A 72089-nucleotide genomic window follows, 5' to 3' on the forward strand; every position below is an offset into this window, starting at 1 on the left:
ATGAAAACAACCTCCCCCCCCAAATAGTGTGGATTTTAAAATAGATTACTTTCTCTACATAATATTTTATATATCCAGACCCCAATTGTTCAGCCTATCTGCTACTCAGGTTCAATTTAAACAAACAAGATCTCAATTACAGTTTAATTGTTGTTTTAGAATCTTTTAATATTATCAGCAGTCTTGTCTTCTCAGTGCAGATAAGCTTTCAAAGCTTTTTAAATATGCATTTTGAACAAAGAGTAAATAATTTGTGTGCGCTTGTATGTGTGTGTGTGCGTGCACCTTTGGACAGTCTTCACTCCTGGCAACTGCTTGGACAAGTCCCTGCAGTTTTCTTGGCAAGATTTCAGAAGTGGTTTGCCATTGCCTCCTTCCCAGGGCTGAGAGAGAATGACTGGTCCAAGGTCACCCAGCTGGCTTTGTGCCTAAGGAAGGAACTAGAACTCATGGTCTCCTGGTTTCCAGCCTGGTGCCTTAACCACTACACCAAACTGGCTCTAACAAGTACAGAACATACAGTCTAATAAATTTATGCCTTCAAGTAATATTCTTATCCATTTAAATTTAAAGCAGTAAAAACATGGGAATATTTGTTCTACTGCTTTGTTAATATGTGGGCAAATATCTAAAATAACTGCATATAATGGACAGGACATGCATAAATCTCAACGTTTGTTATTGCATAGCTTTGCCAAAATTTTGAGTGGATTATAGTCAGTTACAGTGCCATATAAATTTCATAAATGAATGAATAAATACAGATTTGTTTTTCTTATTTAAATTCAGACCATTTACTTAACCACCCTAATGTAATTGCTTATACTTAAAGAATATTCCCTGATTTTGTCATTTTATTTTAATCTGTAATTACACAAGGCTGTTTTGTGGTTAATGTTGTTGTTTTGTTTTAATGGTAGTTGAAGTTCCTACATGATAGGCTTTAATGTGCCTGTCTTGGGATCTGGATGCCAAGTCATAATTGGCCCTATGCAATATGGCTGACATGTTTTTAATGGCAAAGAGTGAACTGTTAAAAAAAACACATAGTTATTCAAGGCTTGAGATCACCAAGTTCCTTTCTGCCCCCAATGCAAACAAACAGGTCTTTATTCATATTTGAGAAACTCTAGAAAAGGACTGTAAATAGGTCCTCATGTCTAGAAAAAAATTATAGATTAGTTATGCTTTCCTCCTGCAAAATCTGACACTACTTATTGAAGCTAGAATATTTCCATTTAAACTTACGAAGTCAGTGGGCATAACCCAATTTAAATATCAGAAGGCCATGAAGTTTGTAAGTGCTGTCTCAATCTGCTAGTATACTCTAGAATGGTGTTTCTCAACCTCAGCAACTTTAAGTTGCGTGGACTTCAAATCCCAGAATTTCCTAGCCAGCCATGTTGGCTGGGGAATTCTGGGAGTTGAAGTCTACGCATCTTAAAGTTGCTGAGGTTGAGAAACACTGCTCTAGAATTCATCTCATACATTTGGAATCAGGTTTATAACAGCTTTTTTGTGTAGTGAAAGGCATAAAGAAGCTCTGTTCATTTCACTGGTTATGGAAGGTTTGTATGTTATGCAAACAGTTAACCCCAGTCAGCTCTGGGATTAGAGAGGATTATTTTAACCCATAACAGCTCTGGGTTTGTCTGGGGTTAAAGCAATTTCCTATTCCCCCACGAGGCACATCAAGTGGGGGCTGAGAAACAGGCTGAAAGAGATTTAGGTGCAAAAGCCTTTCCAATCTGTTTATAGCAGTTCCAAATTTTACTGGACTTTTTCTTTAAAAAAAAATACTTTTCTTTCTGCAAAGTTCATAAAAAGGGCCAGCCTTCTTATGAATATGGATGTTCCCCATTTGATCAGGATGCTGCTGGTTGTCTGCTGATGTCGTACAGAGTGAGTGTTACAATCAGGGTAGTAGCAGGCTGAGTCAGCTGTGACATGCAAGCATGGCCAAAAGAATCAATATTGCTTTGTATAAATAAGCACAAGGTCAGGGGAAAAAATAGATCATGCAGGACTGTAGAGGCTTTTCCTAAAGGTCCAAGGAAAGGATGCAAAATATAAGGCTTCTGAGCTGCTTGCAGAAAGCAAGGGGTTGGACAGAGCCCTCAGAGTGTCTGGGGCCAACATTTTCAGACTCTTCTTTGCATTTTCAGGAAAGCAAAATGATAGATAATAAAAGGGTGTAACCCTTAGCATGCTCTGCAAAGCTGAGCATGGCCCTTGAACCAACAGGCATTAACTCAATGGATCCCAAAGCCACTGAAGTTCAAAAAGTGCAATTAGCCAACCTTGGATGGTGGAATCAAAAGCTGATTTTAAATAAAGGTGTCTTATAGAGAGGAGTATGCATGCATGTATTTCTCTGCTAGGAACCATAAGATAGCATATTGGTCATAGTCAACTTGCCCTCCCCAAAGCCTGCTTGTTCATTGGCTAGAAATGTCTCCTGTTCTAGCCAATCCAGAAGCTTATAAAAGTGTGCATATAGATATGCCAAGATATTTGAAGGATAAAACCTGGTCTAAATCATCATCATCTGGCATTGATGTTTGTGGCATTTGAGTCCCTTCAAGTAAGCCAAGTTTTTGAGTTTAGAATAGTTTATGGAGAGCCTTTCCTTCCTATAATAGTCCACTTGAAGTCCACTGGAGCTTGAAGACTTCTTCTAAGGCCTTTCAGAGAATGGCCATATCATCAGCATAGGTTGGTACATAGATAGTTTCAACTTCCCAGGCTTGGGTGAGAGAAACTGACTTTCCCAAATCACCCAGCTGGCTATTGTGCCTGGGGAGGACTAGAACCTGGGTCTCCTCGTTCCTAGCCTAGCACTTCAATCATTTTACCACACTAAGAGGGAGGTGTGTGTGTGTGTTTGTGTGTGTTTGTGTGTGTGTATGTTTCACTTGTTCACTCAGTATTTTGATGCATTTTAGTATTTTATCTATGAAGTAGTTTTATGATTTAGTGAATAAGTTTTAAATAAGATTTTTTTAGTATTTACTACTTGAACTTAATGTTTTATAGCTTGAACCATTTTATTTGTTTTTATTAACCATCTACAAAAGTCTATGTATCTAAATTTGAGCCTTCTAATCTTTTACAAAACTTGTATAAAGTATTTGTCAGTGACTGTAATAATGATACAACTGCTACTAGTTGGGTGGGGGAGGGACTTTAAGGGTCCAGTTACGACCTTTAATTTTCCCAAAATGCAATGTAGGACCAAAAACGTTTGGACTCACCAACTCCAAATATCTTTAGGACTGCAAATGAGTCTATGGAGGGTATCAAAAAAGTCAATACAGTGGATGTAATTGAAGTCCCATTCAGTGCAATGTGTGCAATCCATGTAAAAAAGATGCAGGGTTCAGTTATGTGGCTGTGGAAATGTAAATGGTTGTAAATGTAACAGGGGTGGCCTGTTCAAGATGTAAATTCATAGATTCAACATCACTACCACCTCCAAGAATCATTAAGAAATTGGTATGTTAGTTGGCAGCAAAGAATGGAAAGAATGGAGACATTGTGCACCTCATATTTCCTTCCCACCCAATATGGTGACTGTGGAAAAGTAGCATAAATGGATACTTCCAAATGGAGGTGTTTCCCTGCATTACATCAGTGCTCATCATCACATCAGCTGCTGGAATGGTCCAAATGCCATACCATCCAAAAACAGCCAACATTTCTCTACGGAAATTGTGGGTGGTTCAAGGCCTCCATATCTCAAAATAACAATGTTTTAAAAACTGCAGAGGGTGCTGATTATGGCATGCTCCTAATACCATCTAGGACACAGGTGGACAGAGAATAGATCTGGATCTACCAATAAAGATCTCTCTGATTTGCATAATTGGCAAGAAATTAAATGGAAAACTCCTTAGGGTATCCACGGGAAGAACGTTTTTGTGAAAAGAACAGTTTTGAATACCCCAAACAAGTTTCTGGGTTCAGAATTTTTAAATTCTAAATATCTATATTTTTCAAGAAGCCCTGACTTGGGAAATGTTGGTGTTCCAGTTAAAGAAAAGTAAGTGAATCCTGCAAACTTGAAGTTTAATCATACTTCTCTATCTACTTTCTAATTCACATCCACATTTCTTCTTGATCAAGAGACCATAGAAAGTTGGGTATATTTAGCAAATGGAAGGAGATTTGTTGCTAATTGAACACAGGAGCATCCTGATCATTCTGGATATATTTCTTGCTTTCTCCATTTCAAATGCTATTTCCTAAATAGCACAAGGAGAGGAGGCTGCTGTTTGAGAAGCTCAAATGCCATATCCTTTATGTGCATGGAATGTGTTTCATGGTTCTTTGACTATTTATTGGAAACTTCGGATTTGTCCTTATCTACCAAGGTTGTGAGAAGGAAAAGTTAAACATATTTAACTTTTGCATCTCAATGATACAATATTTTACAGAGCAAATACACATTTTTCCAAAATTGGTTTCATAGCAAAATCATTACCGGTTTCAAATATTCGGAGCTTCACTCTAGCATGCCCGTTCTCCGTAGCCATTCTTTGTTTGTTTCCAGATGCTGCTAGCCAGGTCAGAAATGAACTCCTTGGTCATTCATTGTCAGCAACAGCATTCTCTTGCAAGATCCATCTAGACTTGTCCCAGGCTGCCCCACCGCACATGATAGAACTGATTGCCCTACATCACAGGGATACTTGGTGGGAAGGGAAGTGAGGCTGAGGAAATCCACCGATTCACTTTCTTAATTTGACATGCAATAAGGAAAGGCAATACCATTTGCTGACCTTGTTACTGTGGTAGAATAGGTGTAAAAACTGGGGAGAGTGTAATTTATGTTGGCATATATTTCTGTTGGCCCAAGGACTGGTGGCTTGTCTTTTAGCCTGGTCCTGAATTTTGGGCTTGTTGTTTTATTTATTTATTCAGTAGTACTTACTACTTACCCCGATCCCAAATGACTCTGGGTGGCATACAGTATCAAACAAACCTAAAAAGCATAATAATAAATAACTAAATAGCGTACCACACACACACAAACCATCACGGAATGGAAATATAAAATGTCAAATAAAACTCAAAATAGCCATCCACAGTCAGGCAGCTGGGCCTGAAAGTGGGTTGAAAAAAACAGCTTTAACCTGTTCATGGAGCTGCAACAAGATGGGGACTGTATGCTTCTAGGGGCAGAGTATTTTATAAGGTTGAGGCTATTGCACAGGAGGCTTGCCATCTCACCCATGGCCCATGAACCTCTGGAGGGGAGGGACCTTTCAACAGGACCTTTCTCAGTGACTGGACCAAATGGGAAGATTCACTTCATTGCCTGGTATATCCTGGTTCTGAGCCACGTAGTGTGTTAAAGGTAACTTTGAATTGGGCCCAGGGGCCTACTGGCAACCAATGCAACTGATCATTCAAATTAGCAATTTGCAACAATCCCTCCCAATGTAGCCCTCCAGATGTGACAACTCCCAAAATTCCCAGAAAGCATGGCCAGCCATGTTGTCTGGGAAGGATGAGAATGGACATCCAAAACATGAAGAGCAGCAGGTTTGGCAAGATTGATGTATTTGAGCAAGGTCCTTGGAAAATGGAGATGCAACAGGATCTTTGGAAAACTGAGCAGATCCTTGGACAATTGATATGGAAACCAAGGATTTAAGGACAGAAAGCAGAGATGGCCAGTGATGGTGGGAAGCAAAGTTCCTCTTTATGTACTTGTATGATATAAATTTAGTCTGACTTAAATGCAAATGTCAGGAAAACAGTGTCCAAAACAGCTGCTCTAGCTTGTGATCCCCAACCACACATAGAGAGGGGCGAGACTGAATTTCCACCTTATATATTTCAGGATTCTAGAAATAACTGCCTACTGCATTCTTCCAGTATGACCAGACACACTTGGGAAGGTAAATGGAAGGATTTACTGAAAATCCATTAAAAAGAGGTGTTACTGTTGCAATTAAAATGACTTCCTCTTCATTATCCCAAGTGGAAGGTGGGGAAATACTATTACTGCAGATGATATTTACCAGCCAGCATTTTATTTTATTATAATTGTAATAATCAAAATAAGAACCTTGCCTCTAGGAAACCGTCCTTTTGATGATGTTCCAGAGAGAGACACATCCAGTCCTAATAAGAAAGATTGGAATGAATGGGAGATGCAAAGGAATGTTCTCCTTCATTTTAGTGGGGCTTGCAAATGGAAGAGCATGTCAGAGAACTGGGTCCTCATTTGTCTTTTTTCAACAGGCAGGCCCAACCTCACAAAATGTAGCACCAGCTGTAGACAGATATGGGTGCTTGGAGGAGAGCAAAGGAATTAGGTGATGCTGTGTGTGTGTGTTGGTGGTGGTGGGGGAATCCTAGTTAATTGGAAAACACTGCTGTGCCATCATGGTATCTGCATCTTACATGGAGCATGTGCATACCACCACCACCACCACCACCACTGTTTTCCACAGATGGCTGTTGCCTCCTTTGCCTGAAACTATTGCAGGTCTGTACCTAATCGCAGCCAGTGGGTGGAACAGACCAAGCACCTCTCATGCTAGTAGCTTAATGTCCTGAGTTCCAGATTGGGTGAGTGTATGTACAACATTATGTATCAATAGTAAAGGAACAAGCAGTCAAGAAATACTCTGCAGACTAGCACTTGGTAGAGCAGCCATAAAGGCCTTGGAAAAGATATCCAAATGCCATGATGTGTCTACAGTATACCTACAAAAATAAGAATCGTGCAAGCCATGGTAGTCCCTGTGACACTCTACAGAAGTGAAAGTTGGACTTTAAAGAAGCAGGATAGGAACAATATTGATGCTTTTGAACTTCGGTGGTGGAGAAGGCTCCTGAGACTATTGTGGACAGCCAGGAAAACAAAACAATGGATCATCAAACTAATCAACCCAGAGTTCTCATTCGAGGCACAAATCACCAGGCTCAAATTATCCTACTTCAGACATGTTATGCAAAGACCCAGCTCTCTGGGAAAGGCTCTAATGCCGGGAAGGGTAGAAGGAAAAAGAAGATGATGACAACAATCAGCAGCAAGGTGAATGGACTCAGTTACAGAGGCGATGAGCATACTGTTGGGGGACATGAAAAGCATGGGGATAGATTGTCTTGGAGAAAATCTATGTGGTTGCTAGGAGTCAAAAACAACTTGATGGTACAAATCAAATCAATCAATGTATTATGAACACTCTTGTACTGTACAACATGTCTAAGAATGGGGTCAATATTCTCTATACTTAGTGAATATTAGTTTAAGATCTTTACATCATTCAAAAGCCAAACAAGTGGCAAGTCAGTCTAGGCTAATGGTTCAGGTGGGTTTTGACTGACCAGTTTTCTTGTCAGGCAGATAAAGCTTGTCCTGGGATAGCCATCCGTAGTCCTTCATTGATCACAATGCCTCAACCTGTAGAGAATGTGATGTTGCTATGGGTTCTGGCTGAATCCTATCTACAAAGCTGTTTAGTTCAGGCAATCAGAATTGCTGTAGGGTTTTCCTATAGAACTCAATGCATGGTAAGGGGTAGACCTCACAGCTGGGGAACCTGTGCAGATATTGATGAATTCCAGTTCCTGACAACCACAGCATGGTGAATGGGTAAGGGAAGGATGCAGACAATTATAGTTCCTCAAGATCTCAAGTTGATGCCTGGCATTAACTCAGTGCAGCTTGCACTGCAGTTAGGCAGATCCACATTGCCTGAAAATAAACCAATAAAATCCACGCCCAGTTGCAATACTGATTCAAGTTTAGGCTGTAATAACCGTTGAAATCTCACCTTCAGAATTGCTTACGTCTCTTGCGGTGTGGGGAATCCTGCTCCCCTTTCCAGAAAACAAGCAAAACATTTGAATGAAATCCGGAATGTGGCCTCAGCAATTGAGGACTATTCTTTCTTCCTGTCCCCGCCCCATTTAGTATTCTCATTCACACCGTAGTCCAGGTGCTAAGTCTGCGGAAGAAAAAGATTCGTTCGTTCATTCATTTCGAAACCCGGAAGTCAGAACTGCTGCGTGACATCAGACTCTTTTCCGAGGCCAAAGGCGGCGCGCTTCGATCTCAAACTTTGCCCGCCGGGCGCGCCCAGTGGGTTGCCTTCGCTTGCCGCTCTTCCTACGTTTGAGTCCAGAGAGGTTGCTCAAACATCACCAAGCTGAGGGCTTAACAGAAAAGCTGGGAAGAAAGCGCCTCTGCTTGCCTTGCCACTCCGCTTCTCGGGTACCTGTAGCGAAGAGGGAGAATCTGTATCTCTTGCTACCCATACAAACGTGCGGGAATTAATTCCACTAAGTTTAGCTCCAAGGTGATACCTATCACGCCTGATGCACTGCATCTTCTCGGAAACAGATTGGACAAATGATCTTGGTGGCTGAAGGCAGGGGAAGGGAGAGTATTTTAAAATAAATTTTTGAATTATATTGTTACTTATGAACACCCACCTTGAGGTCCTTGGATGAAAGACAAGATACAAAGGTACGAAAGAAAGTTCATACAGGGATATCAATACTATTTGACACAATACAGTTAACACAGTAGGGAAAAATAGCTCCTACCAGGTGAAGAAGGGACCCTCTCGAAAATGATCCACAAGCATCCCCTTAAAGGAACTCACCCCATCACATAAAAAACAGAAGGCTCTAAACCTAACCGCAAAAATGCCCCTTGAGATCCAGGCGCTACTGGACCTGAAGTTGGAGGCCTTTCTCCTCCTCCTCCTCCTCCTCCTCCTCCTCCTCCTCCTCCTCCTCCTCCTCCTCCTCCTCCTCCTCCTCCTCCTCCTCCTCCTCCTCCGCAGCTCGGCCACAGTCCCGGGTCCTTCAGCATTTTGAGAAGGGCGCCCGGTGTTTGAAAGTCAGCTCCTTCAGCCTCCTTGGCCCAGCCGGTCCAGGAAGACAACACAGATTTCAGCCCCCAATGCCAGCACCTTTTTCAGAGCAGTGCCAACGCGAGCCGCGATTGGTTTCTCCCACGATTGACGGGGGGGGGGGGGAGGTGGAGGTTGGAAGGAATGCCCCCCCCCCCGCTGCTGGAAAGATGGGACGGGCTAGTTCTCTCTCTGCCTACCGAAAAGGAGGGGAGACCTCGCAGAACGACCGGGTAAATGTCTGACAGCTCCCCGCCCCCGCAACGTGGACTTCCAGAAACGAAAGAGCTGCAAATGAACGAACTCACCTTGCAAAAAACGGAGCATCCGCAACACGAGTTACATTGTGGAGAAAGGAACCGAGCCGGTCTGTTTATTTAGCTTGAGCGGGTTCTGGATATGCTTACCTTTGCTGGGGGCTGATGAAATATTTTCAAGGGTTGGTTATTTAAAAGATCTGTCAAATTCCTCTCTGCGCTCCGATTAAAATAGAGAGTGCCGGTTGTTCGTGCGGATTTCGTTTAATTGCCGGGAGCGAACTGGCGATTCTGGATATTAAATTTGTGGTTAAAAGGCAAAGACTATATGGGCAGTTCTCTAGACAGGTGGGGTTTTTTTCCGACTTCCCAATCTAGTCTTTTCGATGTCCTAATCTAGTTTACAACCCTGGGATTTTCCAGCGATCAACCCCAAGTATTAAGCAGGCTCTGGCTTCTGAGGACAAGATCGGCCAGGTGCTGCGACCAGTTTCAAATTCGTCTATATCTTGGTCTGGCAGTGCAGAGGACCATTTAGTTCAGCCGCACGATTGAGTTACATTCTAACTGTAAATCGTTTAAAAAGTCAAGCGAAATCGTATCAACAACCTGTACCTTCGGGTCATCGTTTTTTAAGAGAAAGTTGTTACTTGAAAGCAAAATCAGCCTGAAATCAGGAGTTGGCAAATAAAAGAGAAAAGCCATTTGGAAAACTCTGATTCCTAATCCTGGGCAAGAATCCATCAGTGAGTTAAAAGTCCTTTTAATATATATATTCCTTTCAAGCCTGTGAAATAGCATCCATCTGAGGAAAGTGATCAGTTATTATCTCCAGCCTGCAAAATATGAGTCCATCTTTACTAAACGTCATTGGCTTTCAAATAATCCTATTAATCCGTCAAAGTGTTCTTGCGTTTCCTCTACAGTTCGATCAAATGTCATTTTGCCTTACTTGAATTTAGGGCAAGTCCTTCTGGGAAAACATGAGTTTCCTTTTCCCAGCTTGATCATGGCCAGTTAACACTTTGCATGTAGGAACAATGAATAATCCCCCCCAATTATACCAAACAGAAAACAAAGCAAAACACCACCTGGCCATCTTGTTTCGGAACGTTCATGCATTGTGATTTGGTGTTCTATGATCTCCTAACAAGTGAAAGTACAAAAAAAAAGTCTTATGTTGGAGGACGTTTGCATCATAGGGAGTGGGGTTGGCTAGGGAAAAACGTTAGGATTTCATCTATAATGTGGTCCTTACTGTAGAAGAAAGAAGAGAAAAGTAAAGGAGAGGATAGTTATTTAGATATCTCAGAATCATCTTCTTACCAAGCACACCCTGAGGAACAAGCCTTGAGATAAATGGAACCCAAAATGATTCGGCTGTGCAATTCCACACTGGTGATTTATGGCGTCATTCAGCCATTGTGACGACAGAAAGCCTGTCTTTATTCTTGAATGATGCGTCTGTACAGCGGTGGCTGCGAGCTGCTGTAAACCACCAATATGGAAATGGTTGAAATTATTCCAGCTGTAACCTTTTTTTACGCCTCCAGCGTAACTCAATCCTCTCCACAGAAGCACCGTCTAGATGTATAGGAGTCCTTCCCATTGTACCAGGCAGTTGGCCTGGGATGATGGGAGCTGTAGTCCAAACCACAAGTTAGAGAAGGATTCAGTCTTAGAATCTAATTCATAGTTAACCCTCCTTCTCTAACTTGTGGTTTGGACTACAGCTCCCATCATCCCAGGCCACACTGCCTGGTACAATGGGAAGGACTCCTATACATCTAGACGGTGCTTCTGTGGAGAGGATTGAGTTACGCTGGAGGCGTAAAAAAAGGTTACAGCTTAGTCTAAACTGATACGGGTTTGGGTTTTTGTGTTTCAGCCAATTGTGCCTTACCAACTTACAGGAACTAGAACATCCCACTAATCCATAATTTTATTTACTTCTTTGGGCATAGCATGTTATATGACTTGCGTTTGGATAAACCGATCTTCGCACTGTGCGAACCCAGCCTAGGGTTAACAATCCTCATCTCTCGGCTTCGCTTAAGAGGTCAGGATATCTATTATCCACGGCCATTAATAAGCTCAGGGTACTGGAGAGGGAGCAAGGTCCCATCTCTGCTACCCCGTATTAATTACCGATTGCGTCATCCTCGGACCTGTTCCCGTTTACATACAATTCTCTTCATACAACCGCCACGTTTGCCTTTTCCGTACAATACCTAGCATGCTCTCTTCTTATTGGCAATGAATACGTGAGAATGGGGAGACGTCTACATTATCTCTTCCTGGAACTCGTCAAGATTGTTGGGTAAAGAGTTTCAGCCAGTGCGCTGGAAAAAATGTGCAGAGGTTTCTATAGTTTTACTGTGTTCAGTGGAGATGACTCCTGATGCAGGCTCCTGTAGGAAGGCGGCCCAGTTAAGCTGCTTGCCGGTTCTACAGGAAACTCCGTGCAGGCTCCAAGGTACCCAAGGAGTCAATGCCACTGATTTCAGTGAAGGGGATGAATGCCTGCTCAATTCTCGGACTTGGCATCGGGAGACTTGGTGCTGATTTCTAGCTCAGTTCGCAAGGAGGAAACCGGTTTTGTGCTAACGAAGTGAAAAGAAGAATGAACGGAGCTTAGCTCTACCCCAGTTCAGGCTTGGGATCTCTCAGCCGTCCCAAAGTATGGAAATAATTATTCCTTTTTCCATTACTGCTTGCACGACCCACCTTGCCCGCCGCAGAGACACAGTCGCCCCTAAAGGCGCTATTCGGTTCATAGGAAAAGCCGACACATTGGAAGTCAGGTCAACGGGTTTCTACGAATCATACTTCCAGGTAAATATCTTGAGTTTTCTCGGACTTCTCGGAGAAGCGAGTCAGGTCAGATAGAGATGAATGGGCTCCCGTCTGGACGGTTTAGTCTTCTTGAAGGTTCAGCCTCACACAGAATCTCTTTAGAGATGCAAAATGGAGGAGGGCTTCACTGGGTAAAGACAACGTCCTAGCTGGTTCAGCCCCCCCCTTCTCCCGGCATAAACCCGCGGTAAAATCTTGCGATCCTCGCCGGCTGCAGCCCAGCAATGAACTTCCGGAGATCTCTGCGTGTTTTACCTCCAAGTGATCAGCCCGGGACAGAAGACCGGCCCAGGTGGAGATCTGAGAGCAGGTTCGCTTGCGCCGAAGCTGGACCCCGGCTTCTCTGGGAATATCTTGCTTCCGTGGATTTTTGACAAACTCTTGCCGGGACACAAAGCAGACACGTGGCGCCGTGTGTGGTCGGCCTCGCCGTCGCCACTGGGCCAGTGCTACAAACTCAGAGCGGCTGCATCCTTCAAAGGATCAGGACTGAATTCTGAGTTAACAGCTGTGTGGGGTTTCTCCCCACCCCACCCCCGTCCCTACTGGAACAGTTTGGAATCTCCCGACAGCACCCACGTAGGGGCATACTGCAAAAGAATATACAGTTATAAAGAAAAATAGCCTTATACCAGCCTAGAATTTAACATTCCTGTTTTTAAATAAATCACATAACCTCCGTACCCGGTCGCATACTATCCTGAAAATTGTTCCCAACATGAAGCAGCGGAGACCACCCTTCTCAGAACCTCTAGCGTGATCCTTTCAAATGGAACCAATCGATCACTTTCTCAAATCTTGAAAACGCTCTGTCGGGAAATCTGCCTGAATGTCAATAAGGTCATCGATTGGTGGGAAGACTGGGAAGCCAAAACGATCCCCTATATTGCAAGGCAAAGCCCGATAAAACAACTTATACGCGGCGTTTTGTTCTACTTCCAAGGGGGGCAGATAGGAGTGGAGCGGACAGAGGGGGCGGTTGGAGCCTTCCCCGGCAGCTGCTGCTTCTCCAGGGCTAAAAAGACTGCCTGTCATGGACTTCAGCTCAAACTGAAAAGCCTCGAGGGACAGGTTTCTCCCCAGAACTGAAGAGCTGCCTGTTTCTCGCTCCTGTATAACCTACGGGAGAAATGAATGGGGATGGCTCAGCCGAAGGCCTCGCCCGCTTGTCTCAGTGTTGACGGTCGCACCGTTAGCGTTGCTGGAAATCAGTTCTGCCCGAGGCAGCGGGACTTGCGTCACCGCCATCAAGACCCTTTGTGATGGCTGATACTGTTTTCCTCTGAAGAAGTCCTCCACAGCCAAGAAGATTTCTTGCTTTCAATGGACTCTACCTCCAGTGCGCAGCTCCGATCCTAAAGAAATGTGCAAATAGGAATATCGGAGGATTTCAAAGGAATCCGCTTCACAAGTTCGGGTGACAACTTCCTTTTTTTTTTTTTTTTTTGCACTCTTCTTGGCTATATTTTCAAAGGTTTGCATGGTGCTCAAGGGCCGAAGCCAATGCTGGCTTCTGGCTTGCATTCAGACGCCCCGCTTGCCTTTTCTGCGAGGAACTTGCTGAGTGGGCCTTGGAATGCGCTTGTTTTGCTCTCTGGGATTAGAAATAAAACTCTTCCGCAGAAAACGGCAATCCTGCGGGTTTGACTGTAATCCACTCACTCATACTCCCAACACCGGTTCTGAGCGATAAAACTCTTCAAGTAGGACAGGGATAACTCGAGTTCAAATCTTGGATCATGAAGCTCCAGGAGACCTTTGGGCTGGTCGTTCTCCTTCAGCCCCTTCAGCCATCCCGTAGGATCGAATGGAAACGGCACTTTTGAGCTCTTTGCGAGAAAGGCCGCTCTTAAATGGGAATAAATAAAATGCTTTCTAGTGCCAGGCTTGCATCTCCCGTAGATGCCAGGTGGTTCTGGTGAAACCCTCATGCTTTTGAGATAAATAATTCGCTTTATGTGTACATGCAATTGGGCTTTTCTAGTCCTTCGGAGATAACGAGTCCTTTAAATCCATTCGCTAAACTGGTATGGCGATCACATAGGCTATGGATTTAAAAGTGCAACGCATGAGTGCTACAGAAGAACATGATTTACTAGAGACGACAGAAATGGAGCCGTTTGTGAACTGTGGCCACGTACAGCCGCTGGTCTAGAAGTAACTGGCCGAAACAAAAGTTAACACGGACTGTGGGAAACGAGAAGGATGGTAGCAAAAATGCAATCGGTCTGATGTTCGGGATTGGGAGGAGTTGCGAAAGAACTTGAAAGATGGCAGGAGTGCTTTGCAGGAGATTCCCAGAACACCGTTGTTGTTACTCCAGGGGGTTCTGTTGGTTTTGGTTAATGAAAAACTCAGCAGCGGCCCATCAGTTCTTTGAGGTGCTCAGATCTGACTCTGGCCATTAGCTGCCCTGTCGCGTGAAGAGGCAAGATGGCGTATGCGGGTCGGGCTTGAGGGAACCTCTGCAAAAAAAAAAAAAAAATCCTGACCGCTGGACCGGCTCATCACGCAAGCCAAACGCAACCAACAGGCCGAAGGAGGAAGCGGAGCGCGAGGGCGCGCGACCTCCGAGCAGGGCTGAAAGCGCTTCGCAGCCGAGGAGCGCGAGCGGAGGGTCTGTTTGCGCGCACCAGCACGTGACGCGCTGCCCGCGCTATAAAGGCTCCTGGCGCTCGCCGCAGCGGCTCAGTGCCTGTGCGACGTTCCGGCCGGCGTGAGCTGCGCGCGAGGGCGGTGGCTTTCCCCACCCTTTCTGTCCCGTCCCCCACCCTTTCGCTCCTTCCCTGTCCCCGTCCCCGCCCGGGGCCACCCGCAGCCCCCAGCCCAGTCCCCTCCCCTCCCGCCCCTCCCCCCACCGCTCGCCCTGCCCTCCTGAAGGGAGAGCATTGCCGAAGAGCGCCTGTTGCTCTCGGCCCGGCCCCGGGGAGCGGGGGCGCCTCCTCCTCGGACTCCTCCCTCGCTCCGCCGCTAGGGGGTGGCCTAGCCGAGGAGCCCGACCCCGAGGCAGAAGGAGTCAGCCAGAGCAGCGGCGCCGGTGGCGGTGGCGGCGGCGGCACCACCATGACCCTGGGCTGCAGCAGCGGGAGCAGCCGACCCTGTGGCTTGCTGGCGGCCCCCTCGCCGGAGGAGGAGGAGGAGGACGAGGCGCTGTCCGACGTGGAGGATGCCGACATCGACGTGGTGGGGCCCCCTCACGAGCACGGACAGGCCAAGTTTAGCGAGGAGGAGGAGGAGGAGGAAGAGGACGACGACGATTTGCGCCTCCTCCCCAAACAGGCGGTGCGGGTGAGGCTGTCCCCAGTCCAGCGAGGCCCGGAGTCCACGCTGGGCGACAGTCCCGCCGCTCCAGCAGCTCCCCCGGCGGCGGCTGCACCGGCGGCGGCTCCCCCGGTGCCTGCCTCGTCCTCTTCCTCTTCCGCGTCGTCCGGCGGCGCTTCAGGGGCCGGCAAGAACCCCTTGGTGAAGCCGCCCTACTCGTACATCGCGCTCATCACCATGGCCATCCTGCAGAGCCCCAAGAAGCGGCTGACGCTGAGCGAGATCTGCGAGTTCATCAGCGGCCGCTTCCCCTACTACCGCGAGAAGTTTCCGGCCTGGCAGAACTCCATCCGCCACAACCTGTCGCTCAACGACTGCTTCGTCAAGATCCCCCGCGAGCCGGGCAACCCGGGCAAAGGCAACTACTGGACCCTGGACCCGGAGTCCGCCGACATGTTCGACAACGGCTCCTTCCTGCGCCGGAGGAAGCGCTTTAAGAGGCAGCAGCAGCAGCTCCACCCGCAGCCGCCGGAGCTCCTGTTGCGCGCCGCGGCCGCAGACCCGGCAGCTTTCCTGCCGGGCTTCGCCTACGGACCTTACGGCTTCAACTACGGGCTGCAGCTACAGAGTTTCCACCACCACCACCACCACCACCACCCCCCAGTTGCCGCAGGCGGAGGGACGGCGGGGACTTTCTCCTTCCAGACTTCACCCTGCGCCCTGTCGGCGCCGCCGGGCCCGGGAGCCACGGCGACCGCCCCGGCCGTCTTCTCCAGCGGGCTCTCCTCTTTCCTGGGCGGCGAGCTGAGTTGCAGGAAAGCTTTCTACCCGGCGGGGCAGCTGAGCCCCACTGCCTCCCTCCTGCAGAGTCTCAAGACGGACCAGGGAGCAGGCAACAGGCCTTCCTTTTCCATAGACAATATCATCGGAGGCGGCGGCGGCGGCACGGCCCCTCCGCCCTCCAGTAGCTCCACGGTCAGCGCGCCAGAGTCGCCCTTCCCGGCGGGCCACACTGGGGGCCAAGCGCAGGTCCTGGCTATGCTGTCTCCAGCTCTGACTCCCTTACCGAACCATTTGAGTCTCACCCACGAATCACTCCTGCAGTCGGGACAAAACTTTTCCAGTAAACTCACAAACCTCAGCAATTGTCCTTTTTAAAGGCAGCCACAATGACCCCTTCCCAATCAACATCCCCCTCCCATCTATCTCCCCCCACTGCCCTCCCATTGTGTTTTGAAAGGTAGGAACTTTTTTTTTTTTGGCGACTGTCTGGCATCTCAATCGATTTCGTGTGCGTGTGCGCGTGTATATCTCCTCCAGGGTTGTTGTTTAGCAAATGGGGAATGTGGGTAGGGGGAGAGACGTCTGTTGAGCCAAAAAACATATTTAAAAAGTCTTTCTTATCAAATAATTTCTGACAGCTTGGGAAAAAAAACAAAGCAAACGTGGAATCGCTGAATTAAGGCCGCAGTCCTAAGCCGTCCAGGTGGTGCTATTTTGGTTGGATTCCTTGGAACTTCCTTCCAAGGGTGGATCCATCAGCAGTTTGGTTACTCTGGGGTAGCTGCCTTATGCTCTGTGAAGTTGCTCCACTCAATCCAAATCCCTCGGAGCAGAGTCCTTTGTGTAGAATGCAGCCTTCCCAGGTGGGTGGTTTGAAGAAGAGCCCGTTCTAACCTACACTGATAACGACGGTTCTTAATACATGCTTTCCGGGGACAAACCCCACTGCATTCCATATGTGCTCCCAGGTATGCCTGGATAGCAACCCTGAGTGCTTTGGTTTCCGTGGGTGGTGGATCAGAAATATTGCACTAGTGAGGCTTTGCATTTAAACTGTTTCCCTGAATGGTTCCCGATGTCTGTATTTTCCCCGTTTCTGAACTAAGTTCTTCAAAAATTCCTCTTGGCCATCTTTAATATTTGAACGTTCCCCTAAAATGTATAAATTGAATTATGTTTTTAGGCAAGATCTGAAGTGCGTATCCCTAAAGATCAGGCCATATCAGCAAATCCTCTGTTATCGAATCTCCCGCCTCCTCTCCCCCACTTCAGTTTGTGCGTGCGTGCGTGTGTTCAGTGTATCTATCGGGACTCATTGGCGTGTATATATTGTGCACCAGAGCTATTTAGCTCTCTTCCCACTAGCTGTGTTTCCCTCCTATTTTATTGAAAGAATTGTGAATAATTAGATGTGGAAAAGGCAACACATTCTTTTTGTCCACCTCTGGTGTAAATTAATAAATGTCTGTGAACTCTTTTAAAAGGAATCCAGTCGGTCTTGCTATTTGCTCTTGTAATTTTTTAAAATGTAATTATGTCAGTACTGGATCTTTGGACATGAAAAAGACCTACAGAGTGGGTAAATTTATCTGGGTGATGTTAAAATGCAAGGGAAAAGCAGTTACTTCAACTTTGCAGTAGAAAGGTCAAACCACTCTCAAAATCTACGTGCCAAGGCTGCACTCCTGGACACCCATGAGGCTTTTTTCTGAGCAGATTTATATATTGGATTGCACTGTTTGTATGTCAGTCCAACCCCAATTCTGGTCTTAAAATATGTATATTTAGGATTGGTGTACTAGACTACAGTCAACAATTAATTAAAGCCAAGATGGGTTCAGCTGCTGTTTTCAGCAGAAGTATGATCCATGCAGTAAATGTTTCCCATTAAGCAGAGCAAGATCAAGTGAGCCAGATAAATATTTGTAGCTTACCAGCTAAACTTCCTCTTGGAATAAAAATGTAGGTTTGCCAGCAAACTCACCAGAGACTAGAACTTTTCCTTCCTTGCCTACTAATGAACTCTTAAATTTATTTACTGCTGCTGCCCCTTCCATTTATTTTAAAGTAGTACTTTTGAGTCTTAAACCTTAAACCTTATTTTTATTATAAGTAGTTGTGCATCATATTTAACTGTGGTGTCACACGTGGCAATTAATTAAGCCCTTGTTTTCTAAAAATGCCTGAAGTTGCCAGGTGGTTCTTAATGGAGGAAAATTATACTCCCACTCCCCTTTTTGTTTTGGTTGGAAATGTTGACACATAGAAGGAGTGGTGGTGGTGGTGGAGGAGGAAAAATGTAAGTTTTTTTTTTCCTTCCGAGCCTGAAGGGGTTGAAGTGACCATCTGAAATCTGAGATCTCTGCCTAAATTTGTGAGTGAAAAAAGCTACAAAATAAACAAACTCTCCTTCTTGGCCAATCCGTGCCCTGAAATCTCTTTATATTTGTGGCCAAATTTGAAAACCTGGGGCTTTGTTTGAACAAAATACTCCCCTAATCTCTCAGGCAGCAATGTCTTGTCAGATTATTATTATTATTATTATTATTATTATTATTATTATTATTATATGACCCTGAATAAGTGAATGAACTGACCCACCCACCCACCCACCCATCCATCCCCAGCTTAAAATATTCATTTACTGGCTTTTTTGTGGCTCTGGATAAATTATCCCCTGTGAAGGCAGAGGTAAATGAGGAGGTGTTGGTGGGTGGGTGGCTTTCTATCTGGGGAGGGAAGAAATTGCAGAGGAGAGGCGATTCTTGTAGCATTTTCCATCTGCCTCTCAATACAGAATGACCCCCTCCTCAGCAGCCTTCCCCGAGTTTGTTGATGTTGCTCCTTGAAAAGAGTCTAGCCCTCCCTGCTGGCCCAGCGAGAGGTCTTGTGTCTCCCCCAGCCCACATTTGCTTTTGAAAAGCAATGTCAGACACTTGGTCCTTGCCTTTCATGTCCAGTCCCCACAAAGAGGCTACAAGGCAGGACATGGAAAGGTGCGGGGGGCGGGGGGCGGGGGGGGGGGAGAAAGAGAAAGACGAGGCAGCAGCAAAATGAATCTATTTTCCAGATTGCTGAGCACATGGTTACAAATGGAAAGAGGTTAGGGGCTCTTTCTACTTATCTGGAGGTGGCTTCTTCTCTCTCTCTCCCCCTCACCCCCAGTCTATCCAAATTGTTAAACTGCTATGCCAGACTCTGTCCGCAGAGGGTGGTGGGCACCCATTTCCAGCGCCAGCGTTAGTTGATGTCTGGAAAATGCGAGGAGAAGCAAACAGCTCTGGAGCCTTAACTTTTTCTTTTTCTTTTTTTGTGACTATTTAGGCTGTAAAAATAGGGAGTGAGAATGAGAAAGCCGCTTGCACAGCACCCCGTTTTGGAGAGTAAGCAAGAGTAAGCACAGGCTATATACAGCTTTTGGAAGGTGCAGTTAAGATTCATCGGATTCATCAACCGTGTAAAATCAATTCCGAGCCCGATAGGTAGATTTATTTTCTTGAGGAAAACAACCTGTTTAAGATGGTCAGGTGGTAAGGGCCACCCTAGTGCTCGGCTTGCGATCACCCCGAGGTTAAGGGCCAAAACTTTCAAGTAAACCCCACTAATTTTGGATTGTGGCGGTGTAGGCTTCCTTGGAAACGAATTCTGCAGAAACCCATAGAAGGGGTTCGGCACAATCCTAGCCGTGTTTATGTGGACGCTGGCCTCCCTGATCGACCACAGACAATACCTGCAATTGCAGCTTCTTCAAAGGTGTCGTGGTTTGTTTCAGTTTGTACTGGATACTCGTTTCCAAGCTACGATTGAGATCAGGAGAACCTGCGACGATTCCGCGCGGAATAGAAATGATCTCCGATCCTTTCTGTCCGAATTTCGGAAGTGTTCCGAAAGAGTTCCACAGACGTAGCGGGATTTTTGCGGCGTCAACGGGTAATAGAGTGTGCGTCCGTATTTGATGTAGTGTTGGAGCAGCTACCGAAACTGAAACTTGCCGTCCCCTTTCAAAAATGTGAGAAGGCCCGGAGTTCAGGGGTTAAAGGTTATGATGTCTAAGCAGCTTATTTCAGAGCTTCAGTGTGCAGCAGTTGTAAAGTACGTGGATAGAGGACCGACTGCAGCACTGAAATCCTGGCTTGCATCTCTAATGCCTTTTGCTCTAGCAAACTACATACTATGAATGCCCCTGGCTCACCACTGCCTTCTCCCTTCTGCTTAAAACGAACGTGTTGAATTGCGAGAACAGAAAAGGCTAACCTCACTTGGAATCTTGAGACGATTCAGGCCGTGCTGGTTTTATCTAGAGGTAGAATGATGCTGATTTCCTTCCCCTCCCCCTTTCCTCAATCCTCGACCCGAACTGGCATTTTCGTAGAAGTTAATTGTGAATCCACTGTTAAAGAGGGCAGGCAAGGTGTTCGCGGAGGGATGGGCTTCTGTGCGCCGGCTGTCTCTTTTGTACCAAGCGACGCGTTTCCTAATAAGGCTGTTCGATTCACGCCTTCAGGTAGAATCGGACCGCGGTACCTAATCCTTTTCCCTGCTCGCGTTCAGCTTTGAACCACACCTCAATGCCTCCTTTTTACGTGGGAGCTGCTGAGTCAGTCCAAAGAAGGCTCCGAGGATCCTATTCCTCCCTAAAGTTGGGCCTTGTCTCCGAAAAGTCCAGTTAGTGGCGTGCTTCTAACGTCCTCTTTTTTTAAGTGAGAAAGAAAGACATCTGGCACTTGTCATTGTGGAGGCGATCGTTAGCAACCCGTTTTCCCTGGGGCAGAATGAGGAAATCGTTTTATGAAGGATTGACGCGTGTCTTGACTCTTGCGTGATGGGCTTTTTCTTTCATTTTCCCCTCGGTAGTTTCAACTCAAGTATCGCCGAGGCTTCTGCAATCGGGGAGTCCCATTGAACTGAACAGAATACCTTCCCCGTGAGGAGACTTGCCCAGAATGAGAAAGAGCTTGCACCTCTCCTGTCCGAGCATTAGCGGCCTGGTGTTTACAAGGGTAATAAGGAAAAGGGGAAGGAAGTCGAGTGGCCCCCTGTCCAAACTGGTTTCGAACCCCTTTCCCCCTCCACCGTCTGAATGTAAACCAGAGACTGGGACAGAGCGATTCGGGGGACTGATTTTTCTAGGCGTCCCCAGATAATGGCCTCTGCCCGAAAGGTTTTCGTGCAGCGCGAGTTCGCCTAGGGGGCTTGGGGTCGGGGGACTTTAGAAAGCGAAGCTCCCCTTTGTACTTCGAGCAAGAGGCGTTGCACCCTTTGTTCCGCTTAGGGAGAAAGGGGGACGGGAAACCCATCGTGGAATAAAGTTTACTTTATTCGAGAACCTGGCCCATTCTTGGCCCGCCCACATCTTCCAGAGTTGTCTCAGAGAAGTTTTCCTGATGGGAGGCTTCCTGTGAAGTGATTGATCCACAACCTAGGAAGAAAGGCAAAACAAAACAAAAACGAAGTCTGATTTTCATCTGCTTGGCCTCAAAGGACCCAAGTCCTTTGGGATCGATCCTCTTCATTCGTAGTAAGCCTTGAACCGAGGTCATGGTTGCGGACCGCTGCAGTGTACAGTTTTGTCGGAAGTAAGATTAGCCCCAGTTGGGTTCGCCGGACACGAGGAATCATAAATCAACCGACCGCATTTTCCCGAGAGCAGTGCGCAAACCAGCTGCGTGGGTTCAAAATGTCGTGCAAATCCAGAAAAATGTATACATTGAATAAACTAGGATTTAGTCAACCAAGGATTTAGTTAGCCAAGCAACACTATCAAGAGGTGAATGAACCTCATTCCCATTTGAGCGTGTGGACTGCAACCTGAGTCATCCTGGTGCCCTCCAAACGCTTGGGACTGCAGAATCCACACCCTCAACCCTTGCAGACTAAATGGTTGGGGTGGAAGGATTTGTAGTCCAAAGGGTAGGAAAGGGACCGATTGGGGAAGGCAGCATGGAGAATATTAGAAGTTATTTTCAGAGGATCTTTCTCTGTCCCTCCGCCTTCTCTCTTGCTTCTGATTTATCTTTGCTGAGAAATTCAACTTGGACTTTATTTCAAGTCTCTTGGTTGATAAAAAATAACACCGAACCGCCCAGTTTACCCGAATGGAAAATATCTGATATCTGTATACTCCGGAGAAAGAGGGACCCAAAAGACCGGTGCGGGAAGGGAAGGGGGTCGCCCTGGTAGAGGCGTCCAGAGCCCTTCCGAATTTAATCCTAGATTTCAGTGGGACGCGAACTCCATGATAGGTCGTTCGAGAACGCGGCGGCGGCTACTCTTTTCCTTCGGCTGTTCAAAATCAGGCCAGTAAATGGGTTTGCGCTGAGTAGAGAACTGTGCGTGGAAGCGCGCGAGAGTGACTCCTAGTCTAAGGCCAGTCCGTAAAAAAGGCAGAAAGCGAGCGCGAAGGCGAGGAGGGAGGGTATTTGCGTCTTTCTCGCAATCCAGCCGTTCTCCTCCTTAAACGGATCCCTTATGGTTCCCATTATTGGCACCCCCCGGGCGAGAGGGCACGTTTGAAAGCGATTTGGAAATTAGGGAAGGTCAGGATCGCACTCTTCCCGCTTCAGTTGTGCCATTTGTTTCTAAGCAAGATCGTGAAAACATTTGGAGCGTGACTTATGGGTGGGAGGGGGCGGGTGTGAAATGTTGGCCAATGAATCCCTTCTGCCAGAGTCCGCGGTGTCCCTCGCTCTTTTCTAATGCGCAGAAATCCGAGCGGTAGATTTAAGGCCTTAATTATAGGAGCAATTTCACTTAGCCTTAAAAGTTACTGCCTTGGGACTCTGAAAAAATCAGAACCAGAGAAAAAGACATTTTCTTCTTCCTTCCGCCTCCTTTCCCCTCAAGAGATCTGCAGATTTCAAAGGCATTTCGAGAAGACAAATTCTGTATTAGTGACCAAATAATCCGCCTTCCTAGTGAAAATCTATAGTAGCAAAAACCGGAAGAAAGCTGATGTCAGTTTCGATAGTTAAAGCTGGGAAAGGCTCGCCCCAACTCTTGATTCATCTCAAAACGCCCTCGGGACGCTCCCGCTCCCGCCCCCGCCTGCCCGTTTGGTCTCTTCTCCGCTCAATCGAGCCAATTACACCGAAGTCCCGTCGGTCTTCACCTGCCCAGCGTCCTCTCTGCCTGTAGGTGGACGGGATTCGTGGAGTGTGAAAGTGGGAGAAAGAGGGGAACGGAAAACCAGGCAAGTAACCGGCTACAACAGGGTTTAGGCTGGGCGAAGGGACGAGGCTGGAGGGGGAAGACGCTGAGGATATATAAACCTGTCCGGCGAATTATAACGCCATTTCATCACCAACGAGCCATTCCGTAAAAGGCAAGAGGGGAAAACGAAGCGATTTAAACGCACTTCAGTTTCACTGGGCTATTAAGAGGCCCGGTGTTCGAGGAAGGTCCCGAGCAGCGCCAATGTCGGAGGGGGGAGGAAACCGCCCGCCGACCACCCACCGACTCCATCGGCCTCTTGCGGCGGCAGGAGAGGAGGGAGGGGGCGGCAACGTTTTCTAAAAAATATCAAAGCATCAAACATCCTCTTTGCTCCCCCTTCTCTTCGCTCTGAAGGGTTAATAGTTGCCGGAAAGCTCGGGGTTGGGGGGTTGATTGGGGATGTTCTTCGTTTCTTCCCTATTGAAACAACTTCCCAGTCGGGGCCCGTCGTCCTAAAGAGGGTTGGATGAAGGCGGACTTATTCCTGAACGGGAATAATAGACCATCAGTTTTGCTCCGTTTGGGAGGCCAGAAGGCAGCGGTAGTGATGAAAAGAGGGAGAGAGCGAAAGAGAGAGAAAAAACCCTCTCCGTGTCATTAAAATAATGCAACGGAACAGTTGGTCAAGGAGGTTTTGCAGAGTGGCTGATTTCCCAGGCCGTCTTTCCCTTCTTTGAGACGGACAAACCCCAAAGACGCAGGGGGAGGGAGGAGATATTTTCTTTCTCTAGACCGCCCCCGCTGCTTTTCAAGCGCGAGGCCGGAAGCGAAGGCCGCTTTGAAACAGCCTGCGGGGGCTCCAGCGGGCATCGGCGGTACCACACGGAGCGCAGCCGATTTCCCAGCGCGAAGGTGGTGGTTGGCGGTTGGGGTGGGGAAGGGTTGGGATGTTAATGAACTATCCGGGGCTAAGAGCAAATTGAGTGACCTCCCTTCTTGGACCGTAAGTGCACATACTTGTTTCGGAAAACGATTAAGGCAGCTGCTGTTTGATGGGTATAGTCTCTTTCCCCGTCCCCCCCCACCACCACCCCACCCCCGGGAGTGGCAGGAAATAATCTGCAGTGCTCTGCATCGCGTAATTATCTGGGGTGTTGGGATCAGACTGAATCTGAACCAGCATTGCTTTCTCTTGGAATTTGGTTTCCATATTGCAACCGAGTCCTGAAGCCTGTGTTCACCTCTCGGTATCGAATAGGATGAGCCAGGTTTCCCAAGAAGGTACTCTCTAAATGTATTGGGCTACACCCCTTTACACAGGTGCTGTGGATGATGGATTTATCACCCAGCAACCTGCATGATCAAAGGACTGGGGTTTCAAACACCCCCTTAGCCTTACTGCTCTGCCATCCACTGACTTTCAGCTTGGGTATTTTGGAGGAAGGCCTTACCCTGTTAACAAGCAGAGCAAACCCGGACGATTAGAAATCCTTCTAATCACCAAGTAAATCATGTGAATGATGCCAAATAAGTCTGTTTTTCTTTTCTTGATCCACAAGCCACTTTTGTTCCTTAATAGTTCTGGTGAAGTTGAGAGGAGAATAAAATAAATGTTTCAGTGTGCATCATTAGTTTTGATTTATATGATTTGTTTTTAATCCCAATTACATATTGGGGAGTTGTACACTGTTCAGAGTGGGTTGACAGGACTGACCCATAAGCCATAGGTATAAACAAACAAACATGCTTAGAAAGTTGAAGACCAATCAGTAGGGAGTCAGACTGAAAATCACCCTGGAGAATCGGGGTGCCCTTTTATCTATCAAGGGATTTGCTTCTGAGGATCCTTTTTCTCCCCAACACTGCTCCTAAGGTGGAGAGTGGACGTTTTGGCACCATCCCTGGAAAATGTATCTATACATTTCTCCCTGGCTTATTTTAGTGCAACTTATAAAGTTCAGAGTTTTAACAGTCAGGCAGTTGTAGGAAGGCTGAAAGGCCTGTGATTTTAGGCAGGGTCCCATAAAGGGAAATTATATTCTGCCTCTTTGCCACAATTACTTGGTAGTAAATTCAACTGAGATTTGTTTCTAGTATACTGAGAACCTAAAGGTACCATTCAGTGAACTGCTGCATTGTGACCCTCCTTTTACAAGAAGGGTCAAATTAAGGCAAGACTGTTCTCTCCCCTCCCCTCCCCTCCCCTCCCCTCCCCAATTACACCCTTCTTAATTAATGTTGTCAGGGTTTATCTGCCTTGGCTTTCTCCAGTCTCTTTGGCTGGAACCAAAGCTGATTTGATTCCACTGAAGCTAATATGGAATAAAGACGGCTTAAATCTAAATGCTTCTGTCCTGGATAGAATTTGAGCTGTTAACATATGAATTTGATTATTGACAGATTCGTTTCAAAAGTGGAATCAGGTTTTTAAAACTGCAAGTTTTCTCTTGGGCTGGGGCAGGATGGGTTTGAAATGTTGGTTAATGAGGGCCTCTCATTCCAAAACTCCATCCTGGGGAGGCAACAGCTCTGATTAAAAGTAAGTTTCATTGAACTCAACAAGCTAGAGGGGTCTGCACTTGTAAAGGGTTAGCAAAGTCTTTGAAGCAGTTTGACTCCTGGTGACTTCATGGACCAGACTGTGACATCTTCTTGCCAACAATATGGAGGTACTTTATCACTGACTTCTTCTGGGATGTTCTTTCAGCCTTCCAATCTAACCAGCAACCCCAATATTCCCCAAAAGTCTTTTATCCAAGTACTGAGCTGGATGATCTTGTGTGGCTTCCAAACACAGACAAGGGTGACCGGCAGTGCCTCCCACTGAGGTAGGGTTGCAGGGCAACTAAAGGCTGTCCTCAACCAAAGGCAAGACTCATCCAAAGCCACCCCCCCAATAATTCCTTTTACCCATTTTAATTGCAGTTCCTATAGTGCAAATCTTAGGCCCCTTGAAAACCTGATGCAGGATATTCCTGCTGATCTGCAGAACATGGGAAGTGAGTTCCAAGATGCATGTCTTTAATCAATAATTGGGAGGCCCACATGAAAGGGTAGCTCTCAGAATTCCCTATAGGTAGAAACCATGACAATGAAACCATATATAGTGTGTTCCCAGAGTCAGTTCTGCCTGAATTCTCAGCACAAGTGAGATCTGAGAGCACCTCATCTAAGCACACCAATTTATCTAGCCAACAGGAGGGAGATGCAAGACTCAGCTGCCCAGGCAAATCTGAGCAAAATCATTCTTCCGACAGAAGATGTTCAAAACTTTCTCTTGGAAGCCCCTATTCCTTTAGATCTGTTGAAAAGAACATTGATCTTCTAAAGGCAACTGGAGCTGTTGTTTCAGTTGCAAGTTATGATAATTTCATGCTATCCCTCAGTCAGAGGAAATAGAAAGTTCTGAGTTTTCCAAAGAAAAGCTCTTCAGAAAAACAGGGCACACTTTAAAAATGCTCCAACCCTACGGACTTGTATCTTTGTTTTCTGTCAGCTTGTTCAGCTGATTGTTCATTTTCATTTTCCCATGTTTGCCTTTTGCCTAGCTGTGACAATAAGTGCCAAAAAAAAAAAAAAGACAGCATGCAACAGAGTTTTTAATCTTCCAGCTTAATTCATATGCAGAATGTAATGTCTCAGGGGGGCCTTCACTGGACATGAAGGGAAGAGAGAGAAAGTGAGAATATCGATCCAGAGTTTTAGCTTGGAAATGGGCTGGGTTTTAACTCCTTCTGAATCCAGTGGTGTGGTGTTTGAAGTTAGTCAAAAGTATCAGCTTAATGTTATTTCCATTACTAGATCCAGTTTTGGAGAAAGCAGGATTTTCTTCAATAAATATTTCCACCTGTTGGTCAAAAAGGAAGGACTGTATTATTCCAATTGATCAGTTGATCCGAAGGATCATAAAACATTTTGTGAAGCAGACCAGAAGACTCTCTAGTGTGCATCATATTTCCATTCATAATGGCCTTTTTTTTTATTTCCAGGAAGCCTACAAGTAGTTCATGAAAAAATTGGATTTTTCTGTTGTTTGATCTTGGGCACCTTGCATTCACAGATATACTATCTCCAAATATATACGTTCCACTCTGCTGGTTATGGCAGTTGACACTGACATCTTTTGCATTTCTAATCATTTAGAGGGGGAAAGAAGTTGTGACCATAGCAGTTAATTGTGTCATTTCAATCTCTACCTTAATATCTGCATTTCTCTGCCTTCTGCATTTAAATATATTTTAATGAAGCTCCTTGTGGCATACTAAATAACAAAAGAATCCACTGAGTATAGTAGGTTGGGTTGTCAGATCTTTTGCACTATAAGAGCATCTTTCTTTAATCTTAGATAGCCCAAGTTCCTTTCTCCTTTGCTACTTGATCAAGCTCTGTTACTCTCTCCTTTTTGGAGACCCCCAACTCCTTCTTTACAAGAGGTTTCCATTAAATTCTCTGGTCCTTCCAAAGACCTGAGAGCTGAAGATCTGAGCACCTGGCTACTTCTGGGCATAAGAGTTTAGTGCTCCATTAAGCTAGATTTGGTGCCCTGTGCCCAGAGGCCAAAAGGAAAGGCCTGCAATGAACTGATACCACCCAACTGGAGTCACCAGAGCTTTGCTCCAACTAGCTAGCCATCCCCAAATAAGTGAGCCTAAAATTCCCTTTAAGTCCAGAGGCTGGCCTTGATCAGCTTCATCCAACAAGAAGATAATGGCATTCATTCACTCTCATTCCAGACTTCTCTGCCTACCTCCAAATATATGGAAGCTGTTTTAGTAGTCGATTCCAGACCTTCAAAAGCAAGGTGGATAATTCTGTGGTTGTAGTTTAAGGTGGAGGTCAAACGATGCACCAAGATCAGATTTTAGGTGGCTTGTTGGGAGAACCTGGCTCACTTTATGAACAGTTTATGGTTCAATCTTTCCTGAGAACCCGGGAAACTGAATAAAGTAAACCATGGTTAATGAATTGACATATGGGGCCAACACAGCCTGATTGTTCCTTGGATTTACTTTAGTAAATTTACTTTAGAAATATTGATTGTGTAACACAGTAGCTGCAGTTAAATCCGCTTTCCCTCATTACTGTTCTGTTTCCAAAGAGTCCTCTAGAATGATGTGGAATTAAGAGTGTCATCCTAAAGAAGCAAGTTCCTTTGAACTAGTAAGATTTCTTTCCCACCAATCAGTGGCTGTATTCATACAACACACTAAACATGTTTATCAATTGCCCCAATTTCTAGGTTTGCACCATACCATGAAACATTAACTAATCAAGCAGCCTAGGTTCATTTGACACACTAAGGCACAAAATAACTGCTCAAGCTTGTGAGGATGCAGCCATAAAGTTTGTAACTAACCTGGTGAAGCCTGTTGAGCAAACACAGTAGGTTTGGGGTGGTTGCACCCATTTAAGCCATCTTAATGCTGTCTAACTTCCCCTCCCCTCCAAATGTGTTGGGTTTCTTTTAGTGGGGCTAGTTCAGTGGATTTGTCTTTTTGTGAGACCAGGGTTCCTCAACCTTGGCAACTCTAAGCTGTACGGACTTCAACTCCCAGAATTCACCAGCCAGCTTTGGCTTGGGAATTCTGGGAGTTGAAGTCTGCACAGCTTAGAGTTGCCAAGGTTGAGGAACCCTGTGTTAGACTGCTGGGCTTTATTTCCAAACAGGGGAAGTGTTTTCAAGAGGTGCTATGAGGAAAGGAATGCCCCACATGCATTTGAAAAGGCTGAGGAGGTTTTCTTCTGTATTTTGTGTTTTTTAAAATACAGGGACCGCCTGTTTTAGATAGGAATTTCTCTGTTCTTTACGGACAAATTACTTCAAAGGTCAACCTCAGTCTTACTCTTTTCCCTCCTTTGCCCCATCACAGGACCAGGGAACTAAGGAGAAGACATTCATACAGATGGGAAGGCTCCTTTCCACCCACTTGCAAAAGAAAAGGGCCTGTTTTAAAGGGAAAGTGGCTTTCATCTCCTGGAAATCTCTCTTCTGGTTATATCCCAAAACAGTAATTGTGCAAATGCACATTTACAGAGTGGAAGCAGCCATTGATGTAAGGAGGCCAGCAGATGTAAATGCAGAAATAGGTCCCATTGCAGATGTCTCTCCTGCACTCTGGTTTCTCTGAATCAAAAGGTTGGACAACCCCAGGAAAATTGATTTATATATTGTAGCTTTACTTTCAAGGTACAGTGTAACCTTATACCTGAGAAGTAAGCTCAGTTGTGATTAATGAAAGTCAAGGTGCTGTCAGCTGCGATTGGTTTGTTTTTTGCTCTTTGAACTTGCCAGCTACTAACCCTTTGTGAAGTCTTGTGTACACTGTTATCCACCCTAACCTTTCTGAACTCAGCCAGGTGGGCTCCCATGGGTGGGTATCCGCACAGCTCCAGGAAAGATCTCTCTGGGATTTAAATTGGTACTTGTCCAGATCCTAGGCACAATTTACTAAATTTAGTTGAAAATAGACCCATTATAGTGCAATTTATTCTCTGGTAGGCTTTTTGTGGGTAATGAGTTTATCCTCTGTTTTGCCACCTTGAATCTACTCAATGCCACCTCCCCCATCTTTGTAGTGGTGTGCCTCTTAGGAGGACAGTTAGGTTTAGACAGTAATGCGTTCAGATTCTCATATATAGTAGTTGAACATAGAGTGAGGGCTATAGCCTCTTCCTTTTCCTTTAGCTACCCTGTTTAGAAAACTTGGAGGAAACATAATATGGCTACAATTGAGACAGGTTGAGTGCAGCATCTTGTGGATTTAATTAAGAGAGCCTTTAGCCTCTCCAATAATTTGAGCACCTAGTAGAATCCAATCCTAGGCATGTTTACTCTGAAGCAACTGTCTTGGATTTCCTAAGATAGTCATTTATGTATGAGTCTGGACATCTCATCTTTCTGATCCTTCAGTATCTGTCTCATCAGTGCAACCTACTTTTGTAGGAAGCCACAAGCTTTCCAAGATTGATGCTGTTCATAATATCATGCTGCCCTCAAATGACTAAAAATCAGAACTCATCTGAGCACCATCATTCTAGTATTTTGGGGGGTGGGTGGTATCTCCCTTGTTCCAACAATCCTGTTTTCTCAACTTTTAAAACAATAAAGGGAGTTGTTTAGTTGTCAACTTGGAGACCACTCCTGTCCTCCATGAAATGGGAGTTCTACTCACTGGAGAAAGATTGCAGCCAGTGGTACAACACACTTGGAACACCCAACATTTCAACTTCAGTCCCAGGTATCCACTCATCTGGCTCGGAAAGAGTTTTGTCAGAAATTTTGGGCAGCCTCTAACAACTGACTGGGACAGGCTAATTGACAACTCAGTCTGTTGCACAGAGCCCCCCCCCCCGGGGGTCTACTTTATGGATCAGAGTATTGCTCAGGCTGCTAATTCAATTCAGTAAGCCACAATAAAGTAAACCACGGGTTGTGTAAACACAGCCAATGTCATGTGGATGGTATTAAGGCAGAGATACTACAGGTTTGATTCTCGGTATCAGATTTCTGACAAAAGTATTTAGGTCTTTAAATCTGAAGAAAGCAACAATGGATATGTAATTGAATAACTGGATAATAGTCCTGGTAGCCTAGGCAGAGATTAATGGGATTCTACCTATATAATATGCCTAGTGAAATCCTAACTGTGTTTACAGAATCCTATCCAGATATACCTGGTGGTAAATTTCTCTGACTGTTGGCGGGACACACACACTCTTGATTGATTTAACCACTGTTTAGTCAATAGAACCAGTTTTCTGGGTTTGCCTGACACACACTAACAAACCAGCCACACAACACTCCAGATTAAATAGTAATTGGCTGGTTTGCGGCTATGTCCCAAAAACCAGCCTCTGTGTCCAAAGGGATCCTAATCAGTACAGTACATCCTTAAACTAGTTGCAGCGCTGGCCTTTTCTGGGTCAGAAACCAAGCAAGATTGGGCCTGATTAGTATCTGGAAGGGGCACCTCCAGGGAATCCCAGGGCTGAAGGCTCAACTGGAAAGATGAAAAAGTATCCTGGAAGAAGGCAATGGCCAACCAGTTCCTCACTGCTGCCAAAACAATTGCACAGATATCAACAGGAGTTCTCCTTGAAGGAGACTTTACCTTTATTTTCAGCTTTGATCGATCAGAGCAATTAGGACTCGACTCTATTCATCTTCACTGCAGACTACATATCTCCAGGATTTCTCACCTGAAACCATCTCTTAGACTGATATCCTTGGCCACAGTGCAGGAGAAGAGAAGGTAGGTCCTGTAATGAGCTTCTGCATGGAATGCTGTCCCTTGATGGGAGACAATGTAATGTAACATTCCTGCAGGGAATATTGCCCCAGTTCCTCTTTCCCAAATTGTGGAACAGAATTTCAGTACCTATTACTAAACCTCTAACCCCTTAGAGGGAGCTGCAGTGCCTCAGTAGGAAAGGAAGGCAGATACCTGTCTCATCTAGGTTCAACGGCCATGATTCTGTGGATTTCAGGCAACAAAGCTGGAAAAAATATGTAGAGAGAGCTTGAAGAACTGTAGCCAGTGGACAATACACATCAGTGCTCTGAGCTGGACAAAAGAATGCAATAGTTGTTCTGCAGCCTTTATAAAGAAGGGGCGAGGAACTTGCAGCTTTCCAGATGATGATGATTTACAACTGCCGACAGCCACAAACAGCACAATAAGGGAAATGGAGAACCGTAGTGAGTAATACAGTAACTGGAAGGCAACCAGCTCTCCATCTCAAGAACATATGCAAAACCTTCAGATCCCCTTTTCAGATCTTGGTTGAATTTGTAGTATTGTTAATCTCTATGAACAGCACTAGGAAGGAGGCAAGGGCAAACCATTCCTGAAAAAAACTCGCCAAGAAAACTCCAGGGACTTGACCAGTCATCAGGAGTCAACACTGACTCGAAGGCGCACACACGAGTCAAAGAAAAACAAAATTTAAGTGCCCTTGTTGCGGGAAAGCCGGGCGCGCTGGATTCAAATCCCCAAAGGAAACGGAGAGGCGTCCCGGTGCACATGACCGCCGCGATCCTTTGGCTGCCCGGAGATTATTGATGCCCATCAACGTTCCTCCCTTCCTCCCCCTCCCTGCGGTCGGTTCTTGTTCGCGGGTTCCCTGCAGCAGCTTTGTGTTCCATTCCCTGAAGCTTTTGCAACACGCCCCCAGCAAAGGTCTTTTCGACCTGGATTTTGGCTCCATCGTGACTTTAAAATGCACCGGGACTGGGTTAGAAGTTGGAGCGGAGTTAACTAGAAGTGAAGGAGCCGGAAATGCAAGCAATTACTTCGGAATTCACGCGCTATGAGGGCAACAAGTTTCAGGCGTTGATTTATCCCAGAGCAGAATGATAAACGCAGTTTTTTTTTAAGGCAATGAGTCGTGGAAGGAAAAGAAATAGCGATGATCGTAAGAACGTTTTTAAAAATCGCTCTATCGTTACAAATCCGAGCATCAAAACACACAACTAGCTATAAAGATCGCGGCCCCAGAATGTAATTAGGAGATTTAAGATTCTTTGTATTCTACCCATTTGCTCCATTCGCTAATTTGGTCCGAGTCCAGGGATCTGGTTCAGAGCCAGGGAATGAAAGCTGACTACAGCGGAATCCAGTGACATTAAGGATGTGCATTATGTGATAGCCTTAGCTTTCGATGTCAGTGGGACTCTTTGGGCTGGGGGTCTGTTGTTTAAAATTAAGCAGCACTACCGCTTAAATTGCTAACCTGCCTTTCAGGTCCTGTGCCATTGGCTTGAAAGAAGCCCCTTGGAAATTATTCCAACATCGCGTATGCCTAAGAAAATGCATCTAGGGAAGACATGGAATGTGGATGTGATCTAGAACTGGCTGTACTGTAAGTGTAATGGGAAAAAAAAGTCCATACCAAATAGGAGGCTCAGGGCTTAGTTTGCCAACTGCAGGCTCCTTCTGGAACAGCCAAAGAGTTGTTTCCTGGAGTGAATAGATACGCTTTGCCTTCTAGATCAGAAGACAGGGTTTCCAGACCCAGAGAAGTTTTAACTACTTTTGCGAAGACCTTAAGGCAGCATTTCTCAACCTCAGCAACTTTAAGATGTGTGGTCTTCAACTCCCAGAATTCCCCAGCCAGCATGGAATTCAGAGAGTTGGTCCACACATTTTAAAATTGTTAAGGTTGAGAAACACTGCCTTAAGGTTTTAGTTACTTTTGGGTGACTAAAAGCCTAACTGAAATTCATGGGGCTTACTTCTGAGTACACCTTCATAGAATTGCACTGTAAATATATTTTAGGAAAAAAATCTCTCTGCTCAGTGACAAGCTTCCTTGCCTTTTCCCAATGGGAAAATGTTTCAAGGGAACATTGGAAGTTGTCATTTCTGTATGGGAATAATGGCTTATCATTTTTGGATCAGTGTTTAGGATTGCCATTTGCTTAGTTTTGAGTGACAGCCTCTTAGAAGAAAAAGCTCTTATCTCCTAGGCCATTTGGATAGCGGTTAAGATGCTGGCCTAGAAACCAGGAGACTGAGAGTTCTAGTCCTGCCTGAGGCATGAAACCCGGCTGGGTGACCTGGGGCCAGTCACTCTCCCTCAGCCCAACTCACCTCACAGGGTTATTGCTGTGGGGAAAATAGGAGGAGGAAGGAGTATTAGGGATGTTCGCCGCCTTGAGTTATTTATAAAAATAATAAAGGCAGGATAAAAAATATATATAAATAAGTAAATTTAAGAAAACTATTTTGGGGGTACAAATGCTACCCTTTGAAATATTGTTTTTCTTTTTGGAATTAGAACCTGGCCATCTTCCTTTCCACCAACTTTAATCCTTTTTGCTTTGGATTTTTCTTAATTAAATAGTCAACAACTAAAACTAAAAAAATAAATTCTTAAAGGGGGAAAAAGGTAAAATAAAACAATGAGTATATGTATGTTTATGTGCATATATAATTCCACCCCCTGCTTGAATTGCATTAATTGCACTCCACAAACAATTTGTTTCAGAGAAATCTATTGAGATGAACAGAACTATTTTGAATTAACGGGTTGGGGACTGTGACCTTTCTAAAGTAGGCTACAGTGTTTAGGCCAATGATAATGTCCTATTGATCCCTTCAGTCTTGAGCTGTCTTCCATCCCCACTGTATAAATGAAAATACGTTGACCTTCTACTCATCTTTGTTGATTGCTCTAAACCCAAAAATATTTGCTCTGTCATCTGGGTTAAAAGCCCCCCCCACCTTCTACTTTCCCTGTCAATATGTTTATTCAGGTAGCTGTTTCCATTACTGTTATTTGTTTATTGCATCTGCACAACAATCTTGAGAGGAAGACCACAGTTCCATTGAACATATCAACCCAGCTGTCCAAGTTCATACTTTTTAAAATTACAGACCTGTTTAAACAAACAAACAAACTTCTTGAAAATCTCATTTGTTTCCACTGAAAAGAAGGAAAAAACAAAACAAACAAACAAAAAAGCTGGCCTTCCTTTTAACAGCCTTCTCCAGGCTCCCTTTGTGACAGCAACCTTGTCCATAAATGTGTGCAGGGAGAATGAATTTTTAAATGAAAACGAAGTGTGAAGGATGAGCTCAATACAGGAATGATGATGATGTTTACAGGAACAAAGATATTCAGAAAATGAATGGGAATTGGTTAACATAATCTGAATTACCTTTATTTCCAAGAGAAATCCATTTCATGCATGTTGTTTTCTGTTTTACTTGGGGGGGGGGATGAATGCAGTCTAGTGGGCAGTGAGATAGATGAGAAATTGAATCTGAATCACCAGGCTTGTCTGTCCTGCCTCAGCATAGGACTGAGTTCTTATTATTTTGTCTTATTTGTTGATATTTTTAGTTGAATTCAGTAGTGTCATCAGTTATGGATTATGTCATAATAAAATAAAAACTAATGGGAGTAGGAAGGAAGGAAGGCTAATTAACATTAGAAATCTTTGCCCTTGAAGAAGGGCAGAATTGAAAAGAAAATAGATTTAGATTGTAATCCTAATGCCACATGAAAAGGAAGAAACCAAGTTCTGTTGAACTCATGGGGCCTAGATTACATATAGGAGCCTAATGTCATATCACAACTTCCATCTATATATCTATGGCAGGTAGGAAAAAATACAATTTCTGTGATATCCACAGGCTCAAATTCTTTGAGATCTGAATTTCAATGAAGGATGCAAGATCTCTTCCTTCCCTGCCTCTCCAGACAACTTTGAATGTTGCAATGATTGAATTCCTTCCTACTAGCCAAGGCTGAAAGAACTGCCTCTGTGTGTTGGGTGTCTTCTTGGTAATATTTGGAGCAGCTTGGCCTCTTTAAGGCAAATTTGAGTGGAAGATGGATGTCACCTGCTTATTGGGGACTGAGTTAAATTTTGATTCGGAAGTCCTGATGTATAAGGTTGAGACAGGAGGGTCACATTTACATTCTCCCCACATTCTGGGACAACTACCAGTTCTGTTCTCCCCGCCATATAAGTTTGGTAAGTTTAACAATTTTACTTAAAGGTTTAAGTCTAGCTAAGATAGGGAAAGGTAGGTGGGAAAAGACATGCACAACGTTGGAAGAAAAGTGAACAGGGTTTAGGAAAAACATACCTTTGGTTTTACTCTAGAAGTCCCCACTTCTAGAGTATGGGGTTGCTCCAGATATATTAAACAACATATGTACACAACCCTCCAGCCATAATAAAGGGTGGACTCCTGTCCTGACCCCATTCTTAACTTCCAGTAAGGGCACCCAAGTTTTTTTTCATGAGGGGTTGAGTTGTAGACCCGAAAATAGGATTTCATTTTTTCATATTTCTTTTTAAAAAGAATCTCACTATTGGTTAACATGTATCTACTATCTGCCTCTAAACTTTACGTATTGGAAGAAGGTGCATCATTGCTTTCCAAGTAAGAATGTTTTTAGGATAATAGACTGCAGAGTTACATGTCAGTCACAACTTTAAAGAGGCTTTTCTGCATTTTCACTTCCACTTTTTTGGGGGGGAATTCTCCTTCCATTGCAGTCTTTGCTCCAGATCAAACCTGTCTGCTTACACCAGCCCTGATTCAGAGAAGGGTCTCTGAGGACCCCAGCTACAACCTCAATTTACTGAACGAACCCAATTGTCTAGTTTTGCATAAGGCACTGAGCCAACAAACTAGCTAGCCAAATTTGAGCCTTGTACTTAACTCAGTACTGAGAGAGGTTCTCACTAAGAACCCAGAAAACTGGGTGACTTGAATAAACTGTAATGTAATTAACCATGGGCAAGCATGTCACTTGCACACAACCAGTGGGATTTTATTTCCATTACAGTATAGTTTGGGTGGGGAATGACAGTTCAAGTTCATATGTTAATACACAGGATGAAAATCTACCCAAAATTATGAATCAGCAATTTATTCCAGCTTCCAGTCCAGGGATCCAAAGCATGGTCTACTATAACGAAGTCACTGAGACTTATTACCAAATAATGGTACAAGAATTGCAACTGTTTAAAGTATGCACTTTTAAATATTCAGATCAAAACAATCACAGTTAGGAATTAGATTCTATTGATCACAGTAGGGATTACTTTTAGGCTTTGGTGGCTGCAATTCTAAATTTAAAATACCGTTGTGTCAAATGAGAGTTGCGTAGAGCAACGGAGACTTTCGCTGTAAAGAATACAAGTTAAAACGTAATTGCTAATATTTGGATCAATGGGTCCCCACTTCTGTTTTTCCAGCCCTTTCCCTGGTGATTTTCAAAAGCTATTTTGCTTCTTGGTAATAGATTGTGAAGCCAGCATGAATATCCTGTCCCGAGTTGGAGCAATTCGAAACCAGCACACCCTAGAAAAGGATCTCACCAACTCTATGTCCATTTTTAGGGGGTGGTAGTGTAGGAAGAAATAGCTTGGTTTTATACTTTGCTTGGGGCAGGGACAGAACTTCATCACTCCTTATCTGAGGAAGCTGACATTGCCCTTGATCGCAAAGATCTACCGAAATACTATTCTAGCAACACGCTTGCTGTCCTTCGCTCCCTTTTTCTTCCTTAAAAACAAAGCATCACCACCTCTTGCTTTTTCTTGTCAAGTAGTGATTCACGCTGAGGCTCCTAACCCTGTTGTCTCACACAACCCACTTCTGATGTATCGACCGACAGCCTCTGATTTACACCACCTACTTGGTAAAACGACCTTCTTGAACAGCAAGTCGCTTATTCCATAGTAAGGGAACGGAGGATTACAGTTCTTTACAGTATAACTGTTAAGGAAAAAAAGAAAAAGTAACATCCGGCCGGCAGGACCACTGTACCCAAAGCTCTTGGGTTGTACTCTGAAGGGTTCCATGTGAATCAGTGGAACCCACTTCAGATTAATGGTACGGATTTCCGACGGCAACGTTCACCTGCAGGTAGCAGCCGGGAGCTTTAGGGGGTTCGTGGCGGGGCTGACCCCCAGCGCTTTCCTCTCTGGTCAAGCCCGCTCAGCAGCCCGGGAAAACTGCCGCCTCGGCGCCCCTCGCTCCCCTGAGAGCTGTAGGGGGCAGAATGGGACGGTCGCTCCCTACAAGTACGCCCGCGGGGGAGGGCGTCGTCTCTCTCTTAATGCCATTCTCGTTGTCTTGGCAACCCAAGAGATCCTTGCTCTTGAAGTGAACCTTGCAATAATGGTTGGTTAAAGGGAAATCGGTAATTGGGTGCCAGAGAGATACCGGCATCTCTCAGCAGGAACAAGAGCGAGGGGTTAACGTGTGAACCCCTTTAATCAAAAGGATGATCCATTGGCGCAGCTACCCGACACCTTTGAGGCAGGAGCTTCTGGAGAGCGGGGGAAGCAGCCTGGAGGGACCGGGCATTGCCTCCTAAATGCGGGCTCGGCCGCGAGATTCAAAGGCCGAGTTCACACGGCGACCGCAAACGAATCAACCAGACTTTAGCGACTGTGTTGCCTCAGCCCCAGGGCTAGGCTGATTAGGCACAGTATCGGGCGAACCTAAAAGATTGGGTTAATTCAGTGTTTCTCAACCTTTAAGGTGTGTGGACTTCAACCCCCAGATTCTAGGAGTTGAAGTCCCCACATCTTAAAATTGCTAAGGTTGAGAAACCGTGGGTTAATTTAATAAACCGCGCCGAAGTGAACAACGGGTAAGCGGGCTCTGTGAAAACACGAGAGGATTTTTTTAAAAAAGCAAATAAAAACGCTTTTGAAGCCATTTGCTTCAGAAACAATGAGGAAGAAACCCTTTTCTCGTGTTATCTGTGTCCTGCCCACATTCGCAATGCTGCTCGCGCTAAAGCAAACAACCTTACGGCACAGCAGCTGAGATAGGCTTGAAGATCTGAGGGGTGGGGGGGAATAGGCCAAAAACCCAACCCAACCCATCTTTTCGCGGGATCCTTCAGAAGGCCAGCAGGTATGGCCCGAGGCTTTTTGGCGGGGAAAATAAATCGAGGTTGCGAATCAAAATGCTCCTCTTCTGCCCTATGAAATACTCTATCCTGAATGAAGTTTGGAATTGCATCTGTGGTGCTCGTAAGCGATACCTGCACCGCACCTCCCCCCCTCCCTCCCCGATAAATTAATCTGCAGTAACCCACCTCGATCTTCACCCAGTTCACGAACACTCAGAGTTCTGGGAGAGGAAACTAAATTTCCACAATCTTTGATTACCTTGATTTGTGAGTATAGAGTAAGAGAGATACACTGAGTCCCCTTTAAGGCAGTAATCATATGCACTTACAAGAATGTAAGCCAGTCTATGGGGCTCAGCGAAACTTACTCCTGAATAGAATTGCACTGCATTAGCCTTCATCTTAATTATCCATTCATCAAAAAGCCTACATATTTGCCAAAAGATGGGTATGCAGGTATACAAACTACGGTCAGTCCGGAAGGGTGGAGAGAGAGATGTGACTTAACAGGGAACATTACTTGGGATACCACATCTGGGCTGCAAAAAGTCCCAATGACCAGTAGGTGGCAATTCTTTGTATTTTTTCCCTGCCATCTTGTGGCTATCCGGGTTTTTCCCCAGTAGCTCAAGACTCATTCGTGTTTTAATACATTATGGTGCTCACCGCTATATATTCAAAAGGCTATTACTTTCCACTTATTCACTGTATGATTCTAATGTGTCCAGGGGATAAACAACGCACAGGTTAAAGATAAAATTTCAAATACTTATAAGAGCTACAGACAAGCAGATTTCTATGTGAACTTCAACAGTGCTTTACTCAGGAGGAGGAGTGTTAGCAACATGCACTGACCCTGCTACAACTATTTAGAGGTAGGTACACATCTACATTTCAGTGGCTCCAGGTGAATGTTTAACACAATGAACCGTAAGAAAATAGAGGTATGCACACCCATCCCTTGCTTATTGCATTCAGTGATGCTAAGCAACAAGATACACAAGGCCTTGTCTGCTCCTGGGAATGGTGCACTGGCAGCTTTGCCTCTCTACAGAAGTATCTAGAAAGTCAATCTCATATTAGTTAATTCTGTCTAGGTCATATCTCTCTGAGCCTTAAGCCTGTCTTGAACAGCCTGCCTGCCTGCTTGCCTTCCTTCCTTCCTTCCTATGATGAAGTTCTGTCCTCATCAGGGAAGACTTTCTTTGGAAGACTCACTGTTGAAGCATCAACAAGGTTGAGAGACTGACTGTTATTTAATCTTGCTATTGCTGCTCTTCTCCGTAGAAGGCCCTTGTGATAAGGATATCAGTCCTACACATTGGATGTTCCCCATTAGATGCTCATAGATGCATCGGACAACATCTTTTGGCCCCACTCAGGATTAGCCATGCTATCTGGGCAAGATGGGAATTGTAATTCATCTGTTCTGAAGGATCCTGGCATACACATTTACTTGGGAATAAATTTCATTGGGACTTTATTTGAGTAGATCTTCATAGGATTCTGGCAATAGTCCCAGAAAGTAAATTCCCATAGACCCTGGTTCTTGCTTTGCCCCAAGTTTCCAGCTCCCTTTCTGGTGGTGGTGGTGGCGGCAGAATCTGGCTCTTGGCTGATTTTGGAAACTCAGCAGGATCAGCCCTGTTTAGGACTTGGATGGAAGACCTCTTGGGAATCCCAGGGGCTTAGGCTAGACTAGGAAGTCAATAAAGCATCCTGTCAGAAGGCAAGCAAACTAATTCCTTAATTCTGCCAAGGAAATTGCATGCATATAGGCACCAGGAGTCAAATAAGCCCAGGGGTCTTTTTCTGTTGTAAATGAGTGATAGTTATAGCCAGGCCAGTGAATGAAAGCAAAGGCGTTCAGAGCACCAGCCTTAAGAAAATGACAGATGAGAAAGAGCCCCCTGCCCCCAGCTCCAACACCCCCCCCCCACAAGATGGACAACCAGGGCTGCAAGATAAGGGGAAAAAAGAAAAAAAGAAAAGTGAGATAGTGGCTGTGGGGGTGCAATTGCAAGGGGAGCTTTGATTGCACCATCATGGCGGCCATCCGGAGTTTCATCACACCTTGCAGACAGCCTGCAGATAAAGGTGTACAAATTGCACCATTTTGCACCGGCAAGGGAGAAGAGGCGGCACTTTTGTTGCTTCATCGTTTCAGCCTTCACCTCTGAGGTGGCGGAGGGGGTGCTTTCTGAAAGGCTGTCTTTAAGAGAAGGGAGATCCTCAGGCCAGGGGTGTGCAGCCTCTAGCTCAGAAGCAGCGCGCTGGGAGAGTGTCCTAATCCATTTTTCTAGCTCAGGACCAGGTCACCGAGGATCCGCCCGCTTTCCCTTCCGCAAAGACGAATCGTAGCGTCGTGCATCTGCCCTCCGATTGGTGGGAAAGAGGCTGCCCGACTGGAGGTACCAGCCCAGCGGGGCTTGCACAACGCTAGAAGTCCCTCGGGAGGAACTGGCGGCAGGGAACGGAGCCTCCCTGGAATAAGCTACGCCCTGGAGTCACATTGGGTCCAAGAGGCAGGGAAGCTGCTCTTAAACGGGTTTGCAACGGGAATCCCAAATCAAAGGCGCACTTGCAGCTCCCTTGTCCGCCCAGATGTAAATGGGGTTTCTCGCCGATTAAAACCCTTGGAGGACCGGCCCCGAAAGCTTTTAACCTCGAGCACCATCTCCTTCCCTCATCTGGGTGCCCTTCACCTCTGCTCGACTTCGACTCCCATCATTCCCCACCAGCCTCCTACACACCTGGAGAGAGCCGCACTTAGAGAAGGCCGTCGGGTGGGGGGCGGAAGAGTCGAACAGGGAAAGCCGAGGCTCCGAAGAACGTCCAAGCGGGGCGGCGGAGCTGTCGGGCTACTGAACCCGGATGCGGACTCCTCGGACGCGCAGCTCAGACCCTAGAGCCGGCCCGAACTAATGCTCCCGGAGGGGAAGGCAGCAGCCGGCTCGGACTCTTCTTCCGTGTCCTCTCCAGCTGGGGGGCGGGGGGGAGGAAGAGGGGCGACGGTCGGTACGCCTTTAAATCTGGGCAGCGGATTACAAGTAACCAGATCTGCAAGGGGGTCAATAGTGCAAACGTTTTAAGACTAATGTTTATTTTAAAAAGCGAGTGGTGCCTGCCTTGCTCTGCCTCTGCCCTGTGCCAGAGCCTTAATGGCTTTTGCAGACCCACCGGCGCAAATGCCTGCAAGCAGCCCAAGGACCTACCGCGGGGAAGAGGAGGGACGGTGCCCCTCGGCTCCCCTGCCGATCCTCGTCTTCCAAGCTGACTTTCGGAGGGAACCGCGCCGGCGAAGCTCCCCCGGAAAGTGCGGGGGGAGGTGTGTGGGGGGGAAAGGCTTGGCTTCGGAAGCAGCGCGGAGAAACCCGACCGAGCCAAGGGCAAGCAGCGTCGGCAGAGAGAGACCAGGCAAGGTTGGTCAAAAGAGTCAAGGTGGTGGCCACGATGGTGCGATCGAACCTCCGCCTGTTTTGTTTAAAAACCCACGCAGAGAACACGGCCAAACGCGCGCACACAGTTTCGGTTGCGACTGAATAAAAAGTGATGCGCTTCAAGGCGGCTTTTAGCGCTCCCTGACTGGCCTGCGGAGGACGGCGTAGAAAAGCAGAGAAGGGAAACGGGTCTCAGGGTTCCCTGCCTCCAGACGGCCCGCGCTGAGCAGGCATCGGCCAGGCGCGGCCTCGCCTTGGCCTCCTCTCCGAAACGAGCCACCAAGCGGCCCATCCACCGGGTGCCATGCGGGCCGTGGCTTGCTAGTTTGGGGCTTAGGAGCGAGGGTCGCAAGAACTACATATCCCTGGGTGATTCCCTCGGGTTGAAGATAGACGGACACAAATGAGCCGGTCACATTTTAGCTTTGCCTGCCCAATTAAAGGTACGGTTAGGTGAGCAATGGGTAACATCTGGAGTCACGGCCATACTAAACGATAAAGGGATAAAAGGGGCTGTAGTCCCACCACACACTAGGTCAGTGTTTCTCAGCCTCAGCACCTTTAAGATGGGTGGACTTCAACCCCTTACTGTCTGGGGAATTCTGGGAGTTGGAAGTCCACCCATCTAAAAGTTGCTGAGGTTGAGAAACAATGGTACAGTTGGCTAATTTGCGACTCAGGGAATTGTACAAATCCAGGCTTAATTAGATATGGATTAGCCTGGTGCACAAGCACAGCCATGAGCTGGATTTACATTAGGCAGAAATTCATAAATGCTGTGTCCTGTGATACAGCCTCTATGGTTTATAAAACACGGTGGCTTTGTGTGATTACTTAAGTAAACTGTGATATAATCAGACTGTAGGCTCATCCTGTGAATCAGAGAAAGGATTTTTTTGCGGAAGACCCAGTCAGTGGGCTCATTTGTCTCACCGCTTCTACTGGCATGCAAAATATGTCATGGAGGTGGATGGACACAATTACAGCTGTGATGGGTGCACCATTGGAAGACCCGAAGGACCAGGTTCCAGACAGATCATTCTGGAGAAGATTTATCTAGGTGGTCACTAAAACAGGACATTAATCTGATGGCACATCACCAATCCATTTCTCTGAACCCCACTTCATTCTTTGGCATTAAAGTCCCACTGATCTGGGGATGAAAATGGAATAGAGCTGCAACCATAAAAGCCAGCGTATCTCCAGTGGAGGTTCTACATGGAAGGCATGAAAGGTTGCTCCCAACACTGGTCCCCCCATGCCTAGAGTAGGAGAGCAAATTCTGGACTCCACTCAACAAAGTACTGTAAACAAGAGCTCACCCTCAACCTTTCAGGAGCAAGTAAGTGAAACAGTACACATGACTTTCTGAAGGAGGCGAGTCCAGAATCGAACGTTCCTTGAGCAAAATTCAGCAGATCCAGGTACAACATTCTAAGGAAATCTTATGATGTAGGTTAAGCTGGAAAGGGGTAGGATTCAGTCTTTGGGAACTTGAGATCAATCAACTAGAGGCAGGAACAAAAGATGTGCATCTGTACATTGCACTCATATGGCCATTACCTTATCTGGGAATAAACCTCATCCAGTTCAATGGCACTTACTTCTGAGCAGACCTACAGAGGAGCTGATCATTAGAACTCAATCCTTCTGAAGCCAGAAATTTATTTTTATGGCTGGGATGATGTGGGGGAATACATTTAATCACTGCAGCATTACTTCAAAACATCCAGAGATCCTGACACTTCTCAGTGGTTCTAATCATGCTCACCTCTGCATTAGATTAAGAGAATGTGTTACATCCAACCCATTTTTGCCAGGTCTTTTCTAGTCCCAGTCAGACACTTTCATCTTTATAGCAGATTGGTTGCTAGAAAGAGTAATAAATCAGGATTTTTTTAAAAAAAAGTATCCTGCATGCTTCATATTCATTCCCTATAGTGTAGGTCATTTTTCATGGAAATCAATAAAACAATTCCATGTTTATTGCTTTTTTAGGAATGGAATATTAGATGAATTATCTAGGTTCCCACTACAGCTTAATGGCTGCATGGTACAGTATACTGAACCATAAATGAAGCCATGTAAGCATATTATGTGAATGTAGCAAGAAAATCTTTGACCTGGTTAAACCACTTGTGTGAACCCACTTGTGATGCAGTCAGCCCTGATTTCTGAATAGTTAAAGCTCAAACTGGCCAAATCTCATCACCTTCCTAATGAGATAACTTTGACCTGATGAAGATTAGTCATGAAACAGCAGTCTTGTAGACACATTAGGGAATGAGTCTGGGTTAAGGGCCTTTGTGTGAAGTTTACTTTTGAATAAACATACTTAGGACCATGCCACCAGCTACCATTTTATTAATGCTATTTCTGAACTGGGCAGGGGCTTGGAGTAAACGGTTCCCATGCTCACCTCCACCTTTTGCGTTCTAAGTCTCTAAGACAAAACACTAACTTTCTGATCTTACATCTTGCAAGGGGTTGCAAATAATTTAAACTCTTTGCTTGAGTACAGTCTCTTTATCTCATTTCTGCATTAAGTCTGAACTTAAGTCAGTCCTGGTTAACTTAAGTCAGAGGAATGGGCCTATGTGGGATCTGGGTCTTGTTCATGATTTCAAGGGGCAAAATAAGCTTCATTCCAAAGATTCAGTTTAAATGCCATAGTCTCCTTTTTGCATATTCAGTTTATTATGTTTAGCCTGGGTTAAATGAATCATGATTTACTCAGCTGCCTATATAGAGCGAGCTATAAGATAAACAGTTGGATCTCATTTTGTGGAAGTTGCTAGACTAAGGTGCAGTTGGTGCGTGGTGAGAATACAACCATGACTGAAGAGAGAGTTTAAAGAGGAAAACATGCTGCAGAAGTTCTCTCCCTTTTGTTGGGAGAACTGAAGTAGACTTTTGTTTAAAGCTCTGAAAATTTTACTATGAGAACAGTAAAAATGGTGCTTGCAAGAGCCTGAGAGGGCCACAAAAGATATCAGAACACCAAGTCTACTTTAGATTACATGGTGCTGTTTATTTTCTGGACTGGTTTTGCATTTCCTTATTATCTTGCTTCTTTGCAAATAGTCCAGAGTTCACAAACCAGAGTCTGAAATCACGGGCTAAAGGGCAGGAAGAAGTTCCTTGCTTAACAAAACCACAAATAACTAATGGTCAATTTTATAAGTACAAATCTATAATTACATTCTGTACCACAGATCTTCACTAGATTGGAATGAATGACCTCAAAGGAACTTAAAGGTTACTTCCAACCTTCTAAGTCATGATCAATATAAGAGTAATATATGGGTATACTGAGGAAATCTTTGTTATTTTAAAAAGATACCAACATACAAGAAACAAGCACATCTTTGTTATAAGGAAGCTGCTTTTTTGTGTCTTTGGCCCTTGCCTTTTAAGGTTACGACTAATGCTATAGCTTGTTAAGACACGCACAGTACAACCACAAATAGACCATACTCATATTAGTTCCTAAAACATTTTTTTATTACACAATCTCATTCTGTTGTATTCCTTAATGACTGTTTCTTCTAAGGTGAGGGAATAAATAGATTTTAACATATGAATTTCTCCTTGAATCTCTTTTTCTCAATCGCTTTTTAGTTTTAAGTAAGAACCACAGAAGTCACCACTGAACCTTTCTTTAAGGAAAGGGACATGAAGGTTGTTCTAGGGAGGGCTACATCCACTCCTTAGCCACGGGGCGCTTGGCAATGGTGTTAGTCGGAAACGCGACTATTTCGGATGGCATTACAACGCCGCAAAATCGATTTGCGAGCTGACCACTGTTTTGCCTTTGACAAATCGTGTGAAGCTAGGAAACTAAGGTTTAATTAATAAACCTTAGTCTCCTCCCCTCCTCCTGCACGCACTCCCGGACCCAGCCAGATATATTGTCCTTGGTTGGCGCTCTTTCTCCCTCCCCCGCCGCCCCGCTCCTTCCTGCAGGCAGCGATCCGCTTGGACGTTTTAATCGCCGGCTGTAGCGTGACAGATAGAACCAGGGTGGGGAAAGAAGGTGTCTTAATTTTGCCAAAGATTCCGGTCAGACGGTCCTCCTAGAATAAAACGCATTGCAAGCCCGGCCAGTGAGACGACATGTTTTGCACTAGAAACGGGGTGGGGTGGGCTGCTGCCCCATCCTTTGCGTGTCACTGGTGTCAGCCCCGCTGATTTCGAGGGCGCTTATTCCCAGCTAAGCAGGTCTCCGATCGCAGCGCTCAAGTGCTGATGGGAGGGAGAGGAAGAGGAAGAAGCAGCAGCTTTCCTTGGCTAGTTCTGCATTGCCTTAGGAGTCCCAAGAGGCCGCGAGAAGTCTTGAGAAATGCCCTGAACTTCCTGTCAGCGTTTAACGCCAAGAGGATCTGCTGAGGTCCACAAGCGGTCTTAAACAACCAAGAAGAACGAATGGAATCCAGTTTGGCCAAAGTATGTTAGAGAAATAATATTTACTGCCCCCCACTCCATGTCAGAGTACAATTCCCCTCCTCCTCGTTCAGGTGACTAAAGATGAGCAATGTGGTCCGACTTGCAGGAGAGGGGGCGGGGCTGTGTGTCGGGTTTGGTGAAGGCTGCCTCTTTTCTGTGTTCTAGAAAGCTGATGCCTGGCTTCGCTGATCGTGCAAAACCAGAGTTTAACAATAGTTTCTTGATTCAGGCCAGGTTACTTGAGTTCACTTAACACGTTAAACCAAAGCCCAACGAACCACATCATGGCTTAACGTCACACATGAATTAACCAATATCCTTGGTGGCCGGAGGCCACTCATAGACTGGTTGATCATCAGTGCCATAATGCCCCAAGTGTGAATTTTTCTGGTCTATCTACCTCTGATCAAGAACTGTTGTGCTACCCAATGGATCTTTGGGCTGATCCAGCAGTTTTTTTTCAGCCTTTGATCTTTTGTTATGGCTTAGTTCTGAAAGCTAGGTCCTCTCTTCCTCTGATGTTCTGGTTTTGCAACATCTGGAGTTAAAAGGTACGAAAGAGAACACCCCAGTGGGGGCAGTAAAAGGTGCTCGGCTTTAATCCCACCCTCCCCCAATTCATTTTCTCATAAGCCTGTCTTTGAAGACCTGGCTGTACAACACTCCCTTACTCAAGCATGTTTCAGCTCTGTGAGTATTTAAATCAAATTGCTAAGTCCATCTGGACCCCTTTTTATTAAAATCATCATTATCATGCAATTTAAATAAATCCATAAATGAATAGTTAAGATGTTCTGTCTTTTGCAATAAACATTCTACTCCCATTTTGGGGACAATGCATTGGGCTCCTAGGCAGCACACCTGGGGATGGTGGGAATTGTAGCCTGTCACAATCTGACAGTGCATTGGACTGGGGAAGGCTGTTAGAACCCATCTCACTGACAAGCCTGCCTTATGGATTCCACTCTTACTCCTCCTTTAGAGGGGACTTTTATGTAACATATTCATTATATTTATATAATGTGCATGCCTTTTTGGGCCCCAGCAAGAGGACTGGGGAAAGGGGAAAGGAAGGAGCTGAACTTTGAAAGCGCACCATCCTGGGACTCTGATTAAGAAGGTGCTTTGTGAAGTATTGGCAAGACAGAGGCCTCACTTCTGCTCTGCCTCTCCCACTGCCCTGCTGCTTCGTTCTCTTTTTCCAAGGCAAGATAGAAGAGGCTGATGTATGAAATCCCAGGCTGTTACAATGGGCCTCCCTCTGCCAGCAACCTTTTGCTTCACCAGCAAGAGAAGAAGTCCTTGAAATCTACCACATGGAAGTGCCTCTTTTTTTTTTTTCTCTGCAGCAAGTAAAGGTAGATACTATGCCTGGAGAGAGGAGCAACTGAAAACAAAACAAGTGGGTGCCAAGGCAGGGGAGGGGGAGGGGGGAGCCCTGTTGCATGTTATTTGGGTGTCTGGCAGGCCCAGATTAATGCAACACTGCAGTGAAAAGAGAGCTCATCAATGCAGGCAGTGCTATGAAAAGTGCTTTTGTGCTCTGAGAGATGGTGACTCTCAAATGCCATATAGGAAGCAAGTTGCTCCTCTATGCGATTCACTGGCTTGCTTTCAATGGGTCAAGTGACAGCAGATTCAGACACAGTTGTGCACACAAGAGATTCATCCTTCATATTCTAGTTAATGGTTACTCGCCATTAAACAGCAACACGTGGCTAAATAATAGGTGCGGATGTCATTCATTTCAAAGATTGGGCCTCAATCAGGAGACAGCATACAAAGATGTTCATTCAGTATCACCTCCCATGATTATATGATCCTGGCCTTACCACTTGCCTGAAAAAGCCACCAAGGCACTGATTAGCAAGGGGCTATAAAGATGCTCTGAGCAAAAAATGTTCAATCCAGACACCTCAATTTATGTCAGCAGTTCTTTCTACTGACATTCAAGGACATTAAAACTAACTTTAGAAATATGTTTCCTCCAAACAATAATAATAACGGGACTGTCTTATAGCAAGAGAGGATGATCTACCTGAGACCGGGTTCAGTTGTAGCTAATTGGTGCAAGAACATACAGTATATATGGTGGCACTCTGCAGATGTCAGCCAGTTTGGTGTAGTAGTTTAAGGCTGCAGACTTGAAACCAGGAGACCGTGAGTTCTAGTCCCACCTTAGGCACAAAGCCAGCTGGATGAGTTTGGGCCAGTCACTTTCTCTCAGCCCTAGGACGGAGGCAGTAGCAAACCATTCCTGAAAAACCTTGCCAAGAAAACTGCAGGGACTTGTCCAGAGAATGCCAGGGTTGTGACTTGAAGGCACAAAACAAACAAACAAACAACCCCCCCCAACACCCACAAAAACCCATTAGCCCTTTGTAGACATGACTAATGTCTAACTTATGAGTTTACTCTAAACATATAGTATCAGTGAATCAGGCCTGGTACTAATATTGTTTATTTTCTCCTAACATTCATTAATTTGATCATGTAATAATCAGACAGATTACAAGTATCCTGAAAGATAATTATAACTGGTCACAAATCCTCTTCCTTCAATTCTGTTAGAGTACAATCATATATCCATAAATATTTGGCAGTAAATCCTACTGAACTCAGTAGAATTTATACTAGATTAAACCTATGGAGTCCTAATATCAGTCTATGGGAATAAGTACTTTGGCTGGCTGGGAGAGAACTGGCATGGAATGTGCTTATCTGCTTCTTTGCATGGAGTCAATAGGAATTTTTCCTCTAAAGCAGTGTTTCTCAACCTTGGCAATGTTAAGATGTGTGGACTTCAATTCCCAGAATTCAACTAAACTAAACTCAACTAAAGTTGAGAAACACTGTTCTAAAATTCTAGATTGCGGTAAATGTCATTTACTATTTATGGATGATGATTGACCTCAACATGACAGGTATCTTGGGTTGGGCACAGAGATATATCAGCAAGGATCTAGAACATTCTGGGGAGCCAGTGGCTTTTCAGAGATAGATGAGCTTGATCTCCTAACATCTCCCACCATTGGGAGTTGTAGTGCAAGCTCTAAAGAGCTGAACCTCAGAAACTTTTACCTGCCATGAGGTTCTCTGCCTCCCATCCCCCATAGTAGCACTTTTAAAGGAAATTTCTAGAATTTGCTATCTAGAGTCAAAAATAAGAACTGTTTTGACAGCTGAGTGGCTTGGTTTGCTAAACATGTTAAACCATGGCTTGCTTAAACATAGTTTATAGACAGTACACATTTTGTTTGGTTTAGTCAGTCATACACTTTGGTTTACAAATGAAAGCATCTGGACTCATCCAACACCCTAAGCCAAAGCCAAATAATCCACACTCTGACTTGGGGTTCTGGGAAAACTCAGCCAGGGGCTTCCATGCAACTTGGGACATGTCCCTCAAGTCCCACAGAAGTTCAGAGAGCACAGAATTTGAGGGAAGGCAATTCCAGAGACCATCTCAACTCTGAAAGGTGTAATCAGGGGGCAACTAGAGTCCCTGGTCAGACTGGTTTATTTTTGCCCTGGTCAGATAGTCAGATGGTCATTTCTTGCCCAGCTTTTAGTTGCAGACTTCTATAACCCTCTCCGATACAGCTGGGCCCAATTTAAGGTATCCTCATCCCTGTCCACCATTCCATTCCAAGGTGTACCTGCAAGTTATGGAAGGGTGGGATGAGAATATCATACACGGGCAGCATCCAAGCCAGTTCATGAACTGGGTGGCTCCTGCAGAATATGGCGAGAAACATTTGCGAGCAGCCAACCCAGAAGATGAGTCTTCTTCGAGCGACTGCAGCCAGAAACACCCACCTGTCCTGTTGCTAGTCTCCCAACCCCACAAGGCGCCCACAGCTATTGCGCCATTCCGGCCCAAAGGCACTGCACTTTTACGCGAGCGGATACGTCAGAACGCCAACGCGCGCGGCGGTCTTTTCTTCCCAAGAGGCCTGCGAGATCCCGGTTTTCCTCCTTGTCTCCGCAGCGGCAGTTTTCCCGTTGCATCTAAAGCGGGGAAAAATGCCAGCTCACCCCCCCACCCCCGACTCTGCCCTGCTTGGCTGCCCCGGCTGCTTCAGAGCAGCTCGCCGGCCCTTTCCGTAGATTCCGTCGGCGTGTCTTTCTCTCTCTCTCTCTCTCTCTGCATGAAATCCTCTTCCCCCAGCCCTGGTCAGGTAAAACCACACTCGTGGCAATCAACGACGAACTCTCCAGCGGATGGGCTCAGTGGCGCGCTTTTCCTTTCTGGCTTTTTCGTGGGGGCCGCTGAGCCCCGCCTGCTCCTTTGCTCTGGGAAAGCCGGTCGGGAGCGGAGGCGAAAACTGGGCCGTTTGTCAGGACTTTGCCAGGCTTCCCCGTGCCTCCCCCGCAGTAACGTGGGCAGGCGGCATCTGGCGACTTGAGCCGCAAAAGGCGACGCTTTGCTTTTCCAACAGGAGGCCAATGCAAATGGCCCCCACCCGCCCCCGGCAGCGCGCTTTCTTCGGGAACGGTCAGCCCGACGGCTTGATAGCGACGCTGGCCATCCGGAGCCGCGGCTGCCTTCTCGCCCCCGAGGCAGCTCCGCCCGCCGCAAGCGCACCGCCCGAAGGCGTGCTGGAGGTCTGTGGACCGAGGCCCCTCGCCTTCGGCCTGAAGGCGGCAATTAGGGCTCGCAGTTAGCTCGATGCGACGGAATCTTCAATCCGGCGTCTGAAGTGGACGGAGCTTTTCAAAATATCCGGAATTATGGAGATGAAATACTGGGTTAAGGAGGTTATTGAAACACCCGTACTTCAAAATCAAAGGAAAATCAGGCTTTTCTGAGGGCTGCCGTTAACAACCTGGAGACGATAATTAGCCCTTGTTTTTCATATTGTTCCCGGGAAGTGTGGGGGCTTGTGTTTTTTTTTCAGGGGGTATTTGAATAAATTTTATTAGGGTTAATGAGGGTAGGAATTGTTTTTAGTCTGTAAACTGCCTTGGGAACACTGGCTTTGGAAACGGCCTGGGAATCATTCCTGATTTTTTTTTTTAATAACCATGTGTTGAAAAAGGGTCTAACCGTTTAATGAACATTATCTCGCCACCAGAAAACACAGTCTAGGAAGTATGAGTTCCCCCACTCTTTTGAATTAATGGGGACACCCAGGGCCAGCAATACTGACAAAGTTCAACAGGTACAGCTTCCCTACAGCCCCTGCTAGAAAGGGATTTTGATTTTTTGATCTTTTGCAGCTCTAGCTTTTGGGAGGGGAAAAAAGGGAATATGGCGAATCCTGAAAGAATATTTAGATATTATCATTATTGTTGTTGTTGTTGTTGTTGTTATTATTCCTGGAAGAACATATGGCTATTATTATGAAATGTCTTTTCATGTATGTGTGTTTGTGTGTGTGTGTCTAAGTGAATAGGAGAGAGTGACTTTGTTATAATAATCCTTAAAACAGGAAGGGGTGGCCCTAGCAGAATGAAGTAGTTATCTCAGGTGACAGATGCTGGAAATTATGAAGTTAATCAGGGTGCCTGTGTGTGTGTGTGTGTGTGAGAAAAAGTCAAGATAGCATCCATGACAGCATGATCAAAGCCCCATCTCTTTTTTACATGTATGCGTGTGATCGGCATATTCTGGGATGTTACCGTTTGAATTAATTTTGGCTGTCACGAAATAGGATGCCAAGCACACAACAAATTTAGATAATGCGAGTAGTTTGAACAAAATGGGCTGGACAGAGTTGGGGAACAGAGAAAAATTATTGTTTGGAACTAGAAGATGGAATAAGTTGCTGATTTATAATTTTGGAGAGATTTTCTTTCTGTGTAATTAATATATGGACTTGAACTGTCATTCCCCACCCAAACTATACCATAATGGAAATAAAATCCCACTGGTTGTGTTCAAACAACATGCTTGCCCATGGTTAATTAAACTACAGTTTATTCAAGTCACCCAGTTTTCTGGGTTCTTAAGTGAGAACCTCTCTCAGTACTGAGCTAAATACATAGGCACAAGGCTCAAATTTGGCTAGCTAGTTTGTTGGTTCAGTGCCTTATGCAAAACCAGAATATTGTGATTGGCTGAAATTTTACTGTGATCCACTTAGAGATGAATAAATTCATTCTTTTTTTTCCCCAATGGAAAAATGAGGATTCGGGCTGGTACACATTTTTCAGTGGATTCAGCGAAATACTTGTCAGGGTCAGTCTCGCTTCGCAATAAGACATAGACTCACTTAATGGGTATTAAGGATTTCTGGTTTATTGGAATGATGGCTGACAGAACGAAAAACGGGAATGGGGTGTGTGGTGTGGAGGTGCCCATTTTATACCCCCTTGAATGGCCCCGGGTTCCTCCACCCTCTATTGTCTCAATCCCTCTTGATGGGACCCTTGATTGCTGCATGGGCATTTTCCCAGTGTCTTCTCTTGTCCTCTCGATTCTGGTGTGTCCTCCAGGGCACCAGGTGCGGCTTATCTCTGCTCATCCGATGTCCTTCTTTTCAGCTGCATATGGGTCCATGGGTGTGGGTGCTTTGGGTGCTTGTTTTAATCCCTGTTTTAATTATCTTCTTCCTCTATTCCTTGATGATCATGATCTACGTTGTGAGGCTCTTTGTGCCTTGCAACGAGGTCATGACATGCTGCCCCCCAAAGATGTCTTTATGGTGCTGGTTTCTCTGGGTATGCCTCGTGGAACTGTCTAGCTAGTTGTCTTGCCATGACATGTTGTGCCTGGACCCACTCTGGGTGTGAGAAATGTTTCCATTTAACGAGGTATTGCAGCTTACCTCTTTGCTTTCTTGAGTCCAGTATCTCTTGTACTTCAAAATGTTGTTGGTTGTCTATCATTACGTGTGGGGGCGGAGGTTCTTCCGTATGCCATTTGGATGTGCTTATTGGTTTCAGTAGTGCACAGTGGAATACTGGGTGGACCCGTCTCAAGTTGTGGGGCAGTTCCAGTTTGAAAGTAACTAGGTTGATTACCTGTGTGATTTTGAAGGGTCCGATGAATTTCGGTGCCAGTTTCTTCAAGGGTTGTGAGGTTTTTATGAACTTAGTGGAGAGGTAGACCCTATCTCCCACTTTGTAGTTTGGTGCCTCTGCCCTGTGGTTGTCCGCATATTTTTTGTACGTGATTTGTGCGTCTGCTAGGGCCGTTTGGATGATTGGCCAGGTTGTTGCCAGCTGTGCCACCCAGTCGTCTGGTGAGCAGGGCGGGGTCTCTGGTTGCGGCAGTTCTGGTATTGGTACAAAGTCCCTTCCGTAGACCACCTTAAATGGGGTGTGGCCAGTGCTCTGATGTACCGCATTATTATAGGTTACCTCTGCAAAAGGTTACCCAGTTGTCCTGTTGGTAGTTTATGAATGCCCTCAGGAACTGTTCAAGTGTTGAGTTTAGGATCTCTGTAGATCCGTCCGTGTGTGGATGCCACGCAGTGGACAGTGCTTGCTTAGTCCCAATTAGTTTTAAAAATTCCCGCCAAAACTTTGACGTGAACTGTGTGCCTCTGTCGGTCACCAACCTGCAGGGGGCGCCGTGGATCCTGTATATATGTGTTAGGAACAAGCGTGCCAGTTGTTGTGCGGAGGGGATTGTTGCACACGGGATGAAGTGTGCCTGCTTTGAGAAATAGTCTTTTACCACCCATATCACTGTTTTCCTTTGGTTGGGTGGGAGATCCACAATAAAATCCATGGAAATTTCTTCCCATGGGCGGGAGGGGCTGGCTACTGGCTGTAACAGCCCTTGGGGTTTCCCCCCTTTCCGTTTGGTGGTGGCACATGTGGGGCAGTTGGCCACGTAGTCTTTCACGTCTTTTCTCAGGTTTGGCCACCAAAATTGCCTCCTTGTTAGGTGAAGGGTTTTTACGAACCCAAAATGTCCCGCAGTCTTGTCATCGTGCGATCTGTGTAAGATTCCCCCCCGCAGTGATTCTGGCACGTACAGGGCTTTCTCTTTCCAGGCAATGCTGTCCTTGACAGATACATGGTGTCGGTTGTTTTGCAACCATGTATCTGTTTGTAGTGCTTGTGTGAGTCTCTGTTGCCAGTTCGGTGAAATTGAACGCTGGCTCCGATCGTTCCCTGTCGTTCGTGCTGCCGTGCGTTGGTTCCTTGTCTGGCTGCGCGTGACCGCTGGGCAGCCCAGCTGTTTCTCGGTCCATACTGTCCCCACGATGTCGGAGGCTTGCATGTCGTCCTGTGGCTGTCGGGAGAGGGCATCCGCCAGGAAGTTCTTCTTGCCCGGTATGAATTTCAGGGTGAAATTGAACCGGCTGAAGAACTGAGCCCAACGCACCTGCTTCGGGCTGAGCCGTTTTGGCGTGCTGAGTGCCTCCAGGTTCTTGTGGTCCGTCCAGACCTCGAAGGGGCAGGTGGCCCCTTCCAGCAGGTGCCTCCACGTTTCCAGAGCTGTCTTTACTGCGAACGCCTCCTTTTCCCATACGTGCCATCTCCGCTCTGTTTCGGAGAATTTGCGGGAAAGGTAGGCGCAGGGTTTTAGGTGGTTGTCGGAGTCCTTTTGAAGTAGGATGGCTCCGATGGAAAAGTCGGAGGCATCTGCCTGCACCACAAAAGGCTTGGTGGGGTCGGGGTGTTGTAGCACTGGCTCAGCTGTAAAGAAGTTTTTTAGTCTCTCGAATGCCGTTTGACAATCAGCTGTCCAGTTTAGTAGTGCCCCCGGGTTTCTTGATTTGCGCGTGTCCCCCAAGCCCTTAGTCTTAAATAGGTTAGTTAGTGGTAAAATAATCTCTGCCAGCCTTGGGGTGAACCCCCTGTAAAAATTGGTGAATCTGAGGAGGCTTTGGAGTTGTCTCCTCGTGCGTGGGCGCTCCCATGCCAGTATGGCTTGGACCTTGCTTGGGTCCATTTCTATTCCTTTAGCTGAAATCCTATACCCTAGATAGTCAATTTGTTTCTTGTGAAACTCGCACTTGGAGAGCTTGGCAAACAGCTCTGCCTTGCGGAGTTTCCTGAGCACTTCTTTTACCAAGTGTTCGTGCTCACGTTCCGTTTCCGTGTAGATTAATACATCATCGAGGTAAACCAAAACCCCCTTAAAAAGGTGGTCACGCAGGACCTCGTTAATTAACTGCATGAATACCCCCGGTGCTCCTGCCAGTCCGAATGGGAGCACCTTATATTGAAACGCCCCCAACGGGCAGTTGAAAGCAGTTTTCCACTCATCCCCCTCCCGTATCCGTATACGGTAATAGGCTTCCCTTATGTCCAGTTTAGAGAATACCTTACCCTTTGCCAGGTGGGACAAGATGTCCTTTATTAAGGGTAGGGGGTATTTATTTGAAATGCTTGCTGCGTTTAATCCGCGGTAATCTGTACAGAGCCGCAGTGACCCGTCCTTTTTCTCACGAAAGAGGACTGGCGCTCCCACTGGAGAGTTTGCAGGCTCGATAAAACCTCTCGCCAAGTTTTTGTCCACAAAGTCCCTTAATGCTGCCAGCTCCCGCTGGGTCATGGCATATATTTTGGGTTTGGGTAGGGGTACCCCCGGGACCAGTTCAATGGTACAGTCCGTTTTCTTGTGGGGGGGGAGTTTGTCCGCCTCTTTCTCGCCGAAGACGTCGGCGAAGTCCGCGTATTTGGTTGGCAGTCCCTCTGGTAGTGCCGCCTCTCTGTGCTCTGCAGTCGTTGTCGCCCCCCCCCATGGCCGCTCGGGGGACCCTGTTCCCTAAAGGTGCTTGATAACGCCCGTCAGCAAACTTAATCTCTCTGGTTTTCCAGTTGATGACTGGGTTTTGCTGCACGAGCCATGGGATCCCTAGTATGAGTAGGGGTTGCCCCACCGGTGCCACAATGAAAGCCAATTTTTCCTCGTGGCTGCCGAGCCTTAGCGCGGTTTCTCCGGTGTATTGGGTGACCGGGCCCCCTCCTGCTGCAGATCCGTCGAGCTGCGTGAACACCAAATGGTGCTGAAGTGGATAGCAGCGGAGGTTAAGCGCAGCTGCCAGGTCTGGGTGCATTAGGCTTTTGGAGCAGCCCGAGTCAATTAGTGCCCAGACCTTTTCAGTCTTATCCCCATGGGTGAGGGTGGCACGGACATAGAGGGTGGGGCATTCCTCACTCACCCCTTTGTCGTTGCGCCTGTCACTGTTCTCCACCTCTCCTTCGGCGCCCCTTAGGCCAGGTGGTTGTCGTTTCCCGTCGGCTCGTCGGGATTGCTTCCCTCCTCCTCTGAGCTGTAGGGGAAGTGTCTGGCTCGGTACTCCCCCTTCGCTGCTGGTCGCTTTCTTGGCGCTGGGGTTGGTGTGGTTGGTGCCCTCCTTGTGCTCTCTCTGGGTGTCGATTTGGGGCATGCTGCTGCCTTATGGTCTTCCTTGCTGCACGTGAAGCACTGCCCTTTGGCGAAGCGCCGGTCCCGTTCCTCCTTCCATGGTTGGGGTCTCGACTTCCCCTGCCTTGCAGCTGTGCGTGGGGGTCTCGCTGCCTCTGTCTGCTGTGCTTCCTTCTTGGCGTCGAGGAACGTGTCGTGGGCGTCCTCTGCTTCCCCCGCCAGCCGGATCCATTCGGTCAGGGAGTTGGGATTGTTGCGGCAGAGTGCCCACCAGAGAACGTTTAAGTTAAGTCCTTGTTTGAATTTCTCAATCAGAGTTGATTGAGACCAGGTGTCCACTTTTCTGGCTAGGGCTTGGAACTCCATGGCATACTCTGCCATGGAGCGCTGGCTTTGTCTGAGTGTTTTCAGCACCCTTTTAGCTCTTTCTTGCTCCAGGGGGTCCCTGAAGTGCAGCTCCAGCGCCTGCCAGAATTCTGTGCTGTCCTGCAGCGCCCGGGCGCCTGATTGGCACAGCTGGACGTACCAATCGGTGGCCCGACCTTTTAGCTTTATGGCCAGGGCATTCACTTTGCCCCGTTCAGTTCTGAAGCAGGGACCCCATTCCTCGAGGTAATACCTCGCGTTCGTCAGGAAAAATGAGAGTTTGGAGGGGTCCCCGTCAAACTTTATGCCAAAGTCCTTGGCAGCCATTCTGGTTTGGCTCCCGGTCCCCTCTGGGCCGTGCAGCGTGTTCCACGGGGGCTGATGCGGGTCGGGTTGTCTCCAGTCCTCTTGCGGTATCCGTGTCTCTCTCTGTGTCTCCTCGCAAGTTAGTCGACCTGTCGCCCGGGTGGGGGGGTGGGACGTTCTCCATCGGGTGGGGGGGTGGGACGTTCTCCATCAGGTGGGCTCCTGGAGCCGGGCTCCGCTGTCGCTGCCGCCGTACGCCTGGTCATCCCTCCGCCTCTCGTCCGGGTGCGCCTCCAGTCGTTGGGTGGGCTCCTGGGATCGGGCGCCGCCGCCGCCGCCACCGAGGTCGTCCTGCTGTCTCTCGTCTGGATGCGCCTCCGATTGGCGGGTGGGCTCCTGGGGTCGGGCTCCGCCGTAGTCGCCACCGTCCGCTGGGTATCCGCTCCGTCTCTCGTCCAGGTGCGCCTCCGGTCGTCGGGTGGGCTCCTTGGGCCGGGCTCCCCCGTCGCCGCCGCCGCGCTCGCCCCGCCGTCTCTCATTTGGGTGTGCCTCCGCGCTGCTGCCGCCGCGGAGTCCCTGCGCTGCCGTCAGCTGTTGTAGCATCAGCCGTATCGCCTGCACCCCCTCCTCCAGCATGTCGAGCCTCTCCGCCGTCTGCAGACTCCCACTGGTGCGCTCGCCATTCTGCTTGCCCTCGCCATTGGCCGTCGTGGAGGACGGACCTTCCCTTGGTCCCTCCGGGGTGCCAGGCGCTTCCTCGGCTCCGTGCGCCCTGGGTGGCGGTTCGTCTCGCGCTTCCTCCGGGGTCACCTGCGAGCCTGGAGAGGGTCCCCTCATCTCGCCCCCGGTGGCCTGCGGGCTCCGGGGCGCCGGGGTGGTTCCCTCCCCCTCTGCTTCCCCCGAGCTGGATCCCATACTTACCGGGGCGTTACACCGCCCGGACCTCAGCCACATCCCGCCCGAGGGGAGCGGGGCTTCATCACCAGGTGCCGAGGGGTTGTGCTGCCTCGCTCCATGAGTTTCCATACCTAGCTGGGTCCCTCACACGCTTGTTGGATAGGTGCTAGGTAAAAATTTTTTTTGAGGTTCCCGTTTTTATGTCAGGGTCAGTCTCGCTTCGCAATAAGACACAGACTCACTTAATGGGTATTAAGGATTTCTGGTTTATTGGAATGATGGCTGACAGAACGAAAAACGGGAATGGGGTGTGTGGTGTGGAGGTGCCCATTTTATACCCCCTTGTATGGCCCCGGGTTCCTCCACCCTCTATTGTCCCAATCCCTCTTGATGGGACCCTTGATTGCTGCATGGGCGTTGTCCTCTCGATTCTGGTGTGTCCTCCAGGGCACCAGGTGTGGCTTATCTCTGCTCATCCGATGTCCTTCTTTTCAGCTGCATATGGGTCCATGGGTGTGGGTGCTTTGGGTGCTTGTTTTAATCCCTGTTTTAATTATCTTCTTCCTCTATTCCTTGATGATCATGATCTACGTTGTGAGGCTCTTTGTGCCTTGCAACGAGGTCATGACAATACTTGACATAAATATGTAAAGGACCTGTGTGAGTCCTTGTATTTTGTACTTTTAGGCACTAAAATCTCCAGTCTGTATTTACTTTGTACAATCGATATTGAGTCAAACATTTTTTTTAAAATTCTGTTAGAAAGATAGCATTGGAAAATGGAAGCCAGTCCTTGATTTATGGAGAACATTGTTAATGGTTTTCCTACTAACAGATTAAGGTGCTATGGTCTCTAATCATTTTGGCCGGGTGCAGAGGTTGAATTCAACTGCCCCCTTTTCGAATGTTAATTATTGCACCTGGGGGGAGGAACCTGCCTGGACTTGTTTTAGTTCCTCTTTCTCTTCTGTGCTGGCATGTAGCAAGCCAGGTAGCTCTCAATGAGAGCCAAGCCCTTTAAATATGTTTTGCTTTTGTTTTGCTTTCTATAAATAAATTATTTTTATAGATATGCCTGGTGTGTGTGACTTTTCTGATCTCTCCTGGGCTAAAGGCTTTCCAAGCAATCTGCCAACAGGTTATGGGCCCAGTGAGCAGCCCAGTAAGCCCAGTAAAACCCAGAGAGAAAAGAGAGATCAGCTCCACACCTCATGCACAATTTAAAGGCAGGTAGCAAAGACCTGTGAAGATTTTCTTTGGAGCCACCTGGAGATTTTCCAGCAACTGCCGGTCTACAGGACAAAGAAGCTAGCTGAGGTGACTTGCAAAAGAAGGAAGAAGCCATGGCTACCTCCCAGCTCTCAGCGATGCCTCTGGAGCGCCTATCAGAGACCAACTATTTGAATTGGGCCCTGAAGATGGAGATGTATCTTCGCAGAGATAATCTTTGGCTGCCAATTGGTGAGCAAAACCCCCAAAATCCCAGTGCTGAATGGCTGAGACAGGATGAGCGGGCTAGAGCCACCATTATCTTGGGAGTTGAGGACAATCAGCTAGTCCACGTGCGAGGCATGCAGTCTGCAAAGCAACTTTGGGACGCTTTGAGAGACTTGTATGTAAAGGCAACAGCAGGGAGTAAAGTTACTCTGACGAAAAAGCTGTACAGAGCCTACCTTGCAGAAGGAGATAGCCTTCCTGAGCACCTGCATTATATTCAGCAGCTGTTTGTTGAGTTGCAGGAGAGAGGAATGGAATTTACACCTCTCACAAAATCATATATCCTCCTGTCCTCACTGAATGAAACGTGGGACACGCTGATTTGTACCCTGGAGGCTATGCCTGAAGCAGACCTCACCCCATCGTATGTTACACAGCGCTTACTCGCTGAATGGGAGAAGAGAGAGGAAAGATCTCCCCCATCTCTTCTGGAAAGCTGCAATACCAGAAAATGAGGGAAAAGAAGGGAAAGGAACCTGAGGCCACAGCGCTAGCCAGCCAGCGATGCTTCACTTGTGGTTCAGCTGGACATTTGCAGAAAGACTGTGCCTTGAGACCCAAGACTAGAAAGACAGAGAAGAAGAGCACAAGGGCAACACAGAAGAAGGCTCTTCAGACAACCCAAATTGCACAGGTTGCTGAGAAGGGTAATTCTGATGTATGGGTGTTAGATTCTGGGGCCAATTGTCATTTATGTAATTGTAAAAGCTCTTTTGTGTCACTGTCTAAAACTGAAAGACAAAGTGTATCTTTGGCTGATGGGTCTGTGACCAAAATTATGGGACAAGGTGACTTGTATTTACCCTGCTTAGGAGAAACTGTAAAAAGTGTGTTGTATGTGCCAAATGTACAATCAAACCTTTTATCTGTGGCACAATTGGCTGCAACAGGGTATATCATAACATTTAAGAAAAATGGTTGTGAGATACAAAAAAATGGGAAATTGTGTGCTACTGGTATGTTAAAAGACTCCTTGTACATTGTGCAAAATGCAAGGAAGCCAAGCTGCAAGGCTGCAGTTGGCAACACTCCATATCATGACCAATGTGTACACCTGATGCACAGGAGATTTGGTCATGCTAATTTCAAGTATATAGCACAAATGCCACAGCTGTGTGCTGACCTAAAGATAAAACCCTGTGATAAATACTTAGACTGTGTAGTTTGCAAAGAATGCAAAACACTAAAAGCTCCTGTGAGTAAGCACAGTGACAGAGTTACAACTAGACCTTTGGAAATTGTACACTCTGACATTATTGGTCCTTTTGCTCCAAGTCTTGGACAAGCAAGGTATGCAATGACCATCATTGATGATTTCTCAAGATACACATTTATCTACATCTTAACACATAAAGATGAGGCATTTGAGAAATTTAAAAGTTTTGTGACATGGGCAAATGGAAAATTCCCTAGGCCTGTATCTGCACTCCAATGTGATAGAGGAGGAGAATACCTTTCTCACAAATTCAGAAGGTTCCTAGTGGAAAAGAGGATAGAACAAATTCTTTCTAACCCTTACACCCCTCAGCAAAATGGTGTTGCTGAAAGAAAGGGCAGAACCTTGCAAAATGCGATGGAATGCATGCTAAAAGATTCGTATTTATCTTTTAAGTATTGGGGAGAGGCCATATCTACTGCTTGTTATGTACAAAACAGATTGTATAACTCTGTGATTCAGGACACTCCATTCCATTTGTTTTATGGTGTGAAACCAAAGGTAAACCATCTTAGAGTGTTTGGTAGCACTGCATGGGTTCACATTCCAAAACAGCAGAGAAGGAAAGGAGGCCCCACAACAAAGAAAGCCATCTTTGTTGGCTATGAACAAAGCCAAAGGAGCTACAGGTTCATAATGGGAGAGAAATTAATAATTAGCAAAAGCGCTTCTTTTGCTGAACAAAACTGGGGGAGATTAAATTCTAGCTCTCCAGTTGATCTGACCACCACAAGAGAACAGCAAGGACTTGCTGATGGTGATCTTTTGCCTGATGAGGACATTAAACCAGAAAAGCAAACTGAAGATCTGTCTGATGAGACAGATGCTTCTCAGGAAAGTGATAGGAGTCAGAATTTAAGCCCTGTATTACCTCGCAGATCTCAGAGGAGTAATAAAGGCGTTCCTCCATCACGTTTTCAGGCTGAAACAGTAATGGCTTTTCACATATTCACAGAACCTGAGTCTTTAGAACAAGTGAATGCTTTACCACCTGAGATTGCACAAAATTGGCATTCTGCCATGCAACAGGAATTAGCATCCTTGAAAGAAAATAAAACATGGAAACTGGTAAATCTACCTCCCAATGAACGCTGTCTGGGTTGTAGGTGGGTTTTCAAACTGAAAAGGGATGCTGATGGCAAAATCCAAAAATATAAAGCAAGGTTAGTTGCAAAAGGGTTAACTCAAAGGAAAGATTTAGACTTTGACAAGACTTTTGCACCAGTTACTAAAGGTGAATCAATTAGATTACTGTTAAAAGTTGCTGCACTGAAAGGAATGTCAGTTCACCACTATGACATTCAAACTGCATTTCTCTATGGTGATTTAGACCACAGATTATACATGCAGCAACCCCCTGGCTATGAAAAAGGGAAGAATCTAGTCTGTGAACTGCAGAAGTCAATCTATGGGTTAAAACAAGCTGCTAGATCCTGGAACCAAAAAGTAGATGAAAAACTTGTTTTAGTTCCTCTTTCTCTTCTGTGCCGGCATGTAGCAAGCCAGGTAGCTCTCAATGAGAGCCAAGTCCTTTAAATATGTTTTGCTTTTGTTTTGCTTTCTGTAAATAAAATATTTTTATAGATATGCCTGGTGTGTGTGACTTTTCTGATCTCTCCTGGGCTAAAGGCTTTCCAAGCAATCTGCCAACAAACATCACTCAAATGCGCAGGGCTAACCATACCATTGTAGAACATGAAGTAGACAATTGGCTATCTTGGTGTCTTGACAGACATCATAATATAAAGGCAATCAAGCAATTATGTATTATCCAGTATGATCCAGCCCACATTGTTTTGCTGAGAAAGTTCAAACCTGACCAGATGTTATTAGTTACTACCACAGAGAAATGTCATAGAGGAGAAGTTGCTTCCTCTCTGATGGTTAGAAGATTGTTAGATCTAGCACAGCCCAATTCTTGTCATTCTATAGAGATTTATGACTTCTTTACTCTCTTGCCTAGTGGGCTGTTGGGTGATTTGTCATGTTCCTAATCACATACTGAGAGGAGAAAGAACATTTTTTCTTTTTAAAAAAAAGCTTCTTCTGATGTATTTCTCCTGATTTTACATATCTGCACTTCTTCACAAGCAGCAACCCCAAAACTAATTAGAATCTGCTGTCATAATCTGGGAGGAATAGGATCCAAATTACATGCAACCTGAAATCACTTAACTGCACCACTGGGTTAGCCCCCCTCCCCCAACCTTGTAACCCAGTCTCAGCAGCAAGGCAATTCAGTGATAACAAATCATGAATAGTTTGCCCACAAAATGAAGACCAGATGTTCTGGTCTCTTTGGAATTCATGAAGGTGATAGTATGAGCAAAGACCATCCACAGAGACATTGAGTCCTAGGAAAGTTGGCCTTCCCTGCCTTTTTAAATACACTCTTCCAGATTGGGTGCCCACATAAAATACTGTGTAGCTTCAGATCATCCACTTTCTTAGCTTGGCAGACTGTACACTTGGCAAAATTTGTGAAAACAAAAAGGTTGGGCATAGAGAGACAGGAATGTTGAATGTTGAGTTTATTTGTATTTTTGTCAGAAGTGAGGTTCAGGGGGAAGGAAGGAGAAAAGGACATTCTAGCACACAGAGATAGCTGTACACCTTACTTACTTAGCAAAGAATTACTTGCTTCATTATGGCATTTGAGCTTTTTATAGATAGCCACATTCCATCTTATGATCCTACAGCCATGTGAGAGAAGTAGTCTTTGTCACCATTCCCAGCAGGTGATATGCGTCTGCATGCCCTGTGATATTATTAATGTAACAAGAACAGGGATTTTTGGGCTAAATAAAATAACCTTGCCTAAAAAGATGCATATTTGAAGTTTGGTGCTGGATTTATTTAGGCTTTATTGGTCAAGGAAGTTTTAAAACATGCAAACACACAACCATGCACATACACACTCAAATGGCTGGGATTGTTTTTTTCCTGTCTGCTTTGGCTAGTTTGGACTGTTGGTTGTTTAGCAGTGTTGATGTTTAAAACAGATTCATTTAATGCTGTGTTGAAGTTTGCCTTATGGACTCCTATCACTTTCAGGGAAAAACCCATGCCTGTTGCTGGAGATGGCTGTTGCCACTTCTGATGATGGCTGCAAAGCAATGCTGACAGATCAGCTGCCTTCCTGTGCCTTTGTCTCACAGCTGGATGCAGAGCACCTTCCTGTGCTGGGCTTTTGTCCTTTGTTCTCCAGTCAGAAGAATGGCTGCCTGTTCATGCCTCTGGATTCATTTGGCACTTGCTGGTGGTGAGCAGAAACCAAGGAAAAGGCACTTGAGGTACAAAGTGAATGCTTTGAAAATAGGCTGCATGATAGTGTGGCAGAGCTCACTGTTCACCAAGAGGTTCCTTGCCTCCCCCCACAAAACAGGCTTCTGTTTCTCTATCATGTTCTCCAGGTACTTGAGAATTTCTGTTGAGTTTCTCTTATGGGGTGCTTTTAAACTCACTTTGCTGTTCAGAATAGGGAGGGAACTACTGGTGCTGGTGGCAATATCTTTCCATCACTCTGAAGTCTCGCTCCCAATCTGAAAAAATGCCAAGTGGGACAAGTACTCTAATGATAGTTTCCTTTAAACTTTAATTTAAGTGTGGGAAGCCAGGGGAGCTTCAGACTGCTGGAGATGTACAGTGAAAGATAAAACATTCACAGATAATGCCAAGGGTGTCCATGGGGTGAGGTCCAAAAAGGCGTGGTGTGTGCAATCTGTGCAGTCAAAGCCTGTTTTTTACAAGCATGTGAAACATGTTAAAAAGGGGCAATGCTTTGATCATGCAGTTGTACCCACTGTTTGGACTTCTTTGATCTCTCTGTCCTGCCCTCCCATATCTCTTGGCCACCTTATAATTAAGCTAGCACACAAACTCTAAATGATATGAGAATTCCATCAAAATTCTCTTTTCCTTTGAAAGCAAATTCTCTTTAATGAGACTGAAGAAGAACTGTTGGAAAAAAATGCAGGATTTCTTTTTTTCCTGCTTGGCCCTAGATCCATTGGTTACTGCCAGGCTAGTTGGGCAGATAAGTCATAAGTGATGATTTATTTCAGGCATGTTACAGGTGAAAGTGGTGGAGGGGCAGGGAACCTACCTAAGGTCTGGGGATTTGGGCAGAAAAAGATGAGATTTGAAGGCAGAATAAATCAAAACACACTTAACCCAGTCAGCCACCAACCCAGTTGTGTCCTGCTAGTGTTTCTGTCAGCACATGATTATGCTAACTAGGTCAACAGTCAACATACTGGGAATAAGAGGCCCGGCCCACTTTATCCAGGAAGTGCCTGGCCTGTCATGAACTTCTCTCAGGAAAGGATTAACAAGTCTTCATGATATTACCAGCTCTCCATTGGTGAAGCAGACAGCAATGGGGGTGGAAAGTAAAGGCAGGAAAAAAGGGACAAAAAAAAAAGCAAAGCAAATAATGTTCTAAGCTTTGATTCAAAGAAAATCTTACAGCGCCTTCTTAGCTTTCCCTCCTATTGTCCTCCTTTTCAACAGCATCCTCCCCTCCACACCAACTAGAGAAGTCCATTTCATGGATCCCTCATGAGGAAACAAAGACTGCTGCATTAGTGGAGTGAAAGGAGAGAGTTTAAATTGGGCATTTTCTTAGAAGGAAGGCAGGACACAAAGCTGAGAACCCGGGAGGAAGGTGTGAGGAAGCAGGAGAGAGGAATAAAAAGAGGGGAAGGAAAAGGAGACAGTAGAGGAGAAAAAAAAACAGACTCTGGTGGGGTTTGTGAAAGAATGGATTCCTTCTGGATGTGAATTATTCTATAAACAAGTGTGGAGTGATGTGCCTCTGAACAGAAACGACATGCAGCCCATAAGGTCTGTTCATGCAATGTTGTTTTTAAATAAAGCTTTAATTGTTCATAAGCAACTGATCCTCTATGTACAATAAATGAGAGATGTATTATAATAACACTTTGGCCTCCATCCTGCATACCTCAGGTTCTATAATACCTGGAGAAAAACTCAAGAGACAAGAGATATATAAGTTTATCAGTTTGGGCTGGTGGAAGCAAGTTTTTAAACCTGTTTGACTTAAATCTGAAATAACTTAGAAGAAACCCTACCACCTCTGACCAAATAAACCTGGTTTTGCCATATCCCTTTTCCCAAGGTGGCTACAGATGACAAGCTGCTACCCCTTCCCCCCCCCCCCCCCCCCCCCCCCCAAGCAGGCCACTTCTCTTCAAAAGGCCAGTGAGAGGAAAAACACAAACTATTCTATTCTGCAAACTCATGAATAGAAAACAAAGCCTTAATAAGGGGGGGAAAAACAGCAAAGGAGACCACCATCCCTAATCACAAGAAGCCCCACAGGTACTTAAAGCAATCTAGGAGCAGGAGGAAGGGAAAAGAGGGTACCACATGCACCTACTCAGGGCACAGCTTTGGCATCCAGGACACATTGTGGGTATTGGCTGCCTTTGGAAAATAGGGCAGCTGACCAGATCTTCCCCTTTTCTGAGACCAGGCGTGTAAGCAGAACTCCTGAGTAGCACTTTTAGGAGTGTTGCTATTTATTTAGATTTGGGAGTATTGGGAATGTGTTAAAAGCTTAGGCCAGTGTTTCTTGCTGGATGGGGAATTCTGGGAGTTGAAGTCCACACATCTTAAACTTGCCAAGGTTGAAAACCACTGGCTTGGGCAAAAAAGACTTAGAGTTACTGCTGGTTATAACTGCTGACAGCAGCCCCAAGCCCCTATTAGTCTGCATGTTATTTCTGACCCACCAATCTATGCTGCTTAGCACAGATTGGCCTATTCATGTTAGCAGGTGTAACCACTCATTTAAACCACTTAACTCTTAAGGTCCTCTGGGGCATAGCCAAACTTGGGTGCAAGTTGATCTAAAGAGATCCCAAATGCTTTGCATGAACCAGATCTCCTGGGATCCACTATTATTTAGTTCACAACTAAATAATCAATAGGTGTCTGTGCTAGCTAAGTTCCAGCCCCTTTTTATATGTTCATTCCATACATTGCTCATAATTTACCTATGATATCACCTCATCTCCTCCACAATTAGTATCTGCTTTGAACTCAAAGATCTTCATTTCCATTTCTGCTGTACAGTCAGTCAGTTCCTTTAGCATGTCCTTGCCATAAAATGGTATATTTAGACTATAAGAGAGCACTGGAATAATACAAATTTAATCCTGTCTGAGAAACAGGATTTCAGGTTACTGTTTTATGAGATCAGAATAATTTGCAAGCAGCCTGATGGGAGTGGTAGCAGCTTGGTTGATCCTTGCAGCTGGTTAGCATTAGGGAGGCACATCTTGTGAGCTGTAGGTGTCTTGCATTTTTATAAGAGAGAGCCTGGCTTTCTCAGCTGTTCTACAGCCCCAACTCACCTTCCTGGAGGAGGTGGATTGGGCAGCTGCCCAACCTTTGATTGAAGTTTGCATGAGACAGCTGACTATAGGAGGGCACAATAATTCCAAACAAACCCATGACTGTTTTTGTTTAAAACTGCCTATCTATTTGCACAGCTGCTTGGCTTTAGGTCAGTGTTTCTCAACCTTGGCAACTTGAAGATGTGTGGACTTCAACTCCCAGAATCCCCTGGCCAGCAAAATGGCTGGGGAATTCTGAGGTGTTGCATAACATATAGACTCTGCTGCCCGTACCCATTCCCATGATCCCCTTTGGTGTATCATGGAATAGGTGTAGAGACTTGGGAGTGGCTGCATTGTCTAGGAAGGCACCAGACAGTATTTGAAAGCATGGCCAAGTTGACCTCACCCTTGGGTGGGCCAAGCTCTCCTTTAGTTATTTATTTGCTTGCTTGCATTGTTTTTGCTGAGCAGCTCTTTGCATTGTTCCTAATTCAATAACATTATGACCCTAATTTAGCTTAGCTTCTGCGTGTGGCTTCTTTGTTTCTGGGTATAGTTGCAAAGTAACTGGACTTATACTGTAAAGCTTTTCTGACAAAACAGGCTAAAAGGGATACCAACTCAGTTGTTACTCATGAATAATAATCATTTTGTTATTAAGTGATCCATTTCATGATATTCATGTTTTAAGTTTTTCTTCTCTGTGGAAGGAAGACAAATATCCTTTCTATATGCACGAGTTTGTGTTCACAGTTAATTCTTTTAAAAATACAAGGTGTCAACTTTAGCATAAAGCAAACATGAAGGGAAAATTAAGACTTTAATAGTCTTTCTTTCCCCATAGTTCATTGTTTCATTTGGATCAGGCTTGCACATTCTGATCTTGAATTGGCTGGCCTCTTGCAAATACAACTGATTCCAAAGCTATATCCAGCTGAGGAAAAACATTGCCATTATTGAGGTTTTCATCCTATTGGGGAAATACATGTGCTAAATGATTCCCATATTTTAGGACTTAGGGCATGTGGACATTGGTAGATTGAAACCTTGCCTTAAAACATCTATTTGATTTTTGGACTGTTTCAGGAATGCTACGAGCATATTGTTCAGCTCACTGATGTACTTGATTGCCAAATGTAGGAATACTCTGTGTATATCAGCATGGATTTAAAAAATCTAAAATGTATCTATGTATTTCATCATTTTTTAAATTTAAAACATACTTATATTACAGATTTTTTAAAATCCATTCAATCATGTTCAATTCTCAGAGATTGTCTGGACAAATCCCTGCAGTTTTCTTGACAAGGTTTTTCAGAAGTGGTTTGCCATTGCCTCCTTCCTAGGGCTAAGAGAGAGTGACTGGCCCAGGGTCACCCAGCTGGCTTTGTGCCAAAGGCAGGACTAGAACTCACGGTCTCCTGGTTTCTAGCCTGGTGCCTTAACCACTACACCAAACTAGCTCTCATATTACAGATACTCAAGGTCTTAAGGAAGCCCCTTTATTGAAAACCACCTGGTTTGCTTAATGAGAAGAAAAGTGGAATATACATTTTGAAAATAAATTGTGGCCTAGGTTGTTCTGTATATTAAGGTTAATTAAACATTAGAGCTGTGCATATTAAATTAAACTCCATTTGTTATTCCTGCAGAAGTAGTAAGGATGCAAAAAACCCCAAAACCCTCTAGAGAACTTTGTATTCTCACCATCAAAATCTGCCCCTATCCAAAGAGTTGAAGTAGCCCCCATCCATTTCATCAACTAAAAATGGGTCAGCAGAATTGTGCTGGTATTCTTACACTGTCCTGAATTATATAAACAATGCCTATACTGGAAGCAAGCAAATACCTAAAAATAGGTAACAGAACTGCTAACTCTGCACAACATTCCCAGAAACAGCTGTTGTAGCTTCCCAAGGCTACAGTGGTTTTTAGATAACTTCAGCCAAGTTCTTAAATTTTCTCTCCCAGCTGAAACTGCAATTGCAGAATTAAAGGATTTGGACTCTGCAAAAAAATTAACAACATGCAATTCATTTTTGCTTCCAGAAGTTGGTACAAAGAAGATGGACAAAGATGGTACCATTTATTGCACCACTGGTTGGCATTTGATTTTTTTAATATTGACTAGACACTCGTGCTCCATTGGGTCATTATTTCAGAGATATTTCCTTACCAGATTCCTCAATGCCTTCAACAATGCCAGAGCTTCTAATGTACTGTCTTCAGTGGAAAACTTCTTAAAAATTCAGGGAGATATTCAGAGATGTATCTGCCTTGAAAACAGTCCATGTCATTCATACTGAACTGTATAACACAACCAAACATCAGGAGTTGACCACAGGAAATGTTTTATGACATTTTGTATTATGTCATAAAATGTTTTATGGTAATTTTTATGTCATAAAATGTTAACCCAATGTGCTGCTGCTGTCAACAAGGCAAATGCCATGCTTAGAATACAAAAGTAGTATTGATATTATATGGGATGCAGTGGTGCTGCAGGTTAAACCGCTGAGCTTGCTGATCGGAAGGTCTGCAGTTCGAATCCGCGTGACGGGGTGAGCTCTCTTTGCTAGTCCCAGCTCCTGCCAACCTAGCAGTTTGAAAACATGCAAATGTGAGTAGATTAATAGGCACTGCTTCGGCGGGCATGTTACTGCGTTCCGTTTAGTCATGCCGGCCACATGACCACAGAAGTGTCTACGGACAAACGCTGGCTCTTCGGCTTTGAAATGGAGATGAGCACCGCCCCCTAGAGTCGGACACGACTGGACTTCATGTCAAGGGAAACCTTTACCTTTACTATTGATATTATAATACTTCATACAGATCTGTGGTGACACCACACCTGGAGAATTGGGTACATGTCTGATCACTACATCTTAAGAGGGAAATTATGGAGCTAGAAAAAGAATGCTGGATAGATGGATCTATCTCCTGATCCAGCAGGTCTCTTCTTACATTTTTATGCTCCTATTAGGAATCTGCTGCCCAAGCAGGCACCTCACTCTGCCAATTAGCAGGGCTACCTCTGAGCAAATGGATGAGTTCATACCTTATATTACTGTAAGTCATGGTTTGCTTTTTAGCTATAGTTACCAAACAAGACATAAGGTCACAACTCTGCACCATAAACCACATGCTGATTTCACAGGCTGCATTAAGTCATATGTGGATTGCTTGGTTTTAGATTAGCCCCAAGCTGTGAACCTCACCAACATGTTTGGGACATCATCTTTTTTAGGAGATGGCCTCATTCAGGAGACAGTATCCACAGCAGAATCTCAGGGGATGGCTTCAAAAACTGCTTTTTTGCATCTTTGGCCCTCATTGTTTTTACCCTGAAGCAGACTGAAGCAAATTATGCCCACATTTATCTGGGAATAGCACTTATTCTCCCCACTGTGACATGTCAGCTTGCCTCATTTTTAGTACTTCATGAATGAACAACAAAAAGAGGCAAACAAGTCTCCAGTGCCTGTTCTCCATTCCACATACAATTAACAAACTGTTCCCATGTGTATGTCCATTTATTTGTTGGTTTGCAAAGCAAGCACTGAGATAATCTGCTACATGAGTGGGTGCAGTGGTTGGATTGTTTGATGGACTGTAGCAAATGCTAGGAAACAAACATGGCTTCTTTGTGTTATGGTGCAGATCAGCATTGCTGAGAAAGTATATTTTCTGTACGAATCTTGAAAGTTTGGCATGGTTGCTGGCTTTAATGATAGTGTACCAGCATTTGAGGATTTATTTCTAGGCTTGGATGGAGAAACAACCTGGGAGGTGGCAGGAGAAATGTGTTGGATAGCTTGCCCAATCAGAAAACAAGTCCACAGACACCATTCATCCACAATAAAAGTGCCAAGACAAAAAAGACCCCATTTTTAAGAAGGGTAGGATTTTAGATTTTTCTTGTGTTACCACTGCTTATTAGAGATGTGCCCTCAACAGGCTTATGGTTGATCTGCCAGCAGGTCAATAACACCTGATTATAGCACACTAAAACCTGCACAGGGTAATTTGAAGAAAAAGTCTATTAGAAAATTTCCACTCTGGATTTCCAGCAATCTGGCCAGCTAGTCTCTTCCTATGTGAGTTGTCCTGTCCCTTCTTGTCCTATTGGTTTTCCAGTCTGAAGGGTTTCTCCAACTTTTCATCTCACTTTTGCTGGAAGTCTCCTGAATAGATAATTGGGCTAATTGGGTATTCTATACCATGATCTCCAGTTAATTCTAAACTCCTTGTCAAGAAGTCATGGGCAAAGAGAACAAAATCTTTTGCTTCACGATGCAAAGATTTTGGCTGGATTGCATTTAGATAACTTTGATGCTGTTCAGGCGGAGTGGGATCTTTTTTGTCTTGTCTTGACTGTGTCATAACAGCTAACAGTTTCTCTCTTTAAGCAAAATCCAATTGAAGGAAAATAAGGCTGTTTTGTTTTGTTTTCTTGAAACTCTAGAACCATTTATGGAAATTCAGAGGATGTCAGGACCTTGTTATAAGGAAGATGCAGCTGATGTACAATGAGAACGCAATGGAAGCCACTGAAATGAAGCTCCAGGATCATAACAAAGAAGAGTATATCAGCTTTTAGGAGATCTAGGATAGTATACGAGTCTACAAATTTGTCCTATAGATGATAATATGTGGTCTGTCATTGTCTTATGGAATTTTTTCTAGCCATCCCTGAGAT

At 45.6% G+C, this 72089-nt stretch overlaps 1 protein-coding gene across 1 annotated transcript; it reads left to right on the top strand.

The window, feature by feature from the left end:
* The first annotated feature begins 14879 nt into the window (after nt 1-14879).
* FOXD2 (forkhead box D2) lies at nt 14880-16519 on the top strand. Its single transcript, XM_063300125.1, is given in 3 exon segments — nt 14880-15878; nt 15881-15930; nt 15932-16519. Coding segments are annotated over 3 exon segments (1353 nt in total). The 5' UTR covers nt 14880-15055; the 3' UTR covers nt 16412-16519.
* Nucleotides 16520-72089: the final 55570 nt, after the last annotated feature.

This window comes from Candoia aspera, chromosome 3, assembly GCF_035149785.1.
Source record: "Candoia aspera isolate rCanAsp1 chromosome 3, rCanAsp1.hap2, whole genome shotgun sequence".
NCBI classification, from domain to species: domain Eukaryota; kingdom Metazoa; phylum Chordata; class Lepidosauria; order Squamata; family Boidae; genus Candoia; species Candoia aspera.